Genomic DNA, 71,240 nt, shown 5'->3' with positions numbered 1-71,240 from the left:
TGCCGAACGATCATCGCCATTCTCATCCCCACAGAAGCTAGTAGTAATTAAGATCAGTTCTTTCTCCGGCTAGGTAGCTTCAGGGAGATCGATCGGTACCATGGGGAGCAGCCGGCCGCGCACCAAGGACTTCTTCGCAGCTCCGACGCTCTCCCTCTCGCTCGTCAGTCACGCCGATCTATCTTCTCTCGCTCTTAAGCATGACCACACCGATCTATCTTCTCTCGCACTGAAGCATGACCACAGTTATAGCTGTTTTAATCAGTGGATGATCGAGCTCGCTTTTTGTATGATTATGATGTGCGTGCAGGCAGGTGCGTTTGGCAGGAATGTTCCGGCGGCGACGAGCGGCGAAGAAGTGGAAGAAGGCGACGAGGGGGACGGCGGGATCAGAGATGAGCATCTGGGTAAGGAGGTGGAGATCAGTAGCGAGAACACGGGGCAGGGAAGCCAGTCAGGTGACGGGGAAGAAGAAGATCATTACGATGGGGGTAATAGGAAGAAGAGGAGCAGGAAGAGCTACCACAGGCACACCGCTGAGCAAGTTAGGATCATGGAAGGGTAAGTTGATGAATTCTAGCCGGTGCAGCATTGCATCTTTGATCATGGAGGAAAGAACTTCTCTCAAGCGCGTGCCTGTAGGGCCGCGGCCGGACAGGAGGCCCATGGGCGAGATAGGGCCTACCAGTATAGAAAGCATGATGATATTTTTGTTTTCTTTGAATAACTATACAGAATACACTTAACCTTTGGATAAACAAAGAAAAAATGAGCACCGCCACAAAATTTTGTTCCTGCTAATTGTTAAGGAAACGTTACACTAGTATCTTCTTAATGCAAAATAGCCGGATCACAGCGCTGAGGTTGTTTTTGGTGGCTGGCAGGGTATTCAAAGAGTCGCCACATCCAGATGAAAAGCAGCGGCAGCAACTGAGCAAGCAGCTAGGACTGTCTCCACGGCAAGTCAAGTTCTGGTTTCAGAACCGACGAACTCAGATCAAGGTTAGTCACCATCACAACACATACATGCGGATGAAGCTACCTTTTTTTATTACTAGGACCAGTTGTAGATCTCACACAAATACACAATCAACCTGATGAACGAGCTTTCTTTTTCTTAGAGAAAATGGACTAGCCCCCGATTTCATTAACGAAACCATTCCATACAACATCACAACCACCAAAAAGAGAGAAAAAGTAAAGTACTCACATGGGGTTTTTCCAAAACCCAACCTTACAGACCTAGAAGCAAGTCTAGAAAGACAAGGGGGAAAAAATAGTTTTGGTTTTCAGCATCCCTTTTCTACCATCCTTTTTTTTCTTCTGCAATTCTGTCTTCCAGCTGCTTCGAATCCCAAAAACACATCACGTGAAATCTTCTTCTCTGAAACGGAAAAGCGGCGCTTCTAACACGTCAGCCTCAGAATCCATGAACATCAGCTTCTTCTTGCACTAAAGGCCTCCACTGCCACTTTCTCCAATACTTTTGCGAAGAGTATCAGCCTCTCCCTGTCATGCTCCTTCACCTGCAATTTCGATCACCATTGAACCCAATAAGCTATTTGAAAAACAACCGAGCATGGTTCCGACGGCCATTTGCCCTCAAAACATGCCAAGTTCCTAGCATTCCAAATGCTCCACAGAATAGCAGCTACACCCACCGCTATCAAATTCTTATTTTTATTTCCATAAGATCTAAGCCAGGAAGAAATGCAATACTCAACATTAGTAAAATGTAAATTCAACCCTGCTACACAACTTACTATATTCCAAACGTACCTAGCTAAAGGACAAAGGAAAAAAGATGTGTGATTGATTCCTTTTGGCCAAGGAAAAAAGCAAGTGTCCTCACATCTACCACCTCTTTTCAACAAAACATCTCTGGTTAGAATGCATTTTAAGCACCAGGCATATGAAGGTTTTGACTATAAGAGGTATCTTGATTTCCACATGAATTTGTAAGGCACTGATCTCAAGAATTGCATAGCCTGATAGAAAGATTTAATCCAGAAGACCTCAAGAAGTGAGCTAGGTTCCGTATTAGGTACTATCATGGACTGGGTACTATCGCTCCCACAAGGAAGTTCAACTCAAGCCATTGTCTATTTAGTTCACCCACTAGGCTTCTCCTAAATCTCAAACTTCTCACCCCTTCACGCAACACATCTCCAACTGTTTGTCTAGCGAAACCCATTTTTTTTTTTTTTTTTTTTTTTTTTTGCGATGAGAAACCCGGAAATTTTGTTGCAAGAGTGGAATCAGATGTCCACTGATCCTCCCAGAAACTAGTTTTGTAACCATCTCCTAACTTAATTTTAACACATTTCCAAAAAAAATATGTTTAATATTTATCAGCCCCTGCCAGAAAAGAGAATGGCCCGGCCTAATTGGACACAGAGTTTGTTTCCTCAATATTTCTTTGTTAGAATTTGTTTCCAGATCCTTTTTTCAGTAGACAATTCCCATAACCACTTACCAAGCAAAGCAATATTCATCACCTCCAGATCAAGGATGCCTAGGCCACCTTAATCCTTAGGGAGACAAACAGTACTCCATTTAACCAAATTATATTCGTTTTCTCCCTACACCACCCCAAAGAAAGTTTGTCCTAATAACATCCATCTTTTCTCTAGAACCAACTGGTAATCTATAAAAAAAAAATAGCATGTATAAGACAACACTAGTGAGAGAAGAATTAATCAGGGTTATTCTCCCTCCCATTATCGCATCTTCCCTTGCCAAGGACAAGCTTCTTACCCGTGTTATCCTCTATAGGCCTCCAATCAGATAAAATCAATCTTTTTTCATTGATGGGGACACCTAAGTATGTCATGGGTAGGGCACTAGAGTTGCAAGTCAGGATTTGTTCAGAAGAATCTGAATTGTCTCTAGCCTCCCCAATACAAATGTCACTCTTATGAAAATTAATTTTCAAACCGGACATTTGCTCAAAAAGGCACATAATATTTTTCAGGTTCCTTGCGTGTTCCAAATCATTTTCAAACAACATGATAGTGTCATTTGCATATTGCAGAATAGACACCCCTCCCGTAGTTATGTCAGTAGCTAGACCACACATCAACTGCTATAGCCCTTGATAAGTTGAGAAATAAGGTTCAATTTCTCCATTAATTTTTATCTCAACTTTCTCACTAGTAACCACACTCATACTCATATCAATAAATTTCCGAGGGAAACCTTTCATCTCTAAGACCTGGACCAATGCATTCTCAAAGTTTATCTTAAAGAGGACTCTATTTTGTTTTTGTTTTTATGCAGATCAAGTAAAACCTCATGCAACACTCAGACCCCTTCCATAATATACCTCCCCTTTAGGAAAGCAGTTTGTGAAAGCATGATTACAGTTTTGATGACTTAAATCAATCTGTTAACCATTACTTTGGTTAGGATTTTCAGAGTCACATTTAGTAGACAAAAGGGCCTGAATTTCTGAATCCTATCAGCAATTCAGCATCAGGCCCTTTTGGCACTAGTGTAATCACAACATAATTTAACCTTCCCACATCTAGTTCCCCTTTGTGGAAGTCAGTTAACAAACTGAATAAATCCATTTTAGATGTGAGACTCACAGCTTAATCTGTTGGGTCAGGCGATTCAGGAGCGGCACGAGAACTCGCTGCTCAAGTCGGAGCTGGAGAATCTCCACAAGGAGATCCGCGCCGTGAGAGAGCAGAACAAGAGACCACTACACTGTGCCAACTGCGGCGTCGCAGCAGGCTCGGGCGGTGACTTCGACGCTGCCGCGTCCAACAAAGAGCAGCAGCTGCAGCTAGAGAACGCCAGGCTCAGAGCAGAGGTTAGCAATCCATTATGCATGCCGTACGTCATCGGCCTCGATCTGTTGACTGCTGCGATTCACTAACTTTTTTTTTCGAGGTGGATTCGCAAACATTGATGCTGCCGTGGTGGCGGAACTCGATCTTTTCAGGTAGAGAAGCTACGAGGGAAGCAAGAAAAAGCCGCGGCCGACGGAGCCATCTCCCCGGCCTCGCCGCCGTTCTGCACCGGCACCATCCAGACGAAGGACAACCGGAGTCCGCTGGAAGTTTACGGCGGCGGACTCACGGGCCGTGACAAGCAGAGCATCTTGGAGCTGGTTGGCCGCGCGCTGGAGGAGCTGAAGACGATGTCTTCCTCCGGTGAGCCTCTGTGGGTGCGGAGCGTGGAGACCGGCCGGGACATTCTGAACTACGACGAGTACGTGCGCTTGTTCCGGCGTGATGATGACGATGCCGGCGATCTGGATCAGCGGGGCGCGTGGTCGGTCGAGGCGTCGAGGGAAAGCGGGGTTGTTTACCTTGACACGACGCAGCTCGTGCATGCTTTCATGGATGCGGTACCTTGCCAATGTTCCATCGTTTACACAATGTTCAGTTACTTATTCTTTTTGACGAACATGCATGTGCTGTACTCTGGAAACAACTCCGAATTTTTGTGCAGAACCAATGGAAAGAGCTATTCCCTTCCATGATCGCAAAGGCGTCGACGCTCGATGTGATCCGTTCAGGCGAGGACAACGACCAAGACGGCGTCGTTCAACTGGTAGCCCAACCCCACGACGTACTTTCCTCTGGTTATGAATATGATGGACCAGCCATGGGACTGAACCCTGCTTCGGTTGTATTGTTGTCGGTTTTCAGATGCTTGCAGAGGTTCAGACACTGACACCGATGGTACCCACAAGGGAGCTCTGCTTCGCCCGCTACTGCAAGAAGCTGGCCCCGGAGAAATGGGCCATCGTGGACGCGTCCTTTGGCAAGGCCGGAGGCGGCGCCGACGCGTCCTCGCCGGTGATCACGTCCTGGAAGAACGCCTCGGGATGCATCATCGAGGAGCAGACAAACGGTCATTCCAGGGTGACCTGGGTTGAGCACGCCAAACACCGTGAGCCCGCCGTGGTTCCGTCGACGTACAGGGCGGTCACCGCGAGCGGCCTGGCGTTCGGCGCGAGGCGCTGGCTGGCGGCGCTCCGGCTCCAGTGCGAGAGGATGGTCTTCTCGGTGGCGACTAACGTCCCGACGAGGGACTCCAACGGTAACCGATCATGCAGCTCGGCGCACGCTGTAGGATTTAGTTTACAAGTTGCTCGTGCTGTGAACACAGGGGTCTCCACGCTCGCGGGCAGGAGGAGCGTCCTGAAGCTGGCGCACCGGATGACGTTGAGCCTCTGCCGCGTCATCGGCGGGTCGCGTGACCTGGCGTGGAGCAGGGCGCCGAGAGCCGGCGCCGGCGACGTCTGGCTGACGTCTCGGAGGAACGCCGGCGACCCCGGCGAGCCGCAGGGGCTGATCGCCGTTGCCGTGCTGTCCACGTGGCTCCCGGTCAGCCCCAAGGCTCTCCTGGATTTCCTGAAGGACGAATCGCGTCGACCAGAGGTAAGCTGCACGCGTTGTGCACATTTCTGTTGCAAAGCTCTAGAAACGATCTAACCACCCATCAAACTGTTGTTGCAGTGGGATGTCACGCTGCACGGACGTGCTGTTCAGAGTCGCGTGAGCGTGGCGAAGGGGAAGGACCGTGGCAACTGCGTCACCGCCTACGTAAGTTCTCTGTGCCGTGCCCGTTACACGTAGCTCGATCGTTCAGAACGTTGAGTCAGTCCTCACTACTTCTGTGGATGCCAGGCTCCCACATCGGCAGAAGAACAGAGCGGCGGCGCGTGGATCGTCCAGGACGTGTGCACCAACTCGTGCGAGTCGATCGTCGCGTACGCGCCGGTCGACGCCGCCGTCCTGCAGCCGGTCATCGGCGGGCACGACTCGAGCGGCGTCGCCGTCCTGCCGTGCGGTGTCGGGATCATGCCGGACGGGCTGGAGTTCAGGCCCGCGGTGATCACCTCCAGGAAGGAAGACGGCGTGGCCGGAGCTGCGGGGTCCCTCGTCACTGTTGCGTGCCAGGTCCTCGCCAGCTCGTCGCCGATGGCCGCGCTTTCGCCGGAGTCGGCGGAGACCGTGACGAGTCTGGTGTCCTGCACGCTGCGCGACATCAGGAAATCCTTGGGGTGCTAAGACCGCTGACAGCACTCAGAGCCTTGAGTAAAGCTAAAAAATGGTGTACAGTACATCTTTGCTTAGCTACATGGACGTGTTGGTTGATAAAATTGGAGTTTGTAGAACCGTAAATGAAAGTTCAGTCATAGTTAAGAAGACATGTACACTTGAAAAGTTCAGTCATAGTTAAATGATACAGCTACCAAACTAAAAACGAGTTCATACGGATAGGACTATAGGAGAATTCGTTATACTCGAGGACGCGCGACGACTGACATCATCAATGTCGATCATATCCATAGGAGAACGCAAAAATATGTAAAGATCAACAGATCCAATCATCTGGATAGCACATCTCACTCACCCAAGAAGTCAAGAAGAGCAACCTCCCGTTGCCATCCACAGCAGTAAGCATTTATCCATCTCACAAACCGGCGCGTGATGCGATGTAGACATGTAGTACCATACTTTGTTGCAAGCTGGGCTAGTTTTTTAAAAGAAAAAAAGTGTAAAATGAACCCGAACTCATCGCCAAGGCAAAATCAAAACCCCAAGTCACAATCCCCGCTCTGAAATCTGTGATCCTGGCAGGTCTAATTTAAAATTGACGACAATTCCGAAACTGGGTTCCTTGACATGGTCGGGATATCGCTAGGCTGAGAGAAAGGGGAAATGCAAGACGGGTTTGGGCCGAAAAAAGATAGGCCTATCTATTGCGGCCCATGCAGTTGTCTCAGTTCACCTCGTCGTGCAACCCAACCACTCCAACATCTCCATTCAAGGCATCCTCTGGGGGCAGTCCTTCTTTTGCTCCAATGATGGCCATGGTTGACATGGGCATACCCTTCGGGTACCCATTATTAGTATACCTGGTTTGGCTCGGCCCAATATGGAGAAGGCCCAATATGGAGAAGACCCAATATGGAGAAGGCCCAACAAGGCGACCCGAAGAAGTAGTCAACTAGGACTCTTGTAAAACCCTAGGCTGGTTGCATATATAAAGCTAGCCAGGGCACCCGAAATAGAGAGGCCAACAGATAGACAGAATATAGACAACATAGCTCCGCCTACGGCGGCACCCTGTAAACATACTTATGATCATATAGTGGATTGCTAGCAGCACGTAGGGATCCTCCACCGAGGGGACCCGAAGCTGGGTACGTCGTGTGCCTAATCTCGTCCCCGGAATCTCCATCGTCGCTCTCTCCCGAAACCCTAGTCTACAATACGTAGGCATTGCCGAGGTGATCCCTCGTCAATTGGCGCCATCTGTGGGAATTAGCGACGACTGGATTTCGTTATCCGGGCGGGATACATCGCAAAAGTTCATCATCAACCACTTCATCGAGGGCTGGCCGGATTTTTTCGCGGACATGAGTGTGAATCAATCTATCAAGCACGTGTTTGATTATCGACAAGATGATGATCCTGGCGGCAGCTGGCAGCAGGCGCTCATCCGCTTTGCCGATTTCAAGTTCCGTTCAGAGCCAACACCAACCTCGAGACACCTCGACGAGACCTAGAAGAACGCGAACTTTCGGTCGCTCTTTGGTTCCCGATCCAATCCACACATGTTGACACAGCTAACCACGTTTTTGCTGGACTAGCGATCGCGCTTCAAAAGAAAGGAACCGAGTCTACCAGAGGATTACGGGATCTAAAGGCAGCATCCTGGGCGGGCCAACAAATTTTTTTTTTTCTCATTGAATATTTTATCAATTTCTTTTTCTGTTCCTTGGATCTAACTCCCTAACACGCATGTGTTTTTGGTATGCATGTTTTTAAGTAATCAATCATTGGTACAAGATTGGATGGAAGTAGCACTTCAGCGATTGGAGCACATGAAACGCCGTATATGTCAAATACGTACAAGGAAAAGACCACGATTTTTAATGATTTATGGTCGACCAGTGCATTCATAGGGAGTGTCACGATATCAGATTTTGGTCTACAAAAATAATCAGGTGCTATATTTCCAACTTCTTACTATTTGTAAAATTTATTTCAAAATATTTTTCCGGCTTGTGCTATTATTTGCGTGCAGTTTTTTGCGCCGTAATATAACTACAGATCGGAACAAGTTTCGACGACTTCGCCCCGTACAGTCGCATGCTCAGGGGCTCGCCCACCGCGAACTCGACGATTCTCTCCTCCATGCCGACTACTTCCACCGTATCAAATATTTTCGGCTAAACGCCGCACGGCTCCGTTGCATCAAGTACATCCGCTTCGTCGACTCCATCTTCCGGACGATCTACTTCCACCTCGACCTCGCCGCATCCAACAATAAAGCTAAGTGTTCCTCTTTCAAGAGTTGAACTATTATTTACTTTCGCCATACCCAAATACTCGGGGGCTGCACCATTATATCATTAGAGCAAACTCACCCAACACCGGGGACTGTGCCATTACTCCGTACCACAAATATATTCAATTACTTGGTGAATTTCTCTTCTTCGGCTTAGTGGAATTATCTTCTCCGAAATATATCTTTTCCGGTTCAGTGGAATTATCTTCTCCGGCGCAGTGGAATTATTGTCGGCTTAATGAATTTATTTTCTTCGGCTTAAGTGGATTTATCTTATTCGGCTCGGTGGATTTATCTTCTTCGGCTTACTGGATTTGTCTTCTTCGGATTCATCTTATAAGGTTATCATTGGTTTCCGTTAATATAATACGACCCGACGCATTTCCGGGTTAGTGGATTTATCATCTATGATTATTACTGGATTTATTTTCTTCGGGTCAATGGATTCATCCTCTATGATATCGACGGATTCATCTTCAATATGCTTCATATTTAATGGCGCAATCTTCAAAGTGGATTCATCTCAAATACTTCATCTTGGATTCATCTTCAGTACTTCATCTTTAATGACATAATCTTCAATGGTTTAATCTTCAAACAATGTCATCTCCAATGGAGTAAATTTTCAGTGGATTCATATTATATTGACAATGGTTTCTTCTTAAATGGCTTCACCTCATATGACGACGCGACTCCGTCAACTTCTTCCGATGTCACAGACTAATACTCGGGGGCTCGACAATGACTTTGCCCCTGAGCATAATTAGAACATATTCCAGGCGACCACGACTTCTTCAATGATTTGGAACCGTCATTACCATCAACCTCGATACATGCAGTATAACACTCGGGAGCTCGACAATTCGTCGCAGGTCACAATTGCGGCACCGCGTCTAAGTAACAATCATGATATCACCACATCGGTGCTCGGGGCTTGGCTATTTCTTCATCAATAATATGGCGACATCTACTTTCGCTATTTGGTGGTTTCTACTTCGGCTCGACTTATTCTCCGCACTCAAAGACTTCATCACGCCGACTTTGTCGTGCCCAATAAGCTAAGTGTTCCTTTGATTTGCATAAAATTGATTATCATTTACTTTCGCCGCACCCGACACTCGGGGGCTGCGCCATGCTTCTTCACTTTACATCTCAGGACGACGAAATCAAAAGAGCACCCGAAGAAATCTTCTTCAGGGAGGAACCCGACGAAATCTTGAGAGCACCCGACGAAATTTTATTCAAGGAGGTCCCGAAAAATTATCTTCAAGGAGGTCCCGAAAAATTGTCCTCAGGGAGGACCCGAAGAATTGTCCTCGAGGAGGACCCGAAGAATTGTCCTCAGGGAGGACCCGAAGAATTGTCCTCGAGGAGGAACCGAAGAATTGTCCTCAAAGAGGACCCGAAGAAATTTTCCTGAAAGAGGAACTCGACGAAATTATCATCAAGGAAAAAAAAAGAGGAGAAAAGAAAAGAGAAGAGGATAGGCAAATCTTCGGGTCCATTGACTCGTCATTTGTTCCGAGCAAGAGCATCGGTGATGTACCCGACAATATAGAAGAACCCAATATATTTGGTTGTCTCATCACGCCCGAGAAAAATATAGAAGAACCCGCAAAATGGGTCATTGCATCAGCCGAACAAGGCACTTGACAAAATATTCTCAGAGCGCCGAAGTTGCGAACAATCTCTGAATGCCGCAAAACTCTGCGAAGGTAAGACCCCGGATCCGTTCTGTGTGGCGTGGCATCGCCAAAGACTGCGCTCTGCTACTTTTATCCGTATCAACAGATACGAAGAAAAATCCTAACGGACGCGTTAGGTACCCGATAAAATATGACTGGGACTCGACAGAATGGTAAGACCTTAAGCGGCACCTGTCGAGTTAACACCAATATCCCGAGATCATGTCCGGGGACGTGATCTTGAAGTAGGTTTTTGCGGATTGCCACTAGAGCGAGTTAACTAGTACCCGATCCGTCGGATGAACTAGCCCCAATTACCATTATCCCTGTACAATATAGATATGGATGTCAAATAAAAATAGCAACAGCCAGGAGTCGATAAAAAGAGGGGCTGCGCCCAGAAATATAGTCAAGTTCTTTATCGAGTAGTACAACTCGAGCCTATGCCTAGGTGCAAGCACCTGCCCATAGGCTCGGGGGCTACTCTTATCAAGAGTATTGTTCACCCTCCTGATAAGATAAAAGAAAGAGGAAAAATTGTGGAGTTGATTAAAAGCAAGTTGAGCCTACACCCAAGTGCAAACACTTGGCTGTAGCCTCGGGGGCTACTCCCATCGGGAGCGCTGGTCGCGCACCCGATAGAAAAATAACTTCGACATCATTTATGACAATCAAGGTTTGTAGACTCAACTCGATTCTACGACTCGAGTGGAGCCTACTCCCATCGGGAGCCCATGGATTTCATCAAGTCCTCCGGAAATATAGTTAAGTTCTTCATCGAGTAGTACAACTTGAGTCTATGCCCAAGTGCAAGCACTTGCCCATAGACTCGGGGGCTACTCCCATCGGGAGCGCTGCCGCGCACCCGATAATTTCAAGAATCATCGACATCATCTATGCTACACAGGATCTACGACATGGACCTCGCCTTGTATTTTCTTCGACTTCGGAGATGGTTATGCTTGGAGTTTCTACGCAAGTCTTCGACTTCCCTATAAACTCGGGGGCTACTGACATGGGCATACCCTTCGGGTACCCATTATTAGTATACCTGGTTTGGCTCGGCCCAATATGGAGAAGGCCCAATATGGAGAAGACCCAATATGGAGAAGGCCCAACAAGGCGACCCGAAGAAGTAGTCAACTAGGACTCTTGTAAAACCCTAGGCTGGTTGCATATATAAAGCTAGCCAGGGCACCCGAAATAGAGAGGCCAACAGATAGACAGAATATAGACAACATAGCTCCGCCTACGGCGGCACCCTGTAAACATACTTATGATCATATAGTGGATTGCTAGCAGCACGTAGGGATCCTCCACCGAGGGGACCCGAAGCTGGGTACGTCGTGTGCCTAATCTCATCCCCGGAATCTCCATCGTCGCTCTCTCCCGAAACCCTAGTCTACAATACGTAGGCATTGCCGAGGTGATCCCTCGTCAATGGTGGCGGGCGATTTATCGCCAACAACGGCAATCATGATGGTGCGATGATTTGCGACGTCAAAGGTTATGTCTCCGACATCCTCTTCCACCGGTTATTGTCTCTCTGTGATGTTAGGGTTAGGGTTTAGGCATGAAAATTATGGGGTTATCGGGTGGTGGTAAAGCACAGTTTTTTGGTCAATTTTGTTGCGCTTTTGTGATTGATATTGTTCCTATTAGGAGTGTGGTGATATTTTGTGTTTATTTCAAGTCCAATCATGGACCCTTCGGAGATTCTGAATGCCATATTTAACATTGGAAGCGAGTTCGATCGCCATGGTCCAGGGGGGGGGGTGAGATGGACAAGTTTTCGTTGCACGAAGTGAAAGGTTATTTGAAAGACATGTGCAGTTGAAGCAATCGATGAAGCTCTATTCTTGAGAAAGATCTTGCCAATGGTTTTGTGTTTTTGCATGATGATAGTGGCTATGTGAGGGTGTCAGAGTACATTTGTGTTGGAGGGGTAGAAGATGTTTATGTAGAATACCATGTGGAAGAGGACAATAAGTAGAATGGCAGTGCTACTGATTTTCAAGATGAAATTCAGCATCAAAGTGATGATGACCAGCCTAATATTATCATTAGGGGAGACCCAGCTAAAAGTTCAGAAGAGGAAGTACAAATAGTAGATTAATTTTTTTGTGATGATAATGGTATAGTCACTCAAGTCATTAGAATTCCACCTAAACAGCCTAGAGCAAGAAGTGCAGTTCCTAGTAATGCATATGCAATTTCAGTTTCTCAGGTTGCATTTTTGTGAAGTTTGCAATCAAATGAGGGAGATGAAGTGCTAGCATAGCAACTTAGCAAGTGCATGCTCAAGAGCATAACCAACATTTTGTACTTACACATGGTGTTACTAACAATGCAGATTCAGGTTCTGATCCTGAATACATGACACACCATGAGGACAATGGTGAGAATTCAGAATTTCTGGAGCTTGACTAGGAAACATGCTAGAAATTAAAGAACATGATGAGAGATACAAAGCGATGGATTGGAATTGATTCAAAAGATGTTATTCCAATTGAGCTGATTACAAATATAGAGGAACTGTTAGAGGGAGAGGAGAAGCAGTGGGACTATGATTCATTTGATGAGGATTACTCATATGATGAAGATTGGATGGAAACACTGTGAGGATAAAGACCGATCCAAGGTACAATAATGACACCACAATTCCATACTTTATTTGACAATGGTTTTCGGAAGCAAGAATCATCTTGTGAAAGCCCTAAAGAGATATGGCCTTGTGACCAAAAGGAGCTTTTGCTTTTTTTTTTTGAAATTAGAGGCGGATAGAGTTAGAGCTAAGTGTGGTTGGCCAAGTTGTCCTTGGCTCCGATATGCAGCAAACACATCAAGATCAAGAAAAGATTTGAGATTATAAATTTTAATGATGATCATCACGGTGCACATAAAGGAGACAACATATTGGCCACGAATAAAGTTATTGCCCAATGTGGAAGATAGACAACATGAGAGCAACAACCCTTCGGGACATGTTTGCTGATCTGTCAACTTCAAAATGCAAGTGTGCTAAGAAGCTTATCATGGAGAAATAATAAAGGTTTTTTATTACCACCCGGAGTTACCGTGAAGCAATCCTAAAAGCATTGTTGTAGTGTGTTTGGATCCAACCAACATGGATAAAATTATTTTCCAGAGTTTATATGTGTGCTTTAATGCATTGAACCAAGGTTTCAGGGCTGGATGCAGGGAGGTGATAGGATTAGATGTGTTTCTTCAAAAGAGTTGTCAAAGGAGAGCTTTTGTGTGCAATTGCAAGAGATGCCATAAATCAAATGTATCGAGTGGCCTAGGGAGTTGTTGATACAGAAACAAATGAAACTTGGAAATGGTTCATTGTCTTGCTTATCAAGGAGATTGACATTAATAAAAATGGAGCTGATTGGACGTCCATCTCTGTTCAGCAAAAGGGAATGACCAATGCAATGAAGGACTACGTGCCAAATGCATAACACAATATGTGTGCTAGACATATATATATGCCAGCTGTACGACGAAGCATAGGGCACATGTGTGGTAGAATTTTTTTTGGGCAGTTGTCAAAGCATCCAACAAGGAGGATTTCAACTAATACAAAGCAAAGCTTGCACAAAAAACATTTGTAGGTGCAAAACATTAAGTAGAATTCAGGAACAAAGAGCCAAACAGAGAATTTTCAAGGAAAAAATGCCCACGCATATTTTAAAATTTGAAGGACAACATAGCAAGAAAATAGTTCATGGAGGTGCTTTGGAATGGCAAAGACAACTTTGAAACCAAGCTTATGACATGGAGAAAAAGACAAATCACTGTTAGTCATCAGAATAAGACCCGCTTATGTTGTGTGAAATTGCAATGCCAACAAATCAAATGTATCTAGTGGCCTAGGGAGTTGTTGAGATGGAAACAAATGAAACTTGGAAATGGTTCATTGGCTTGCTTATTAAGGATATTGACATTAACAACAATGGATCCGATTGGGCGTACATCTCTATTCAGCAAAAGGGAATGATCAATGCTATGAAGGACTATCTTCCAACTGTAGAGCACAATACGTGTGCTATGCCAGCGGGAGGATGAAGCATTGGGAACATGTGTGGCAGAAAAAATCCTAGGCAGTTGCAAAGCATCCAACAAGGAGGATTTCAACTACTACAAAACAAAGCTTGCACAACAACATTTGTAGGTGGAAAACTTGATGAGGAAAGAGCTAGCACACTAGGCAAGAGCATATTTTCTAGTGGGGGTTCCAAGTGTTAGTCAGTTGATAACAATAAGTATGACTCTTTTGGCCATGCAATTGTGGATGCAAGGTTCTATAAAATAATTTCAATGCAAGTGAAGATCAGGGAAAAGGTAATAAGTAGAATTTAGGAGCAAAGAGCCAAAGGAGAGAACTTTCATGGAAAAATATGCCCACACACATTTTAAACTTTGAAGGACAACATAGCAAGAACACAATTCATGGAGGTGCTTTGGAATGGCAAAGACGACTTTGAAATCAAGGTTATGATAGGGATAAAAAGGCAATCAATATTAGTCTTGAGAATAAGACCCACTCATGTGGTTACTCCAGCTAGCAGACCTTCCTTGCTCTCATGCTACTATATCTATTTATAAGTGTGGAAAGGACGTGGAGGGTTCTATTGATCCTTGGTATTCCATTGAAGTGCTCAATGAAATATATGATCACTGTTTGCAGCCTATAGAACACGAGGAAATGTGACCAGTTTCTGAGAAATCTAGGCCTCAAGCTCCAGGATATGTGGATATGTGAAGCTGCTAAACAAGTCTAAGAAGAATGATGGGAGGTGGAAGAGAAAGGAAAACCAAAGTCTCAGGGAAAAAAAGACCAAACATGGCACCGTCATTATTTCCTCCATGTGTGACAATCCTAGATATAACAAGTTAAGTTGGTACAAAAATCTAAAGATGAGAGAAAAGGAAAAGAAGTACGGAAGGTTTAGATGAATTCTAGTGATTTAATTTGAAGAATTGCTCAATTTAGATTAATTATAGTTATTTTAGATGCATGTTAGTAATTCTAAATGTGATCTTCATCAAATGCAGAAGGTTCTGAACCCGATGCAACTTGTCAAGCAAGATCTGCTCGAGCTTCTCAACTAAGGAGTGCACCTGCTCAAGAAAGATCTGCTCTAACTCCTCAACCCATGATTACACTAGCTATTCAACCCGGTGCCCAAGCTTCAAGGTTTAGACCACCTAGGAAGTCATCTGGCAATGCATAGGCTGGAGCATCAAGAAGTGCACATCCTATATCGTGTGATGGTACTAGGACTGGTGCAAATACTAGAAATGCTACATCTTCGGAGCTATCAATACTTCACTCTAAGTGGCGACTAATGGAGTATGTTGTAGTTGTGTCATTTTGTTCATAATGATTTTTTGTTGATGTTCAGGTAGTGCCATACTTGCTTATACTCCTCCGTCCTTGGCTCAGACCAGTCAATGAGATCCACATAGGCGCCTTCCTCATTGGATTGCAGTGTCGAAGCTTCGTCGGCTTGTACCCCATCGGAATCTCCAGGTAGGGCACCGACGACCTCGCTTCCGCCCCTCCTTCTCGCACCTCCTCGGAAGCCATTAGCGGAGGATGCACTGGAAGACCACGACATTCTCCGGATTAGCACCGCAGCTCCGTTGCCAAATCGCATCCGCCCATATGAGCCCTAATTTTCGTTCGAAAGTTCTTCCACTCATGCCACATAATTGATCCACCCCGCGATGCGGTGGCCCCACCTATGACAGAAATCTCGAGTCATGCTAGCATCCGATAAGATGTCTAAGCATTTAAATTGGAACGGGATCAAAAATTTCATAGTGTCCCTCAAAAAAACAAATTCATAGTGTCGATTAATTATGGTGATTGTGACTTCGGGTTTTCGAGTTCAGGGCTAATTTTGGATATTTTTAAAGAACTTTTCAAGTTGCGCTAATGATTAATCATGCTGACTCGCCAGTCGCCAGCACAGCAAAGCGTGTACTTGCCGCCACGTTACGCTTTCCCTGATGGACCACTTATTTAAACTGCCGGAACGAAACCTCGAATTGCTGCACGCACAAAATACGGTTTCTCGACGCCAAGCCGAGACACGCCCCGACGGCACCGATCACCGCGCAAGCGACGAGGCCCACCGCCGCGAGGACTTTGGCGTGTACGCATTCGCGTGGCACGACTCCAGCGCGAAACAGCCGTCCACGTCACCGGGCCGCGGCGCCACCCCGCGCCCGCCGTTTTATACGCGAACCCGGCGGCCGCACGCGGGTGCGCACACACTCTGCTCCCCTCCACGCCCCTCGATTCCCCACGCACCGAGCCCGAAGCGCTCGCTCGCTCGCTCACGGGCCCGGCGCAGCGAAAGCCGAGCCGAGGATGCACCCGAGCGCCGACCGAAGGTTAAGTACGCTGCTGCGCCACCTGCTGCCTTCCTCCCCACGAACATCGCCAGCAACCGCCACCTCCGCCGACTCCCTCCAACCTTCCCCCACCATGGCCTCCTCCTCCGCCTCCGTCTTCGCCGCCGTCCCGCAGGGCCCGGAGGACCCCATCCTCGGGGTAAGCACCTTCCCTCTCCCGATCCCCCGATCCCCCGGCTCTACCTACTCCCTCCCTTCCCTTCCCTTCCGCCGTCAGTCGGCCGCGCTGGATTTCAGCGCGATCGCGCGGGTTAGTTCCCGTTCTCGACCTGATTCGCTGCTTCTCTGACTTTCTCGGCAGGTCACGGTCGCCTTCAACAAGGATCCCAGCCCCGTCAAGGTCAACCTCGGCGTCGGCGCCTACCGGACCGAGGTGAGAGCTGTGTTTTTGGGGGAATTTCCGTTTAACTCAATAGTCGCTCTTCTCTGTTGGACTGGAGCTGGGTTTGACCCTGATTTGCGTCGTAATCGGAGCAGGAAGGGAAGCCCCTGGTGCTGAACGTCGTCAAGCGCGCCGAGGCGCTGCTGCTCCAGAACCAGTAAGTCCGGTTCCAAAATCCTGATGATCCGCTTGAGTTCGTGCCTGTTTTAAGTGGCTGAACTTTCAGACTTGGAGTTCTGCATCGTAGAGTAAAACTCTGATTCAGCTAGTTGGTAGATCTAACATCTAGATATAGTACTATAATACTCTTTTTGTGTGGACATGTTGTCGTTGGTATCCTTTTCTTAGTAGATCGCGTGGTCATCTTACTGTATTCTCCAATAATTCTTTGCTTATGGTTGCTTATGGTCTTTTATTTACTACTACTATTCCACCTGCTTCTGATTATAATACATTTCAGACCATTTTGGTGGTTTCCCTATGTTGTACGGTCATGTACAACTACTAGTTGATGTACTTGCACTTGCAGTTCCGGGCACGGCACTGCTATTCCACTTCTCCTTTTGTCAACTTGTTACATATATAGCCAAATATTTCTCAGTAGATGTTTCAGAGTTCGTTCGGGATCTATTGGTACTTTCTTCTACTTACTGTTGAGAACATTTTACTGCTGTCAGAAAAATTGTCTACTTACTGTGGAAACGTTTTGATGGCATTATTTGACTTGTAGTTGCTTACTTTGCTTAGGTCACGTATTAAGGAGTACTTGCCGATCACTGGGTTGGCAGATTTCAACAAGCTGAGTGCCAAGCTCATCTTTGGCGCTGACAGGTGTGTTTCTTCAACTTCTACCTCTAATTGATGATATTTCTTCGTGCAACCTTCATACCAGAGAGTAAACTTATATCTGACTAACGTACCTCCCCCTTTCTTTGAATAGTCCTGCTATTCAGGAGAATAGGGTGGCTACAGTGCAGTGCTTATCAGGGACTGGTTCTTTACGGGTGGGAGGTGAATTTCTTGCAAGGCACTATCATGAAGTATGGAACCCTATCTCCCTCTTTTTTTGGGATTGCTACACATAACTGCAAAATGTGATTGCTAAATCGTACCGTTACCTCCAGCGCACTATCTACATCCCAAACCCAACCTGGGGGAATCACCCGAAAATCTTCACCTTAGCTGGCCTGACCGTTAGGACTTACCGCTACTATGATCCTGCAACCCGTGGACTGGATTTCCAAGGTACTCACTTCAGTTCTCCATATACATTACTTAATCGATGATGTAAAGCTCTGCGCTCAGTTTGTAATTTCACGAGTGCATGCTTATAGTACTTTCTCTGTATTGTTGTAGACGGCGGATCTGCCTGTCTTTGTTGATCAAGGATATGTTTTCGTGTTACAGGACTCCTAGAAGACCTCAGTTCAGCTCCCTCAGGCGCAATTATACTGCTTCATGCATGTGCCCACAACCCTACCGGAGTGGACCCAACCGTGGATCAGTGGGAACAGATCAGGCAGCTGATGAGATCAAAAGCATTGCTACCATTCTTTGACAGTGCTTATCAAGTAAATAATCCTTGTGCTTCATACTGATGCTTCTTAGTGAATGCACATTACTATTTAGCCACAGAATCTGCTGATTCTTGTATCAAATAACAGATTTCTTTCCAAGTAACTCGAAAATTCAGTATTGTGCCTCTGATGATGTACCCGTGTAGGGATTTGCAAGTGGAAGCCTTGACAAAGATGCTCAGTCAGTGCGCATGTTTGTTGCTGATGGTGGTGAATTGCTCATGGCTCAAAGCTATGCTAAGAACATGGGATTGTACGGAGAGCGTGTTGGTGCCTTAAGCATTGTAAGTTATCTTGCCCCAATTCTGGCTAATTTCACCTCTGTGGCATGGTTCTTGGACTTGAACTCGAGTTAGTAGGAATTTTCTTGTTAATTGTAACAAATTGCAGATTCTCCTGTGCAAGTTGTGAAAGTACACACAGTTGTGTTCTGTTTGCTATACAAGTATACAACTACAAATGTGGTTGCATTTATACAACTGTAACAGTTCTCATCTTTATCTGACTAATTTGTATCATATAATTTGAACCCATCAAAATAAGTAGCTGAGATATTTCTCCTCTTTCTCAACTAATGCACGATTTTTTATCGTCTCAGTACATAGTTATGTACATGGAAGCTTTTTTCAACCTTGTTTTGATGAGATGATCGATGTAGTTGACGAACTTCTGTCTTACATAGGGAAGCTGTATTTGTCCTGTATTTGTCATCTTCTTAAAAGAGATCAGTTTAGGTAGTTCTAAATTATATTCTTCTCAAATTTCTTTCTCTATTTTGGTAAGAGGAACAAGAAAGAAGTATATTCTTCTTTGGGACAAAGGAAATTGGCAATCGGTAGTAGCCATTGGGGGCTGCAAATATTAGTCTTTAGCTGGACATCATTTGATCCAATCACGAAAAATTATTACTCCCTCCATTTCATGTTAATTGTCGTTAATATGGATGTATCTAGACACATTTTAGTCCTAGATACATCCATATTAGTGACAAGTAATATGAATCGGAGGGAGTACTACAGATGTGTACTGATGTCAAATATAGTCTGGGATGATGGGAAGTCCCAGTTGATAGTAAAACATTTCCTTACTTGGTCAGCTCTTTTACAAGTTATCATACAGTATGACACTTATGCCTTAATCAAAGAAGTAATAAGGTTCTAGGATAGCTTGGTGCCTGTGTGGACCAACTTTATGGAGCATCTTTTCTCTTGTAAAAAAACTTACCAGTGGGTGAGCCTTAGAATTTCCTATTGAATTGCTCGTGGATTTGACAAAATTGCAACTTAATGTTTCAGGTTTGTGGGAGTGCTGATGTAGCTGTTAAGGTTGAAAGTCAACTCAAGCTTGTAATTAGGCCCATGTATTCAAACCCTCCTCTTCATGGTGCCTCTATCGTGGCTACCATACTTAATGACCGGTAATATTCTTTCGATAATTTACTTAATTGTAGAAAATGAGTTAATGTTGAAATGAACTTCATTGGCAGATCGACAAGTAGGTAGTGCTTACTTCTTGTTATTGATATTTTTTCCTCAATTGCTAGTGGTATGTTTGACGAATGGACCAAGGAGCTGAAGGGCATGGCTGATAGGATAATTAGCATGAGGCAACAGCTTTTTGATGCGCTGAAGACAAGAGGTACTAGTTCCTGTCAAGTCCTGTTCCCTCTGAACTAATTGTTCATTTTTATATTGAATAGTGTTAAGTTGTCGTGAACAGAAACTTCTTGGGTTCTCAACAAAATCTGATAATAGCTTCCTATTTTTGTATACCGCTTATTACCAAGTTCTTGGGGTTAAGATCCTGACATTCTGAAGTTCATGTAGTATTGTAGTGCATTAAACTATTTCGGTTCATTGACCTATGAGTATCCAATATGTTGATCCATTTTTTTCATCATTTATGACATCATGCAGGCACTCCTGGAGATTGGAGCCACATCATTAAGCAGATTGGGATGTTCACTTTCACTGGGCTCAACAGTGATCAAGTAGCCTTCATGAGGCAGGAATTCCACATTTACATGACATCTGATGGGTAATGCTTTGTGCCCTCGTCGTATTCGCCCATTTACATATCTCGCCCATTTACATATCTCGTCATCAAATGTGTTGGCTGTATAATTTCCATGTTCGTTTTGTGTGAACATTTAGTGAATTTAACGCTGGTTTCTTCTTGCTGGTCTTTGCTTTCAAGTGTCCGTTGTGGCTAGTTCATATTGACAAGTCGTATATTGCTATTGCAGGAGGATCAGCATGGCTGGTTTGAGCTCCAGGACTGTGCCCCATCTTGCAGATGCCATAGATGCGGCAGTTACAAAACTGAAGTGAACGATAACATTTGATCCCTTCCCGCAATAAAATTACCTACAGCAGTGTCCTAAGGGTTCAACCAGTGGTGTTAGTGGCTGAACTAAGAGAATTTGCCTTGTGGACTTACTAGACTCGTTTTCTGAGGTCGTTTTGTACACAACGGATGAAAAAGATGATGGTGATTTGGAATCCCATAATAAGCTGCACTTGTGATGCTTTGTACCTTTAAACACTGAGGTATTTATACTGCAGCACTGTAAAATGCTTAGTTTCGGGAAGCTGATGTCTGTCAATATTTCCGTTTATTGCTTATGGTGCTCTTGCAGTAATGCTCTTGTTCTGTCAGATAGGATGTCTGTTTTTTGTTCTCTACTTGCTTCTGAGCTCAGAGATAGCTGGAAAGTGTTGCTTAGTACAGTTTGAACAGAACAGCTCTAAATTTATCAGTTATATTGGTCAATCCTTTAGAATCTTACAACAAAGCTGGTTCAAAATTGTGCAAAATAAAAAACAGCGGGCTAGTCAAGCAGCCGCCCAGTTTTATCAGAACAGAATATATGTACACTATGTAAAAATACATGCAAAATCTCGTGATTCTTATCTAATGGCGACCAGGCGGGCTCCGGTGCCCACCGAGGACGTCCATGTAGGTGTTCTTGAGGTTGGTCATAATGTTGGGCAGCTTCATGAGCCTCCCGTCGTCCTGGTCGGCCGCGGAGGGAGACTTGTCCTCTAGCTTGCCCTCTGCGTCGCCGTTCCAGCCCATGAAGTCGAGCAGTGTCATGCTGTCCGCCCCCTCAGGGAGGGGAGTGGGCGCCGGTTCCGTCCCCGGTGGCAGGTCCTTCTTGGCCTTCTCCCTGGCAACGTTGTCGGAGATGATGACGTCCTCTATCCGGGACATGACGTTGTATGCAAGGCTCTCCAGTACCCTGGAGTAGCTCTCCAGGATAGCAAAACCAACGTCCTGGTGCCGAGCATATGTGTATCATGAGAGCTCTCACTATGCATTAGCATGCGTTGCATCGATCGATCGATCAGTAGGTTAATAATACGTACCCTGTTTTCTTGTATCTTTGCAATGTCGAGGGTGGACTGGGGGATGCCGGGGAACCTGTGCTTGATGATGAGCAGCAGCGTCTGCGCCCGCTCCTCGAACTGCTCCCTCTTCTCCTGGCTGACGGCGGAGCCCCAGGCGGACTTGCCGTCCTTGTTGTGCACCTTCCTGTTCCAGATGATGACCGACGCCTCGATGCGGTCCTTGAGGTCGCAGATCTTGTGCTCTGACGTCAGGTCCACCGACGACAGGAACTCGTCCGGGTCGAACTCAACGTCAGTGATGTTCCGGTACAGCGCGTCCCCAAGGCTCACCCTCCCGTTCTGCATCATCATCATCCCGTCCCATCAGCAATCGATCGCAAACGCATCGACGACGATCATCATCGGATATATATATGTGAGGCAGTACGTAGTACCTTGGGCAGCGATTCTAGGTAGCATTCTGGGATGGCCATCTCCATGAGGCAGTTGGCGTTGATGGCCATGGCCGCCTTGAGCACCTGGTTCACCAGCTCCTTCTGGTGCTGGATCCAGGCCCTGGACGCCGGGGGCAGCCCGTTGGGAGGGACCTTCACCACCGGTATCCACCATTTCTCGTCCGATCCGGCCTCCTCCTTCTCGCTCTCGGAGCACGAGTCGCGCTTCACGTACCAGAACTCGTTGCGGTCCTTGAAGTTGTCCAGGTAATCCTGCTCACAGTCATAGCGCGCAAAGAGATACAAACTTCAGCTACCTTGGTAATTAACACTAAGACCGCACCGTTTGCTTCAAAGATCGATTTCTTATGTTAGCACTAGTTTCTTACGAGAAGCATGGCGTCGATCTTGCGCAAAGCTGGAATGTTGGACTGCAGATCCCTTCGCTGCTGCGTGCCCATCACCTGCAACGAGCAAAGGCAGAGAGTAGCTAAAGAGATGATTACTGGCCGGGACTGGCAAAAGAAGAAGACGATGCAGTAGTAGTGGGTGTTCGTCCGGATCGGATCGGACCTCCATTTCGACGCCGTTATCCAAGACTTGTTTCTTGGCGACGAACTCGACGATGTGGTCCGCCACGGACAGGAGCCAGCCGACTTCTTTCTTCCACCTTGCTTTTCTGTCCGGGGCCATGGGCTCCAGCTTCCGTTGCTCTCCGAACACAGCGGCTGCCAACATATATATAGCACTATATATTAGATGGGGATTTGCTCATCTGCAAGATCCTCAATTCGGCAAGAGATTATATAGGTAGATAGCTAGCTTGTCACCTGCAAGATTAGTGATGGCGTTCGACAGCGCCAGCGCGGACGGCACGCCTTTCCCGGACCCCGACATGTCCTCCCCGAGCAGCAGCTTGGAGAACTTCTCCTTCAGCACGTCCATGTCTGCATGCATTTGCAAACGCCTACTGAATGCCAAAGCGCAATGCGATCGGCTCCACGTACGTGCGTGCATAGTAGAGCTAATTACCGGAAGGTCCTGTGGCGGCGGCGGCGGGCTCCTCGGCCGGCGGCGGCTCCTCCCGCACCGTGCTCCCCGACCGCCGCACGGAGCTCCGCCGCTCCAGCGACGCGCCGTTGGCCGCCATCTCCCTGATCTACCACCTACCGTAACTTCACAGTTGCATCCGTTTCATGATCGATCTCTCTTGAATGACAACGTCAACAGAAAGGATTCGATATATAGCAGAGGGCGACCTGCAATCCGATGATACGGCGTACCTGTAAAGCGTGCAGCTTTCCTGGCCTCGAGCGACGTGCTCCTCGATTGCAAAGGAGAAGAGGGAAAGGATGAGCCAGGATTATGCGCGCGCCGCAGAGCAAAAGCTAGATCGAAATGATCAGTTCCGAATGGATGGTTCCCGTGGGTGTTTGCGATCGAGGGACCTGGCTCGATCCATCATCGCCTGCTGCGTTGCCATGGTAAGAAGACGGAGGGAAGAAGAGGCCCTGGTGCTGCTGGTGGCCACGGTGGGGAGAGGGCCGGGAGTATAATTAGGGACCGCCGCATGCTTTATTATTAGAAAGTGCATGCCCTGCCATTCTTAGCCTCTCCTCCCCTGCAGCTTCCCGTATTCAACGGTCCTGGAGTGCTAGCACATCAAGTCCTCTCGCTCCCGTCGTCTTCTCGATCTAGGGAGGTTCTATACGGGGCAACGCCAATGTGCCATGCTTTGGGCCAAGTGTTCTGCAGCTAGAGCTTCAGAACATTGCATCAGAAGTTTCTGACTATATTTGCCTGTTGTAGGAGACTGTGAGAGCACACAAGTACTGCACATGAAACCTGTCGTCATATACAGGTTTCCGAAACTCCAAACAGTTCCCTTGCGTGTCACAGGAAGGGGGAGAGAGTTGGGTACCACCAAAGCACAATGACACTCTAGTTTGTTCTCGCTTTGCCTTCCTAGAATTGGATCTCAGCTTACGTAGATGTCCTTGCTCATGTGGTTATTTTTCCAATCAATATCGCGGTTTTATTAGGATCGTACATCTTCATTGAATTGCCTCTGCATTAGGTAGTAGGAGTACCTTAGTACTCATCACCATCACTACGAAAAGATAAATAGAGCTCTCTATGAACAAGGTCCATCTTATAATTGGTTAATGCAATCAGTTTCAGCACCTTCTGTAAAGGCTATTGCTGAATCACGATACGTCTTTCCTGCAATACAAAAACATTGGAAATTTGATTAAAATTAGAAGTACGCCTATTATATGATATTAAGTTATTACGTTCTTTAACAGAAACCGACCTTAGCTCAGTTGGTAGAGCGGAGGACTGTAGTGTTTGCAGATCAATCCTTTGGCCATCTTCTACTTGCTTAATGCGATCAGTTGATTTTTTTTCGAATTAAGGGACATAGTTCCCGATTTCATTAATAGGAAATGAAAGCAGATAAACAACGATGTTTAGATTTTCAACTAAGAACACCTACCAGACTAACAAACATAGTCCAGAACCTTTGCTTCTCAGCGATAGAAATCAGACCTGCTACTACAAACTCCTTTTTCCAACCTCAGGGAACATTACAAAACATATACCAAAAACCAAACACATAAACCAACTCTATTCCAAGACAAAGAAACAAACTTGGCCTACTCTCTATTTTTGTTATTCCTACCATCACTCATTGATCTCAAGTTTTATCACCTCTTCTTCTCTTTTATTTTCTCGTCATTTAACTTTCAAGTCGAAGCACCATCGGCACCCATCCCTTCTTTTTACTAAAGATTTCAGCTGCCACACGCAGCAGTATTCTTGCTCCTCTACGTTGCAAGCGTCGTCGACCTCGGATCTGAAGAACAGCCCACGATTCCATCCAGTGAGCGGTTAGAGCAATAACACTAGTCAGATCAGAAACGCAGTACACCGGTTGCTACTAGACCTCTCATACTGGGAGGGAACTTAAAAACCCAGCTAATAATATCGGTAACCGACATAAACTCTATCTTAATATGTAGACCACATTGTACACACCCAGCCTATCTATCCATCGAGCAATGTACAAGCAGGTGATCGATACTTTCATTTTTGCTACAGAAAAGACATCTACCACTACCCTCCCGACCTCTATGTTTTAACACATCTCTAGTTAAAATGCTTTTCCTAAAGACCAGCCACGAGAACACTTTAATCTTAAGAGGCACCTTAATAAACCATAATTTTTTAAAAGGGCATCTAACTCGATTCATCTTCAAGGCAATATGTAACGATTTAACAGAGAGCTGACTTCTCTAACAACCAATTACATTTATCCCTATGATCATTAAGCACGACTCCACTACACAAGGCCTGCAAATTCCTCCACAAATCTGCAGTATCCTTATAACCTAGCAAACTTTACACTAAAAGGAGCTTCTCCAACCCATAAATCCCCCCAGAAACGATTTAAGCCATTACCTATTACTTTTCTACAATATTTACAGAAAACATCTCTCTAACTTCTAAAATACCATGAAAGAAATGAGATTGACCAGCTTTTTTCTTAACATCAACTAGCAAGCTTCTTCTACAGTATTATTTACAATCAAACTTTGCCATAGACCCTCTTCATTTTCTAGCATGGTGCACAACCACTTACTTAATAGAAAAACATTCATTACTCCCAAATCTACCATTTCCAAACCTCCTTGATCCACAGGTTGGCAAACATCTTTTGAATTGACTAAATGGTACTTATTGTCATCTTCTTGATCATTCCACTACATCCTTTTTCTAGGAATGTCCGTTTTCTTCTCTGCTCCTTTCGGTAAAGGGAAAAGAGACATCAGGTATAAAGGAACATTACTAAGGTTACCTCTAACTAAAATTATTTTACCACCATACGACATGAACTTACCCTGCCAAGTCCCTAACTTCTTTTCCATTTTTTCCTCCGAAATTTTCCAATCTTACTCAGTCTAGCGCTATGTGCAGGTATTCCTAATATTTCATTGGTAGAGACCCCTCTACACAAGTAAAAATATTTTTATATAATTCACAATCTAATTTAGCTTGACCAAAACAAACTATTTCATTTTTATGGAAATTAATTTTTAAACCTGACAAATGTTCAGAACAACACAACAGAATTTTTGATTTTCTAGCATGCTCCTCACTAGCTTACAGGAAAAAATAACTATGCCATCCACATACTGTATCATTGTTAAACCTCCTTCCACTAGATCTGGTACCACACCTTTTAACAAGCCACTATCTTGAGCCCTCCCAATTAAAACTTGCACAACATCCAATGCAATGTCAAATAAAAGTGGTGAGAGGGGATCCCCTGCCTCAACCCTTTCTTTGTCTTAAAAATAACTACCTTAAAGACCATTTACCATAACTACTACATTACCACCACTAATTAACTCCTTACTCCACTTAATATATCTTCAGCAAAACCTTTCGTTTGCAAAAGAGCTACTCTTATCTCATGTAAGCAGAATTCTTGTTCCAAAAAATTTATGTCTATATCATCTAACACAAATTCTACCGAGACATCTAAAGAAACATTACAGACCGCAGTAGCAGGACCAAACATAGATTTATAAAAACTGGTAGCAAACAATAAGATACTCTTGTCCTCCTGGATTAAAGCCCTCCTGCTCAAGGCTTAAAATCCCATTCTTTCTCTGCCTACCACTAGCCTTAGCCATAAAATAAGAGGTCACTGCATCACCTTCTAGTAAATCTTTTTCTTTTGCTCTTTGGATCCACTTAATTTCATCTTCTTTATCAATACAATTAGACGATTTTACATAGCTCTTCTAGCCAAATATTTATCCATAACCAAGCCTAGCACCTCACTTTCTCTATCAATCTTATAAATTTCTTCTATTACAAACTGCTTCTCTTTTTTAAATCACTATTATAATTAATATTCCATCATTTAATTTTTTTCTTAAACTTCTAGCTCTATTTTGCCACATATCTAAAAAACTTCTACCAGAAAACGATTTATGCCAAACATTACTTACTACACTATTAAGATCATCTCTTAGAAATAAGCACAACTCAAATCTAAAAATACCTGAAACTTTATCATCATCTATATAAACATTCATAATCAGAGCAGTATGATCTGAAATAATTCTAGGAAAATTTCTTGCTGTGACCAAAGGAAAATCACTTTCCCATCCATACCTACAAGGACCCTATCTAATTTTTCCATAATAAGATTTCTTGGTTATTTGACCAAGTAAACTTCCTACCTGATAACTCTAATTTCTTTAGCTCCTTAATATTAATAATAGCATTAAACAAAGTAGACCATTTATTTAACCTCCTGGGCTTATTACTCTCACTATTTTTTTTTATGATGATACTAAAATCCCCACCAAAAACATAAGGAAAAGAATTAGCATTCATGGCATGAACTAGTTCAATTAAGCAAACCTCTTTAATTATCTTTATCATGCGGTGCACTATAAACGAACACAATATTCCAAATTTTACCTGACATTTTATATCTAACCGAACATCTCACATAGTAAATACCACAATCCATCTATATAATATCATATACATCATTATTAATACCAATAAGAACTCCACCTGCAAACCATCTCGCCGGGGAACAACCCCAAGTAAAATCAAAACTACCAACTAAAGAATTCAACAAAACATTACTATAACTAGATTTTCTTGTTTCGTAAAGACCAACAAAACCTAATTTATAATCTTTTATGGCATCGAAAATAGCAGATTTTTTCTCGGGGTCATTCAAACCCTGTAGATTCCAGGACATACCTGGCGTAAAGGACAACACGAATTTATACTACTATACCTCTGATCCTTTACCACTACGGGATTTAATATTACCTCTACCTCTACCTTTACTAGCACTACTACAACCAATACCAGCAAGAATTTTACACAAATCATCTAATTCTTCATGAGAGGACCCAACACTACCACTCTGTTTTTCATCATCAGTAGCATGGTCATTGTCCGAACCAATTTTTTTTATTATCAACACCTTGCAATCCTGAGAGATTCTTATTTTATTCGCCAAATATAGATTACACCTAGCATCCAACTTATGTATAGTAACAACAGTATGGAAAATCCATTTTTGGCTCATATGTGTAGATGCATCATTGCCCAAAAAACATATTTCAAAATGTCAAAAAAATCTGATTTTTTCCCTAGATGTACATCTGGAAATTCTATGTCGACACACAAAGTCTTCGTGAAAAAATAGCATTTATCTGACTTGTGTAAAAATAATAATTTTTGGTGCTACAAAATAGGTTCTCACAAGTTTTTGTTTTTTTACATAGCCCACAAAAATGTATTTTTCTAATAAAAATTTGTGTGCGAGCACACCATGTTCAGGTGTACATCTAAAATATTTTTTCATAATTTTTTGACATTTAAAAATTATTTTTATAATATGTAAACACCATGTCCCAACAGTATTATTAACCTTTGTTTTGAGCGGCAGTATTATTAACTTCTGTATTACCTCTACCTAAATTAACACCCACTTTACTAGCAATGCTATGAAATGAAGCAGCAGCAGCACTTTCAGTTGTTCTACTCGCAAACGCTACATTGCTGAATCAAAAAGGCTATGTTTGGTAGCAGTGTATTTTTGAAGTATTTCAACAATACTACAGTTTCTCAAAATACCACAGTTCTAAATACTTTAATGTGTTTGGCTGTGATTAAAGATTATATTGTATTAATACTTCATTATGTCTCAGAACGTGCTATTTTTGAAGTATTGGAAAAATAACTCTAGACCTCTTTTTCTGAAACGGAAGTATTACTAGAAGATGCATAAAATACTTTGGTTTTGTAATACTTCAGTTTTAGAAATACTTTGTTGCCAAACTATTGAATTTTAGATGAGTATGTCTTTCATGCAGAAACATCAAAAGTCCATTGTAGTAAAAAAGTATCCATGTAAATATATACTTATTACGTTTTATAATCAAAAACCGACCTTAGCTCAGTTGGTAGAGCGGAGGACTGTAGTATTTGCAGATCAATCCTTAGGTCACTGGTTCGAATCCGGTAGGTCGGAATATATATGTTTTTTTTCCTTTTTTTTTAAAATCTATAATCCTTTTGCCACGTTTCTCCATACCTGTTTTCTAACGAGAGATGAGCTTCTATTTTGATTTGTGATTTCTGTAGCATGCTGGATTCATGCACCAATTCTGAATCAATCTGAATCGAGACTGCGCGTATAGCACAACAAAAGTTTTGCAAGTCAATTCAATTAGCCATACTCTCATCTGAAATTCTGAGTCGGAGATTGTACAGCGAAAGTTCATCATCATCTCAGATCAATTCCCGAGTTCAACGTATCCACACCCTACTTGCAATGCAGGACCATATTGGTTGGTACATTTCATGTTCATGCTAGTACTAGCTGCCGCCCCGAAATCACCAGGATGAGGACGGGCGAGTTCGGCCGCAGCTGATCAGCACCGCCGTGGTTGTTCATCCGCAGCGCCTTTGAAGACGAGGAACCTGAGCGACTCCAGCTTGAAGTATATGAAGCTCCCCTTGCTGTGCGTGAAGTAGCAGCCGAAGCTGCAGCCGACCACGCATTGCCACCCCGGGCCATGGATCGTGTCAAACTCCTGCAGCCATCCAAATCAAATCAAATCAGATCATTGACCAGCACTTGCACAGCTAATTTGCTGTTTTCTTGCCAGAAAACACTGCAGAGTTGCTAGCTGTCGTAAGCAGTTACCTTCTTGATGTGAGCCGCGATGCTCCGGCAGTCGAGGACGTCGAAGCGGTCGAGGGCGCTGGACGCCGCCGACGTCGCCTGCAGCTGCATCTTCGCCGGCATGTCGGTGTCCTCCACCGTCGCCTTCCCTTCCAGCATTTTCGCTCGCCTCTTTCCTGTGCTGCGGGAGCTCTCTATGATTGGTGCGAATTGATGTGGGAGCAGAGATGATGCGAGCAGATCTGGGCGTACCCCCGCCCTTTTGTAGGCGGACGCCGGATAGGCACAAGACTTCACGCTCATGCGTACACGTCAATGTGACGTGCTAACGAGATTCAAACGAAAATGATAAGAAAACGGACGTGCTAACGACCAGCACCAGCTCGAGCGAGCGAGCGAGCGGCGATCAAGGGCTAATTCCTGGATAGAGCACTTGAGGCACAGGTGCTCCGATTGCCTGATTGGTTTTGAGATTGGAGATGCTCTGTTCTCTTTTTCCTTCTCTTTTCTGACCTAAAATGGAGGGTGTTCCTGGGTCACGTTCGTTTTCTTGACCGAGCAGGGCGCCTGAATGTGGCGATTCTGGTGGCTGGAATGAGTAATTAGTTCAAAGAGCACGTTATGAGATATGGAGTGGTTTGATTCGATGAGTTATTTACTTCGAATTTGGTGCCTATTTGGTCAGCTGCGTGAGGCTGGAAGTCTCCGGACTACTTGGTCAGCTGCGTTTTACTTCAAGAAACACGTGCGGGTCTCTATTGTTCAGTTCATCTTCGTCTTCGTGGTCCCGTAAATAATATACTCCTGGATCGGAAGCAACGGGTGAGACAAGAGACGAGCTCCATGAAAAGGGGAAACCTTGGATCCAGACATAACATATTATTCTCTAAGATCTACAGCCTAGTTGAAATATATATTTATTTAAAGCATCTTCACCGGCGTCTCTTTCTTACAATGTGTTTTGGACCGTTCAAAATTGTATTCATTTTGGAGGCGTTCGGCACATGTATTCGTTTTGGCGGCGACGTCATCGATCGAGCGCTAACTTAGGGTCTCTAGGAAATGCTCTACGTCGTGTCTCTCAGAGCTTCCTCCAAACAGCGCTAGATTTAGCGTTTGGGAGACGATATTTCTTTGTGTCGTGTTTGGGGGATGTTGCTGCCCAGCCGTGTTCTTCAAACGCGATCTCCAAACTTGTTATTACATTAAAATACTTTTGTTGCATTTCCATTTCAATAAAGAGGAGGAACATTACAATTTACATAAACTAATGCATAGTTTGATTTTACACAAATTAATACATAGTTAAAATATTGCAAAATGAGAAAATCTAATTAGTGTTGGCCTCACAGATTTCATATGTTCGTTGCCAAGAAAGAATACTCTCAGGCATTGTTAGTCACCCAAACTCGAAATCCAGCTGGCCATAATAGCCCTGTTACTCCTATGCAGGGAGAACATACAGAAAACTTCGTGGCCATCTCGCTGTGAAGAAAGAACACTTGGTGTGTTCAGTCGTCGTCATCTTCGTCGTCCCTGTGGTAGTGCCGGCTGCAGGACGTGTCGTCGAACACCTTCATGCTCATCTCCTCGTCGCCTTGGTAGGAGAATGTGAGTACACATCCGGCTTAGATGTCGTGGAAACGCTTGACCTTCTCCCAGCCGGTGTGAAGGTACATCTTGCCGCGCCCGTCGAAGAGCACGTCCACCGGCCACCGGCAGAAGCCGCAGCCAGCCTCCCGCAGCTGCAGTGCGGCCGGCTCGTTGCCGACGACGAACTTGGTATTGAGAACGACGATGAACTCGAACTCCCACTCCCATCAGAAGAGGACGACGACGCACGCGGCGACGACCGTGCAGGCCTTGCTGCTCTAGCACGGCCGTTGCGGCCGTGGCCACTACCAGCCATGGAATGGCCCTCGACTCTCGAGATGGTGGCGGCTAGGGTTGGGGAGAGAGGCACCAGGGTTTGTGTGTGAGGGACGATGCGAGAGCGTCCATTTTTATAGGCCGGAGGGAGGCGATGGAGCGGCAACGCACATTAACGCCGACACGAAGAGCTAGGCGCGATGAGACGTGTCGCTGCACCTCTGTGAAAACTGCACCATCGCTGCGCGTCAATAACTTCCATCGCGAGGTAGGCAACGGTTGGACGCCGTTCGTGTGTCAATGATGCGTCGGGCCTGCCAATCCCCGCCTCGCTTCTCGCTTTGTCCGGCGCCTCGAAGTGTCCCCTGTGGTGGGGCCGGGCTCGGGACGCCGAACACCGTATTGGACCGCGTCGGGTGGAAGGAGGCTTTGGGGCATGCTTTGGGGGACGGACTAGAGATGCTCTTAGTTGCCTTCCTGAACATTGCTTAGGTGCTCGTGTACATGATAGAGGCGTGATTGGTTGTTGTGAAGTCTTTTCCCACTTCCATCGGGCAAAGTTTGGTGCGTTTGGCACCCTGTGGAGCAAAACTTTTACTGCATAGCACGATTTTTAAAGCAATCTAGATACACGCAAAAGTTAGTCCACTAGGCACGCTCGATTTCACTGTTCCTCCGCGTATATGCATTGGCGAGCGCAACTTGGAAAAAGACATGCATTCGTCGGGAAGAGCGAGAGATGCCACGGTGCATCGAGAAAGTGCACCATAAATCCCCTCACCGCTCACTCACCCCTCTCACTCTCCGCCATTCTCAACCGACGTCTCCTCTCCTTCTCTCTCCTAGCACCACCGACGGTTGTACTACCACCAGTAGATCCAAGACCACCGCGACGACGATAGGAGAGCACACAATCGAAGACTTCATCGAGCAAGCCTTCATCGATGCCGGCCGAGACTCGTTCTTCCACTGCTCAAGCTGCTAGGCAAGGACAACAATGACGTTAAGGCTCGAGTCCAAGGTCATAAGCTTGAATGTGCGTAGATCTGTGGTACTGCGAGGACTTATGTATGCTTATTTAGCGCATACACGGTAGATCTGTTGAGTTTGTGATAACTGCTTGTCCGGATAGTATTTTTAGCTAGTTCATCTTGTTGTGCCATATATGTTGGCTGGAAATAAGATCTGCTTGTTATTCGCACTTAGGATCTTGTTGGTAAGGTCAGATCTGGTTTTAGGTACATTGCATGTTTGATTGGGGGATTTTACTATTCATGTTGATGATTACACTCTAGTACAAAGCCGTGAAGAGATGTTCCTTCTGAAACTATTGGCATGATCAAAGACCATTGTTTGATCATGCCGTAGGTTCGGTAGGATCAAGTCTTTCATTTGTGTGTGCTATGTTTTATGAGTCCCATTGTTTTCCGTGGTACTATGAGACCATGATTTGTTGCAATCCTTGCTTAATGTGAGGCCATGATTTGTTCTTCAGCGTTTTGCTAGTCTTTAAGCCCACGATTATAATGTAACCACACGCTGCCGGCAAAATGTTTCTTTCTGACCTTCAGGGTTTTGTTTGTCATGACTGTGCATAGTTCTTGGTGATAAAGAATCATATGTGCCGCAATGTGGTTAATATGAGGCTCAAGATTGTTATAGTCTCTTAGCCTATAATTAAACTGATGATGAGATGATATGTATGCTTGTTCATCATGTATGATGTACATACAACTCTTTGATCTCCTTCATTCTTTTGTTGCAGTGCTCAAAGATGATGTTAGGTGCACTGAGCACAACTTTGGCGATGGCCACTACAAGGGAGACGACACCCCTGCCAAGAGGCCAGGGGGCTGTGAAGGTCGGACATTTCCATGACGACATCGGTTGAACCTACTTTGCTAAAGTGGTTCTGTTGTAAGGGTACATTGCCCATAAGTGTTTTTTGGTAATTAATGACAATATCTATGGACTAATGTTTCATTGCGTTTATATGAAAGAATGTTCCATAGGTAATGTTGTTGTAGTCCATGTGTTGGATTCAAGTGTGGATGCCATGAAGATAAAGATATACCTTGGGTATTGGTATCAAGATCATCGATATGAAGAGAAGAAATGTTTGAGTAAGAGATTCTTGGTGCGATTTTTTCTCAAATACATATTGCTATATATTACTTGGGAAATCGTTTGCTTAAATACATATCATCATTGTACATATCAAGAGTATCTATATTTACATGGTTCTTAATTCATATATTTAACAATATGCCTTTTGTGAAGTTGATCTTGAATCCTTGAAATATACCGCCATAAATTAATTCCAATGTTCTCATTTTCTTTGACGATTGATACTCTTGTGTGTGGTGAATATTGTAGATCATCTTCATCTTGGTTTGCTTCTTATTCCCTTATTCTCTTGCCAAGAAATCTTTGTTTCTCAGGTTTGTCTTCCTTGCCTCTTTGAAAAATAATTTGATAAAATCTCTTGATTCATATAATGTATTTTTTTTTGGAAAACAAACCTTTTTTGGTATATTGTGCCATTGTGAAAAGTGTAGAGGGTTTGGTTTATTTGTTGGAACCTTGCTCTTTTGAGAGTTTGGTATCTCATTCTTTCTTCTATGATTTATTTTCTTGAACGATATAAATCTTTGAGCATGTTTTTTTATTACATCTTTTATGTCCAATAACTTCTACTTATTCATTTATTGAACTTTGTTGAACAAATCTGTTGTTGATTTGCTTCTTGGATATAATTTTGAAAACAAATATGTTTTGTCACACCTTTTATGCTTTCTTGTATTTGTCGGTGTTTTGTCCAAGTTGTATCTTGTTTGGGTCTTGAAAGCCTTTATGCATGCTTTTATGTAATATGTTTGTATTTTTTGCATGCTTGTCGATCCAATATATAGGGTATACTCCATCAAATCCTAAGTGGCTAATATGTGCATGAAATTCAAATTTCATCCATAAATATGGACATATTTATATGGAGTTTGTCCTATGTATTGTGGTTAGCCTAACCACTTTGGACCCAATAAGTTTGGGGACCAAAATGTACTTGAATGTTGTTTTAGGTACATTGGAGATGCAATTGATGATTTCCTCATTTATAAGGAAGGTGTTGTCCCATATGATGATTGGAGCAATGCTTGGATGCCAAATATGTCCTTTAACAATTTATTGCATATCAATTTCTCAACATGCTCTCATGTGCAATATTGTTGAAATTGCACTTTGAATCCTTCTTTTTGATAATTGTTTCCATTCTCAAAATATCTCAACTAGCTTTAGTTCCCTTATTGTTAGTTGTGATGTTTTTGAGATTTTGTTGGTTGAATTTCATTAATATACCATAAGAGAAAATGGATCCATTTGCTATATATGCTTTTAAGCAAGAATCCTTTTGGTATATATTTTGACTTCCTATTTGATACCATGTCTTATTTACTTCAATTAACCTTTGGTGTGTGCATGTCTCTTTGTGTATTGTTTATAATGATTTTTTGTCCACCTATAAACTTATATACACAAGAGTGTTAATCTCTCGCCTTGATATCCTCGTTCCTTGCCGACCATCTTTTTTATCCATTTGTTTTTTGGTGGTGTTGGTAAGAACTTGATTTATGAGTGTTTGGTTTACTTTGATTGCATCTTCATGCACTCATATCTCATGAATGTTTTTGGACTCAAGTTTGTCTTGATAGGCGTATTGTTTCTTATCAATACTATATTTCTCTCCTTGTGTTCTAAATAATATGGAGGGAGTGAGGATACCATGTTTGTGCATATTGTATTAAAATGCAATTATTCTAATTTCTGCACGAACAACACGAACATTGGGGAGCTTCCATATTCATTTGGAACACTATTTCTCTTATCATGCCATCTTGTTTTGTCCAATTGATTCTTTGGATCCTTTGATCCTTTGGTTCATTCGTTGAAGTTTCTTCACCTTGTTATCTTTCTGTAATCTTTGATCTCCAATATAGTTTGATTTCCTCAGAGTATTCGTCATTGTATATGTGCATTTGATTTCACTCATGTTATGAGAAATGCACACTTTGGGAAGGAACTCATACTATATTGACCTTCTAAAATTCGATCATCCATTTTGTCACTTGTTGACTATGGGGGATAATGATACGTCTCTGACGTATCGATAATTTCTTGTGTTCCATGCCACATTATTGATGATATCTACATGTTTTATACATACTTTATGTCATATTTATGCGTTTTCCGGAACTAACCTATTGACGAGATGCCGAAGGGCCAGTTCCTGTTTTCTGCTGTTTTTGGTTCCAGAAATCCTAGTAAGGAAATATTCTCGGAATCGGACGAAATCAACGCCCAGCATCTTAGAATCCCCGGAAGCATCCAGAACACAGAGAGTCGCCAGAGGGGGGCCACAGGCCCACCAGATGATAGGGCGGCGCGGCCCGGGCCCCGGCCGCGCCACCCTAGCGTGTCACCGCCTCGTTGACCTTCGACGCCGCCTCTTCGCCTATATAAAGGTCCCGGACCTAAAACCTCGAGACGGAAAAGCCACGGTACGAGAAACCTTCCGGAGCCGCCGCCATCGCGAAGCCAAGATCTGGGGGACAGCAGTCTCTGTTCCGGCACGCCGCCGGGACGGAGAAGTGCCCCCGGAAGGCTTCTCCATCGACACCACCGCCATCTTCATCACCGCTGTTGTCTCCCATGAGGAGGGAGTAGTTCTCCATCGAGGCTCGGGGCTGAACCGGTAGCTATGTGGTTAATCTCTCTCCTATGTACTTCAATACAATGATCTCATGAGCTGCTTTACATGATTGAGATCCATATATGATGAGCTTTGTATCGCTACTAGTTGTGTGCTACTCATGTGATGTTATTAAAGTAGTCTATTCCTCCTGCATGGTGTAAAGGTGACTAGTGTGTGCACCGTGTGGTTCTTGTCGTAGGCTATGATCATGATCTCTTGTAGATTGTGGAGTTAATTATCATTATGATAGTATTGATGTGATCTATTCCTCCTTCATAGTGTAATGTGGACAGTGTGTGCGCTATGTTAGTTCTTGGTTTATTTTGCAATGATCTATTATGCTCTAAGGTTATTTAAATATGAACATTGAATTGTGGAGCTTGTTAACTCCGGCATTGAGGGTTCGTGTAATCCTACGCAATGTGTTCATCATCCAACAAAAGAGTGTATGTAGCACATATGAGAAAGAGTTATTTATATGCGATCAATGTTGAGAGTGTCCACTAGTGAAAGTGCAATCCCTAGGCCTTGTTCCTAAATACTTCTATCGCTGCTTGTTTACTGTTTTACTATGTTTCTACTGCCTGCAATATTACCACCATCAACTACACGCCAGCAAGCACTTTTCTGGTGCCGTTGCCGCTGCTCATACTTATTTATACCACCTGTATTTCACTATCTCTTCGCCGAACTAGTGCACCTATTAGGTGTGTTGGGGACACAAGAGACTTCTTGCTTTGTGGTTGCAGGGTTGCATGAGAGGGATATCTTTTAGGGATTTCTATTTTCGTGCCCTCCGGTCCTTAGTTGTACTCAGTTTTCCCCAGCTCCTTAGTTTTTCCTCAGTTTTCCCCAAGCCCTTGTTTGAAACCCGCGAAAGCAGCTCAGACGGCAGGATTCCCGTTTAGTTGACCGTTCTGTCACGTGTGGGGCCGCGTCTTGTGGGGCCGAGTCGTGTGGGCCCGCGTCGCGTGGGGCTGGTAGAAAGGGCCCGCGTGGGACAGGACGAGAAGCGTTTGGTTGCACGTGAGCAGGAGCTGGGTTCTGTCTCTCTCGGCCCCAAATTGGCATCCCTATTAAGTGCACCTTTTCCCCCTCTTTCTCTCTGTCCTTTTCACCAAATTAGTATAAAATCTAGAGAAGCTTGCATTTCTGACTTTCTTCAATTATTTGTGCCTTTTGGCCCTCGTTGTTTGCCCAATATGGCAGCAAATCTAGTACTCCCTCCGGTTCATATGTATGTAGTTAAATCTAGAAGCAAATCTCCAGGATAATGTACGATAAATTCACGAGTCATAGTAAATCAAGAAAACTAAGTACGGCCAACAAAATATAGTAGACTAGGGATAGATAATCCCTAGATAATATGGATAGATAATAGGCTGCATACACAGCAGCCAACATAGTAACGAGGTTCTTCACGAGCACCATCATACTAACATAACAACAAGGGATCCCTAGCTAACAACAAAGGGATCCCAACAACAAACTAGGAGGCAGCAGCAGCAGCAGCACACGTCCGGGACTCCGCCTACCCCATCTGGCTCTCCCTCCACTTGTTGCTCTTGCTCCCCTTGGGAGCCTTGGGCTTGAGCGGAGGCATGCGCCCGGCGGAGATCTCCACCCGCTGGAAGCTGCGGAGGTGCATGCCGAGCGCCCTGTGCTTGGCGCGGAAGGAGTGGACGTTCACCGTCGTGCCGACCTTGGGGAAGGTGTTGCTGATGTTCTCAGCATGCGTGACGAGGCGGTTGAAGTCCGTGGCGCCGAGTCTCCTGGTGCAGAAGGGGCACCTGTACACCTCCTTGGCGAAGTAGGAGATGTACGGCCGACCTGCAGCCTCCGCAGCACACTGGCGAGTCTTGACGTCCTCCTCGCTATTCGTCGCTGCCGACGTCGCTGCCGGACATCCGATCCATATCAAACAGAAACTAGTGAATGAGTTGCAACGATGACTAACGTACATGATAACAAAGTTAAGAAAAACAGAGTCAGCCTCGGTTAGAGTGGACATGATTATATATCTACGGGGAAGGGGTAAGCGAACTAAAGCTCATGCACAACAGATTTGTACACAGCAATGGTTCGCTGAACCCTCCTCGTAAAAATTTGTGCCCAACCATTCATCATAGGCAAAGAAACAGATTCTAGATCTGAACTAGATCTGAACTTGAACACATTCGAGATTATTTGCAAAATTAAACGGTTGATATCTTTTGATTAGTGCATAAAATAACCGATTGAGATCCCATGATTACTTGCATAAATTAACCGATTGAGATCCAATATTACTTGCATAAATTAACCGAACAGCCGAACCCCAAATCAAGAAGTGATCAAAACAAAATGGAATAAAATCGACGCAAATATTAGCCCAATACTGATCCATCTACAGATCCATCTACACCAGCAAAAATAGGGTTCAAAAAGGAATGGGGAACAAAAAAGGAAGCAAACCGTAGTTACCTCGTTCCATGGGTCCTCCAGGGAGGTGTCGTAGGGGTTCGGGGCGGGACGTACGGCACGGGGTCGTAGGGGTCCCATCCCGCCGGGATCTGACTGCCACCGGCGGCAGCAGCCTCCGATGCACCGGCGGCGGCGGCGGCGGCGGCGGCATCGTCCGTCGAGGGGACGGGGCCGAAGATGGAGGCGTCGCGCTTCGAGCCAACCTCGACGATGGGATTGGCATTCTCCTTGTCCATCTCTCCGGCGGAGGAAGAGGAAGAGGAAGAGGGAGAGGGAGAGGGTTTTTGCTTTGGAGAAGATGATGGGACGTGGGAGAGAGTTGGCGATGCGTGAGCGAGTGAGAGTGACAGAGACAGTGGGAGGAGGCGTCTATAAAGGCGAGGGGTGGTTAATGCGACCCGCGTCCTACGCGTGCACGAGTGCACGTCCGCACGTCTTGGACTTCCGCAACGCGACACGCGTCCACGATTGCACGTCTCGACTTCTCCACCGCGACCCGCGTCTACGCGTCAACAATTGCACGTGTCCTCGAGTCTAACCCTGGAAATTTAGATATACTCGGGTATACCCTCGAGTCTTATACTAGCATTTTTTGTGTGCTCAATTTTCCCCTCGAGTGCTAATATCGGCTAGTGCAATATACTCAGTTTTACCCTCAAGTGGCTGGTCAACAGAGAGTCAACAAATGGGATTAACTAGTTAAATGAGTCATTTAATGTGCAAAAAAATCCTAAAAAGAGTGGCACTTACTCATGGAGTCTTTACCACAAATTGACACTTCTCAAATCATAGATAAATCATAGATAAATCAAGTTTTACCACAAATTGCCACTTCTCAAATCACCTAGTAGCTATGAAGGTGCATGGTTTTCCACAATAAGCCCTTCCCAAAACAGACTTCCCCCAAATCATACTTTGTCTAAATGAGGCCACAATTCTCACACTCGATGTATATTGGTATTGCAAATAGTTTGAGGTAGGCCAAGATGGGTTTCATTGTACAAAACACGCATTTTCCATTTTTTAAATCTCATATTTGAATCCCTTAGTCTATTTACTACTCAGGTGCCCTTGGTTTCTTGATAGTACTCGGTTTTGCCCTCTCTCTTGACAAATTCTCGCGAGACGTGCATCATCGCTCCGATTGGTCTAGCCCATGTCACGCGGATCGTGCCCACCGACCGTTGATCGTATGATATAGGGAACGGGCGGGATAACCCCTCTCTCTCTCTCGTTGGCGGTTAATTAGCTTGCTGAAGGGCGGTTTTCCGTATTATTTTTCACGCGCTAAAAATTATAAACTGTTTTAGGCGTTATTTTTCACGCAAAAAATGATAAACCATCACCGATTTGTTGTTACCATTACTTTTCACGCAAAAAAATGATAAACCATCACCGATTTGTTGTTGCCATTACTTTTCACGCAAAAAATTGATAAACCATCAACAATTTGTTGTAGCCATTACTTTTCACGCAAAAAAAATGATAAACCATCACCGATTTGTTGTTGCCATTACTTTTCACGCAAAAAATGATAAACCATCAACAATTTGTTGTAGCCATTACTTTTACGCAAAAAATGATAAACCATCAACAATTTGTTGTTGCCATTACTTTTCACGCAAAAAATATGATAAACCATCACCGATTTGTTGTTGCCATTACTTTTCACGCAAAAAATGATAAACCATCAACAATTTGTTGTAGCCATTACTTTTCACGCAAAAAATGATAAACCATCAACAATTTGTTGTAGCCATTACTTTTCACGCAAAAAAATGATAAACCATCAACAATTTGTTGTAGCCATTACTTTTCACGCAGAAAAAACCTAATTTGTTACAAAAGCTGGTTTCGAGTGAGACCTAACCAAGTTTGGCATACATGATGGCATACCTATAACAACAAGGAATATCTAAAAGGGAAAGTTTCAGAAAATTTAGGGTGAAAATGATGCCATACATGATGCTGTTTTTCGAGGTTTTGACCTGAAAATCAATTGGGTATTGTAAAGGGAAATAAAAAGTTCGAAAAATGTAAAAACGAAACAATCTATCTATCTATGTATAGAAGATCAGCTGTATGAAATTTGAGGTTATTTAGAGAAGGTAGAAAAAATCACCTTGTTAGAAAAGCTGGTTTCGGCGAGACGAAACGGCATGCGCTTAAGCAAAGTGATTTTTTCGAACATCTCCAAATGACCCCAAATTTTCCATACATGATGCCATACGTGTAACAACAAGGAACCCTATCTAAAAAGTGTCAAAAAGTTTGCCCAACCGTATAGCTCTATCAAAAAGAACCTCACCATGGCGCTAGTATAATTTTGGGATAGTTACAAACTTTCGTTACCTAACCTTCAACATGAAACTTGTTTCAAATTCATTTTGGCCTACAAGAAACAAATCCCAACTTGATTCGAGCACCACAGCCTCCAAACGATGCCGATGCCGATATCGGCATGGTCGAACGGCTATGCTCGCCGCCATCGCTAGGTCAACGTCGGGATGCACCCTCAATCCCGTCCCCTCATTCGATCACCGACACACCGGAGATACCGCCGAGGCCAATGCCGAACGTACATGCCGATGCCAATGCCGATCATGCATGCACGCCGCCGTGGGCACGGCCACGCCGACCCGCTATGCTGGACGCCACGGACCGCCGCGAGATCTTTCCCTTCGCCACCACACTCTCCTAGCACCCACCTATACACGCCGGAAAGGAGAGACACTAGTTTTCTCTACATTGCTCGCGTTCGTGTCCGACACGGTCGGTCAAAGTTTTGAGGTGGTCGTCGATGTCGTCGACCATTTCTTCTCTTCTTTGCATGGTTAAACGCGTCTAGTTCATATCTATCTAATGCGTCCGGTCTCGCCTCATGCAGTTCTTTGTGGACGTCGATCTCATCTCGGCACCCCGCATGCCACCTCCTCCGTGCCATCGCTGTAGAGCTCCGTTTAAAAATCTAATCCTACCCGTGTATTGCCCCTTGTATCGGCGTCATGGCCGTACTTGTCATTTGATATACCGAAGCCCCACTCGTTCGCGTTTTGGTCGGGGATACGGCGATGCTTACGGTCAAACAAAGATGGATGGTCCGACGTGTCTTTGCGGGCTCTACGTGGCCCCACTAGTCGGAAGATAACGGTCAACCGTCGGGCAACCGGCCGTTACATCACGTCTGATGGTTTCAGACAAACGCTTGGGTAAAACTGAGGAAAAACTAAGGAGCTGGGGAAAACTGAGCACAACTAAGGACCCGAGGGCACGAAAATAGAAATCCCTATCTTTTACCTCTTCCTCCCTGAGATCGATAAACCTTGGGTGATCCACTTAAGGGAAACTTGCTGCTGTTCTACAAACCTCTGCTCTTGGAGGCCCAACACTGTCTACAAGAATAGAAGCTCCCGTAGACATCAAGCTATTTTCCGGCGCCGTTGCCGGGGAGGAAAGGTAAAAGGTACTCACACTCCGGATCTCGGCTACTAAGCTATTTTCGCCGTTGTAAGTACTCGAAGCTATTTCCTTTAGATCCTGCAATTGCATCTTTTTGTTTCTTGTTTACACTAGTTTGGCATAATGGACAGCAATGAGCTTCTTATTCTATTTCCTGATTTAAGACATGGATGGTTTGATGCGAAAATTAAAAAACCTATGAAACCTTATTTGCATGCTGGTAGTAATATTAGTATGAACGCTTTGAACACCATTGTTGATAATGATATAGAAAGTTCTAAGCTTGGGGAAGCTGGTTTTCATGATATTTTTAGTCCCCCAAGCATTGAGGAGAAAATTTTCTTTGATGATACTTTGCCTCCTATTTATGATGATTATAATGATAGTGGTCTTTTGGTGCCACCTACTATGGAGAGTAAATTTTGTTGTGATTATACTATGCCTCCTACACTTGATGAGAATAATAATGATATCTACTTTGTTGAATTTGCTCCTACTACAATTAATAAGAATAACTATGCTTATGTTGGGAGTAGTAATAATTTTATGCATGAGACTCATGATAAGAATGCTTTATGTGATAGTTATATTGTTGAGTTTGCTCATGATGCTACTGAAAGTTATTATGAGAGAGGAAAATATGGTTGTAGAAATTTTCATGTTACTAAAACACCTCTCTATGTGCTGAAATTTTTGAAGCTACACTTGTTCTATCTTCCTATGCTTGTTACTTTTTTCTTCATGAACTTGTTTATTTACAAGATTCCTTTTCATAGGAAGCATGTTAGGTTTAAATTTGTTTTGAATTTGCTTCTTGACGCTCTCTTTTGCTTCATACTCTATTTTTCATGTGAGCATCATTAAAACTGCTGAGCCCATCTTAATGGCTATAAAGAAAGAACTTCTTGGGAGATAACCCATGTGTTATTTTGCTACAGTACTTTGTTTTATATTTGTGTCTTGGAAGTTGTTTACTACTGTAGCAACCTCTCCTTATCTTATTTTATTGCATTGTTGTGCCAAGTAAAGTCTTTGATAGAAAGGTTGATACTAGATTTGGATTGCTGCGCAGTAACAGATTTCTTTGCTGTCACGAATTTCGACCTGCCCCTCTGTAGGTAGCTCAGAAAAATATGCCAATTTACGTGCGTGATCCTCAGATATGTACGCAACTTTCATTCAATTTGGGCATTTTCATTTGAGCAAGTCTGGTGCCTCGATAAAATCCATCTTTACGGACTGTTCTGTTTTGACAGATTCTGCCTTTTATTTCGCATTGCCTCTTTTGCTATGTTGGATGAATTTCTTTGATCCATTAATGTCCAGTAGCTTTATGCAATGTCCAGAAGTGTTAAGAATGATTGTGTCACCTCTGAACATGTTAATTTTTATTGTGCACTAACCCTCTAATGAGTTGTTTCGAGTTTGGTGTGGAGGAAGTTTTCAAGGGTCAAGAGAGGAGGATGATATACTATGATCAAGAAGAGTGAAAGCTCTAAGCTTGGGGATGCCCCGGTGGTTCACCCCTGCATATTTCAAGAAGACTCAAGCATCTAAGCTTGGGGATGCCCAAGGCATCCCCTTCTTCATCGATAAATTTATCAGGTTCCTCCCTTGAAACTATATTTTTATTCGGCCACATCTTATGTACTTTACTTGGAGCGTCGGTTTGTTTTTGTTTTTGTTTTGTTTGAATAAAGTTGGATCCTTGCATCCTTGTGTGGGAGAGAGACACGCTCCGCTGGTTCATATGAACACATGTGTTCTTAGCTTTTAATGTTCATGGCGAAGGTTGAAACTCCTTCGTTAATTGTTATATGATTGGAAACGGAAAATGCTACATGTAGTAATTCTAAAATGTCTTGAATAATTTGATACTTGGCAATTGTTGTGCTCATGTTTAAGCTCTTGCATCATATACTTTGCACCCATTAATGAAGAAACACCTAGAGCTTGCTAAATTTGGTTTGCATATTTGGTCTCTCTAAAGTCTAGATAATTTCTAGTATTGAGTTTTGAACGACAAGGAAGACGGTGTAGAGTCTTATAATGTTTACAATATATCTTTTATGTGAGTTTTGCTGCACCGGTTCATCCTTGTGTTTGTTTCAAATAACCTTGCTAGCCTAAACCTTGTATCGAGAGGGAATACTTCTCATGCATCCAAAATCCTTGAGCCAACCACTATGCCATTTGTGTCCACCATACCTACCTACTACCTGGTATTTCTCCGCCATTCCAAAGTAAATTGCTTGAGTGCTACCTTTAAAATTTCCATCATTCGTCTTTACAATATATAGCTCATGGGACAAATAGCTTAAAAACTATTGTGGTATTGAATATGTACTTATGCACTTTATCTCTTATTAAGTTGCTTGTTGTGCGATAACCATGTTCCTGGGGACGCCATCAACTCTTTGTTGAATATCATGTGAGTTGCTATGCATGTCCGTCTTGTCTGAAGTAAGAGATATCTACCACTTTAATGGTTAGAGCATGCATATTGTTAGAGAAGAACATTGGGCCGCTAACTAAAGCCATGAATCATGGTGGAAGTTTCAGTTTTGGACATATATCCTCAATCTCATATGAGAATAATAATTGTTGCCACATGCTTATGCATTAAAGAGGAGTCCATTATCTGTTGTCCATGTTGTCCCGGTATGGATGTCTAAGTTGAGAATAATCAAAAGCGAGAAATCCAAAATGCGAGCTTTCTCCTTAGACCTTTGTACAGGCGGCATGGAGGTACCCCATTGTGACACTTGGTTAAAACATGTGTATTGCGATGATCCGGTAGTCCAAGCTAATTAGGACAAGGTGCGGGCACTATTAGTATACTATGCATGAGGCTTGCAACTTGTAAGATATAATTTACATGGTACATATGCTTTATTACTACCGTTGACAAAATTGTTTCATGTTTTCAAAACCAAAGCTCTAGCACAAATATAGCAATCGATGCATTCCTCTTTGAAGGACCTTTCTTTTACCTTTTATGTTGAGTCAGTTCACCTATCTCTCTCCACCTCAAGAAGCAAACACTTGTGTGAACTGTGCATTGATTCCTACATACTTGCATATTGCACTTGTTATATTGCTTTGCACTGACAAACTATCATGAGATATACATGTTACAAGTTGAAAGCAACCGCTGAAACTTAATCTTCTTTGTGTTGTTTCAATACCTTTACTTTGATTTATTGCTTTATGAGTTAACTCTTATGGAAGACTTATTGATGCTTGTCTTGAAGTACTATTCATGAAAAGTCTTTGCTTTATGATTCACTTGTTTACTCATATCATTACCATTATTTTGATCGCTGCATTCATTACATATGTTTACAAATAGTATGATCAAGGTTATGATGGCATGTCACTTCAGAAATTTTCTTTGTTATCGTTTACCTGCTCGGGACGAGCAGGAACTAAGCTTGGGGATGCTGATACGTCTCTGACGTATCGATAATTTCTTGTGTTCCATGCCACATTATTGATGATATCTACATGTTTTATACATACTTTATGTCATATTTATGCGTTTTCCGGAACTAACCTATTGACGAGATGTCGAAGGGCCAGTTCCTGTTTTCTGCTGTTTTTGGTTCCAGAAATCCTAGTAAGGAAATATTCTCGGAATCGGACGAAATCAACGCCCAGCATCTTAGAATCCCCGGAAGCATCCAGAACACCCGAGAGTCGCCAGAGGGGGGCCACGGGCCCACCGGATGATAGGGCGGCGCGGCCCAGGCCCCGGCCGCGCCACCCTAGCGTGTCACCGCCTCGTTGACCTTCCGACGCCGCCTCTTCGCCTATATAAAGGTCCCGGACCTAAAACCTCGAGACGGAAAAGCCACGGTACGAGAAACCTTCCGGAGCCGCCGCCATCGCGAAGCCAAGATCTGGGGGACAGGAGTCTCTGTTCCGGCACGCCGCCGGGACGGGGAAGTGCCCCCGGAAGGCTTCTCCATCGACACCACCGCCATCTTCATCACCGCCCCTGTCTCCCATGAGGAGGGAGTAGTTCTCCATCGAGGCTCGGGGCTGAACCGGTAGCTATGTGGTTAATCTCTCTCCTATGTACTTCAATACAATGATCTCATGAGCTGCTTTACATGATTGAGATCCATATGATGAGCTTTGTATCGCTACTAGTTGTGTGCTACTCATGTGATGTTATTAAAGTAGTCTATTCCTCCTGCATGGTGTAAAGGTGACTAGTGTGTGCACCGTGTGGTTCTTGTCGTAGGCTATGATCATGATCTCTTGTAGATTGTGGAGTTAATTATCATTATGATAGTATTGATGTGATCTATTCCTCCTTCATAGTGTAATGTGGACGGTGTGTGCGCTATGTTAGTTCTTGGTTTATTTTGCAATGATCTATTATGCTCTAAGGTTATTTAAATATGAACATTGAATTGTGGAGCTTGTTAACTCCGGCATTGAGGGTTCGTGTAATCCTACGCAATGTGTTCATCATCCAACAAAAGAGTGTATGCAGCACATATGAGAAAGAGTTATTTATTATGCGATCAATGTTGAGAGTGTCCACTAGTGAAAGTGTAATCCCTAGGCCTTGTTCCTAAATACTGCTATCGCTGCTTGTTTACTGTTTTACTATGTTTCTACTCGCTCGCAATATTACCACCATCAACTACACGCCAGCAAGCACTTTTCCGGTGCCGTTGCCACTTGCTCATACTTATTTATACCACCTGTATTTCACTATCTCTTCGCCGAACTAGTGCACCTATTAGGTGTGTTGGGGACACAAGAGACTTCTTGCTTTGTGGTTGCGGGGTTGCATGAGAGGGATATCTTTGACCTCTTCCTCCCTGAGATCGATAAACCTTGGGTGATCCACTTAAGGGAAACTTGCTGCTGTTCTACAAACCTCTGCTCTTGGAGGCCCAACACTGTCTACAAGAATAGAAGCTCCCGTAGACATCAGATAATTTTAGAGGATTTAAGGGAAATGGTTTTATACTTAATTTTGGTTTGTGCTTAAGTATTTCGACTCTCATGCATTTCATATTTATTATGCATTGCATCGGAATTCCCAAATACCTAATAGGAAACAGACCTTGTCCGCAGCCGAATAATTCAGCATACAAGTGAACATAGTCTTGGGCATCACCGAAATAAAACAACTCGCTCTTATGAAGTTTATCTTTAGACCCGATAATTGCTCGAACGCTGGCAAAGCTAACTTCAGGTGACTTGCTTTTTCAAGATCAAAAACAATTGTATCATCAGCATATTGTAGGATGTATAAAACCCCCATCTACAAGATGTGGAATCACTCATTCAATCTGACCATCAGACTTTGCGCGTTGAATCATAGCAACTAGCATATTCGTCACTATGTTAAATAACATTAGCGATAATAGCTCACCCTGTCTGAGTCCCTTCTTGGTTCGAAAGTAATTGCCCGCGTCATCATTAACTTTAATGGCAATACTTCCACCCGAGATGAAACTATTAATTAAAGCACGCCACTAATCAGAAAAGTCTTTCATTCTGCGAGTTTGTTGGAGAAAAGACCACTTAACCTTATCATAAGCTTTTTCAAAGTTAATATTTGAAATCACCTCATTCAGGTCCTTCCGATGTAGTTCATGAAATGTTTCATGAAAGACCACCACCCCATCAAGGATGTTACGCCCCATCAAGGAAATCCCGAAATTTCGTGATGGGAAATTCGGGAAAAAATATTTCGGGTTCTGAAAAATGACACCCAAAAATACATCATAATATTTGACTCCCGACAATTCGGGTAGTCGATAATTCGGGTTCGGGATCGGGAATTGCTGAATAGCCCGAAATAACATACCGGAAAAAAATTGACAGCAAGAAGCCAAGAAGGAGAGTTTCAACAGGGCCCTTCTCAACTCCAACCACGCTCCATCTAGTATCTACACTCCCGCAACATAGATATACGAGACAAGATCGATCCTACCTAGTCTCCACGGTGATGCGAGGAGTATGGAACGCGCTGGTCTCCACGGCGAGGCGGGGAGGATGGAGTGCGGAGGCGTCCCGCCGAGTGTCCTAGGAGGTGTCGATGAGGAGAGGGCAACGATGAGGCCGCGAGCTGCTCCGGAAGGAAGGCCTGACTCGCACGCGAGACGGCCCACTCCTCATCCAGGTCGCGGCTGGAGGACCTGAGGAAACGCGGAGTGGGGAGACAGGAGGAGAATGTGTGCGGCCGTGCGCTCGTTCTAGTCTAGGGTTACCCCCGCATCGCTCCACTTGGGCTGAGCTTGGGGCATCTGGGCTTTGTAAGTTCTAATCGTTCATAGGTTGCTTGGGATATTCAGGATGTTCGGGTGACACAACTAGAGGCTCGAAATTTCTGAAATAATTCAGGAATTTGAAACACCTTCCCGAAATAGATACTCGGGTTTTTCGGGTTCGGGTATACGGGTTCGTGATCGGAAATTTTGGGTTCGGGATCTGGGTTTTATGCCTGGAGTGATTACGCCCTTGCATAAAAATAGTTTGTGAAGGACGGATCATATGGTCAACCATGATAGATTGCGGAATATGATTGTATTGATATGCGGTAATTGGTGATTACATTGAGCCTCTTAGGCTGTTTATATAGTAGAGAAGACTTGGAGGGCAAGAAGCTTAGTAGAGATAGATCTACGTTACAATCATAAACTACCTAATATAACTAAACGTAATATACTCTAACCCCCCCCCCCCGCAGTGTCAACATCGGGCGCCACAATGTTGAGACTGGAGCGTATGTCAACGGAGGACTTAGGATGGAGTCCTTTGGTAAAAATATCTGCAAATTGTGCACTTGTTGGAACATGCAGAACACGAACTTCTCCAAGAGCAACCTTTTCCCGAACAAAGTGAATGTCGATCTCGATGTGCTTAGCACGGCGATGCTGCATAAGATTAGAGGCCATATAGACGGCTGGAATGTTGTCGCAGTACACAATAGTGGCGTGCTCGACGGGGCGCTGGAGTTCCACAAGTAGTTGGCGAATCCAAACTGCTTCAGCAACAGCATGCGCAACCGCCCTGTATTCCGCTTCAGCCGAAGACCGAGATACCGTAACCTGCCTTTTCGATGACCAAGAAACAAGATTATCACCCAAATAAACACAAAAGTTGGATGTGGATCGTCGAGTGTCTGGACATCCTGCCCAGTCTGCATGAGAATAAACTGTCAAACTTTTTGGGGAAGATGAGTTAAGTAATAGGCCATGATCAAGAGTTCCTTTTAAGTAGCGAAGAATATTTTTTACATGAGAACGATGAGGCAAACGAGGATCATGCATATAGAGACATGCTTGCTGAAAAGAATAAGAGATGTTGGGTCAAGTGAGAGTAGCATATTGTAAAGCACCAGTGAGACTATGATATAAGGTTGAATCTCGAATAGGATCACCGTCAGCCGAGAGTTTAGTGCCAACATCAGCTAGTGTACGACAGGGTTGACAGTCAATCATGCCAGCTCGGTTTAAGAGATCAATAATATATTGTCATTGAGAAAGAAAAAGAGTAGAAGATGTTCTAGTGGCAGTGATACCAAGAAAATGATGAAGTGATCCTAAATTAGTCATAGAAAATTCTTTGTTAAGAAGAGTGATGATATGTTTATGAAAAGAGTCAAAGGAAGTTGTAATAACAATATCATCTACGTATAAAAGAAGATATGCCGTGTGAGAGGAAGATTTGAAAATAAATAGAGATGTGTCAGATTTAGAAGGGATAAAACCAATAGTTTGAATAAATGTAGCAAATCGTTGAAACCAGGCACGAGGAGCTTGTTTAAGACCATAGAGGGATTTGTTGAGAAGACAGATAAGATTTGGATTAGAGGAATCTTCAAATCCAGATGGTTGTTGACAATAAACGGTTTCATTGAGAGTACCATTAAGAAAGGCATTTTTAACATCAAGTTGGTGAATAGGCCAAGACGAAGAAACTGCAAGACTGAGGATGATGCGAATAGTGCTTGGCTTGACAACAGGAGAGAAGGTTTCATCAAAATCAATTCCTTGTTATTGAGAAAAACCTCTGCAAACCCAACGATCCTTGTAGCGAGCCAAAGACCCATCGGAGTTATACTTATGACGAAATACCCACTTTCCCGAGACAATATTGGCATCGGATGGTTTAGGAACAAGAGTCCATGTATTATTTTGAATAAGAGCATCAAATTCATCTTTCATGGCCGAGTGCCATAATGTATCAAGAAGAGCACGTTTCTAGGAGCTTGGGATAGGTGAGATAGATGGAGTAGTTGAGAGATTGAGAAAACGTCGAGGAATATGAAAACCCTTTTTACCACGAGTACACATGACATGAACATTGGTAGGGATAGGTATGGGAACGACATTAGGAGGAAGTGGATTAGGTGCTGAAGAAGAATATGTGGTGGACGAGGGAGAGACTGAGTTAGAGGACGTGCTGACAAGAGAGTCTGCCGCGGCAGGGTGCCGCGGGCTCTCGGCAGGAGGTGGTGCTGCCGCGGCAGGGGGCTCGGCTACCACGGCGGGAGTTTCGGTAGGCACTAAAAGATGACGCGCCATGGGGGTAGGTGAAGGTGAAATAGAGTTAGGGATCGGCGGGGGCTGAACAACTGAAAAGGGAAAATTATTTTCATCGAAGGTGACATGACGGGATATAAGAACACGACCAGAGGAAGGATCAAAACATCGCGATCCTTTGTGATCATCGGATGGACCTAAGTATATGCATGGCAAAGATCTTGGAGCTAGTTTAAGGGCGGCAGTAGAGGAGATGTTAGGAAAACATAGACAACCGAAAACACGCAAATCAGAATAATCGGGGTGAGATAGAAAGAGAGATTGAAAGGGGGAATAAAGAGGACATGTTTTAGTTGATCGTATATTTAAAAGATATGTGGCTGTCCGTAGAGCCTCTACCCAAAAACGTGGTGGAAGAGATGATTGGATTAGTAGGGTGTGTAAGATGTCGTTGATAGAATGAAGAGAATGTTCATCCTTGCCGTTTTGAGGAGATGTGTATGGGCAGGAAAAACGAAAGAGGATGCCTTGGGAGAGAAAGAAATTTCGATTTTGGTTATTATCAAATTCTTTTCCATTGTCACATTGGATGAAACGAATTGGGAGACCAAAGTGAGTTAGAACATATTGACTAAAATTAATGAAAAGTTTGTGAACATCAGATTTGGCACGAAGAGGGAATGTCCAAACATAGTGAGAGTAATCATCTAAAATAACAAGATAATATTTGAACAATGAAACACTTGGGACGGGAGAGGTCCATAAATCACAATGTAATAATTCAAATGGAAAAGTACTAGATGTAGTTGATGTTCCAAAAAGTAATCTAATATGTTTGCCGCATTGACAGGCATTACAAATAGAGGGATCATGAGAAGAACTAGAACTAGGGATGCTAAACTCTTGCAGCATGGATGACACGGTAGTTTTATTGGGGTGACCGAGACGACGATGCCATAGGTCGACGGAGGCAATCATGGCTTGAGGTGTGGAGGTGGGTGCGCCATGGAGAGGATAGATATCGTCCGAACTATTGTAACGAGTGAGGACCGCCCCCGTTTTCAGATCCTTCACAGATAAACCAAAGGGATCAAATTCTATGGAAACATTATTGTCAATGGTGAATTGACGATCAAAAATCAGATTTTTAATTAATGATGGAGCAACTAAAATATTTCGAAGGATAAAATTTGGTAGATTTTTAAAATTTGTGTTTGGATTAATGATATAAGAGTGACCGGTGCATGAGATTGGAATAGAGGATCCATCGCCAATGGTGATGGTAGAAAAGGGAGATGAGGAACAAGCTGACAGAAAATCCGTGTTTGAAGACATATGCGAGGAAGCACCAGAATCAAAAATCCAATCCGTACCTTCATGGTTGTTGAGTGTGAAATTGTTCATGGCAGCGAGGAAGGCGGCTTGGTCCCAGCTTGGTGGAGTGGTTGACGGAGCGGGAGACGCAAGCATGTACTGAAGAGCCGGAGGAGCGTGGTACATGTGGGGCAGCGATGTCGGCGGAGCCATGTATTGATGCGGTGACAACATGTAAGTCGGTGAAGCCTGGACGGTGTAGACCTGCTGCGGGGGACGAGGTGCGAGAGGCCCGGGTGCGCCGATGGAGGGGCGGAGGCTGGGACTCCAGTGCCCGGTGTAAGCTGGTGGGGCACCGTATGGAGAGGGGGCCGACCAAGGCATCGGCCAGACCTGAACGAGACCCGTCCATGGGTCATGCTGCGGCGGCCAAGGGGCCATGGCGGAGGGCGGTGGCGGCGCTGGTGATGTCGGCGCGGGTGGAGCTGGTGCAGGAGCAGGTGGCTGATGGCGTGTAACTCACACGTTCGTTGGGAACCCCAAGAGGAAGGTATGATGCGCACAGCAGCAAGTTTTCCCTCAGAAAGAAACCAAGGTTTATCGAACCAGGAGGAGCCAAGAAGCACGTTGAAGGTTGATGGCGGCGGGATGTAGTGCGGCGCAACACCGGAGATTCCGGCGCCAACGTGGAACCTGCACAACACAACCAAAGTACTTTGCCCCAACGAAACAGACGAGGTTGTCAATCTCACCGGCTTGCTGTAACAAAGGATTAACCGTATTGTGTGGAAGATGATTGTTTGCAAGAAAACAGTAAAACAAGTATTGCAGTAGATTGTATGCGATGTAAAGAATAGGACCGGGGTCCACAGTTCACTAGAGGTGTCTCTCCCATAAGATAAAAGCATGTTGGGTGAAAAAATTACAGTCGGGCAATTGACAAATAGAGAGGGCATAACAATGCACATACATATCATGATAAATATAGTGAGATTTAATTGGGCATTACGACAAAGTACATAGACCGCCATCCAGCATGCCTCTATGCCTAAAAAGTCCACCTTCAGGTTATCATCCGAACCCCTTCCAGTATTAAGTTGCAAAACAACAGACAATTGCATTAAGTATGGTGCGTAATTTAATCAATAACTACATCATCGGACATAGCATCAATGTTTTATCCCTAGTGGCAACAGCACATCCATAACCTTAGGGGTTTCGTCACTCCCCGCATTCACGGAGACATGAACCCACTATCGAGCATAAATACTCCCTCTTGGAGTTAATAGCGAAAACTTGGCCGAGCCTCTACTAATAACGGAGAGCATGCAAGATCTTAAACAACACATAGGTAATAACTTGATAATTAACATAACATAGTATTCTCTATCCATCGGATCCCGACAAACACAACATATAGCATTACGGATAGATGATCTTGATCATGTTAGGCAGCTCACAAGATCCAACAATGAAGCACAATGAGGAGAAGACAACCATCTAGCTACTGCTATGGACCCATAGTCCAGGGGTGAACTACTCACTCATCACTCCGGAGGCGACCATGGCGGTGAAGAGTCCTCCGGGAGATGAATCCCCTCTCCGGCAGGGTGCCGGAGGAGATCTCCAGAATCCCCCGAGATGGGATTGGCGGCGTCTCAGTAAGGTTTTCCGTATCGTGGCTCTCGGTACTGGGGGTTTCGCGACGGAGGCTATTTGTAGGCGGAAGGGCAGGTAAAGAGGCGGCACGAGGGGCCCACACCATAGGTCGGCGCGGCCAGGGCCTGGGCCGCGCCGCCCTGGTGTGTCGCCACCTCGTGGCCCCACTTCGACTCTCCTTCGGTCTTCCGGAAGCTTCGTGGCAAAATAGGACCCCGGGCGTTGATTTCGTCCAATTCCGAGAATATTTCGTTACTAGGATTTATGAAACCAAAAACAGCGAAAACAGACAATTGGCTCTTCGGCATCTTGTTAATAGGTTAGTTCCAGAAAATGCACGAATATGATATAAAGTGTGCATAAAACATGTAGATATCATCAATAATGTGGCATGGAACATAAGAAATTATCGATACGTCGGAGACGTATCAGCATCCCCAAGCTTAGTTCTGCTCGTCCCGAGCAGGTAAAACGATAACAAAGATAATTTCTGAAGTGACATGCCATCATAACCTTGATCATACTATTTGTAAACATATGTAATGAATGCAGCGATCAAAACAATGGTAATGACATGAGTAAACAAGTGAATCATAAAGCAAAGACTTTTCATGAATAGTACTTCAAGACAAGCATCAATAAGTCTTGCATAAGAGTTAACTCATAAAGAAATAAATCAAAGTAAAGGTATTGAAGCAACACAAAGGAAGATTAAGTTTCAGCGGTTGCTTTCAACTTATAACATGTGTATCTCATGGATAATTGTCAACATAGAGTAATATAACAAGTGCAATATGCAAGTATGTAGGAATCAATGCACAGTTCGCACAAGTGTTTGCTTCTTGAGGTGGAGAGAAATAGGTGAACTGACTCAACATAAAAGTAAAAAAGAATGGTCCTTCAAAGAGGAAAGCATCGATTTCTATATTTGTGCTAGAGCTTTTATTTTGAAAACATGAAACAATTTTGTCAACGGTAGTAATAAAGCATATGAGTTATGTAAATTATATCTTACAAGTTGCAAGCCTCATGCATAGTATACTAATAGTGCCCGCACCTTGTCCTAACTAGTTTGGACTACCGGATCATCGCAATACACATGTTTTAACCAAGTGTCACAATGGGGTACCTCCATGCCGCCTGTACAAAGGTCTAAGGAGAAAGCTCGCATTTTGGATTTCTCGCTTTTGATTATTCTCAACTTAGACATCCATACCGGGACAACATGGACAACGGATAATGGACTCCTCTTTAATGCATAAGCATGTGGCAACAATTAGTGTTCTCATATGAGATTGAGGATATATGTCCAAAACTGAAACTTCCACCATGAATCATGGCTTTAGTTAGCGGCCCAATGTTCTTCTCTAACAATATGCATGCTCCAACCATTAAAGTGGTAGATCTCTCTTACTTCGGACAAGACGGACATGCATAGCAACTCACATGATATTCAACAAAGAATAGTTGATGGCGTCCCCGAAACATGGTTATCGCACAACAAGCAACTTAATAAGAGATAAAGTGCATAAGTACATATTCAATACCACAATAGTTTTTAAGCTATTTGTCCCATGAGCTATATATTGCAAAGGTGAATGATGGAAATTTAAAGGTAGCACTCAAGAAATTTACTTTGGAATGGCGGAGAAATACCATATAGTAGGTAGGTATGGTGGACACAAATGGCATAGTGGTTGGCTCAAGGATTTTGGATGCATGAGAAGTATTCCCTCTCGATACAAGGTTTAGGCTAGCAAGGTTATTTGAAACAAACACAAAGATGAACGGTGCAGCAAAACTCACATAAAAGACATATTGTAAACATTATAAGACTCTACACCGTTTTTCTTGTTGTTCAAAACTCAATACTAGATATTATATAGACTTTAGAGAGACCAAATATGCAAACCAAATTAGCAAGCTCTAGGTGTTTCTTCATTAATGGGTGCAAAGTATATGATGCAAGAGCTTAAACATGAGCACAACAATTGCCAAGTATCAAATTATCCAAGACATTTTAGAATTACTACATGTAGCATTTTCCAATTCCAACCATATAACAATTTAACGAAGAAGAAACTTCGCCATGAATACTATGAGTAAAGCCTAAGGACATACTTGTCCATATGCTACAGCGGAGCGTGTCTCTCTCCCATAAGAGTGAATGCTAGGATCCATTTTATTCAAACAAAACAAAAACAAAAACAAACCGACGCTCCAAGCAAAGTGCATAAGATGTGACGGAATAAAAATATAGTTTCAGGGGAGGAACCTGATAATGTTGTCGATGAAGAAGGGGATGCCTTGTGCATCCCCAAGCTTAGACGCTTGAGTCTTCTTAAAATATGCAGGGGTGAACCACCGGGGCATCCCCAAGCTTAGAGCTTTCACTCTCCTTGATCATATTGTATCATACTCCTCTCTTGATCCTTGAAAACTTCCTCCACACCAAACTCGAAACAACTCATTAGAGGGTTAGTGGAAAATAAAAATTAACATGTTCAGAGGTGACACAATCATTCTTAACACTTCTGGATATTGCATAAAGCTACTGGACATTAATAGATCAACAAAATTCATCCAACATAGCAAAAGAGGCAATGCGAAATAAAAGGCAGAATCTGTCAAAACAGAACAGTCCGTAAAGATGGATTTTACTGAGGCACCATACTTGCTCAAATGAAAATTCCCAAATTGAATGAAAGTTGCGTACATATCTAAGGATCACTCACGTAAATTGGCTTAATTTTCTGAGTTACCTACAGAGAATTAGGCCCAGATTCGTGACAGCAAAGAAATCTGTTTCTGCGTAGTAATCCAAATCTAGTATTCACTTTACTATCAAAGACTTTACTTGGCACAACAAAACATAAAACTAAGATAAGGAGAGGTTTCTACAGTAGTAAACAACTTCCAAGACTCAAATATAAAACAAAAATACTGTAGCAAAAACATGGGTTGTCTCCCATAAGCGCTTTTCTTTAACGCCTTTCAGCCTAGGCGCGTAAAGTGTATATCAAGTAGCATCAAGAGACGAAGCATCAACATCATAATTTGTTCTAATAATAGAATCATAAGGTAACTTCATTCTCTTTCTAGGGAAGTGTTCCATACCTTTCTTGAGAGGAAATTTATATTTAATATTACCTTCCTTCATATCAATAGTAGCACCAACGGTTCGAAGAAAAGGTCTTCCCATTATAATGGGGCAAGAGGCATTGCATTCAATATCCAAGACAACAAAATCTACGGGGACAAGGTTATTGTTAACCATAATATGAACATTATCAACTCTCCCCAAAGGTTTCTTTTTAGCATTATCAGCGAGATTAACATCCAAATAACAGTTTTTCAATGGTGGCAAGTCAAGCATATCATAGACTTTCTTAGGCATAACAGAAATACTTGCACCAAGATCACATAAAGCATTACAATCAAAATCATTGACCCTCATTTTAATGATGGGCTCCCAACCATCCTCTAGCTTTCTAGGAATAGAAGTTTCAAGTTTTAGTTTCTCTTCTCTAGCTTTTATGAGAGCATTTGTAATATGTTTTGTGAAAGCCAAGTTTACAGACGCTAGCATTAGGACTTTTAGCAAGTTTTTGTAAGAACTTTATAACTTAAGAGATGTGGCAATCATCAAAATCTAAATCATTACAATCTAAAGCAATGGGATTATCATCCCCAAGGTTGGAAAAAATTTCAGCAGTTTTATCACAAGCAGTTTCAGCAGCTTTAGCAATTTCAGTGCGTTTTGCGCGCTTTGCACTAGGAGTAGACACATTGCCAACACCAATTATTTTACCATTAATAGTAGGAGGTGCAGCAACATGTGAATCATTAACATTGCTAGTGGTGGTAATAGTCCAAACTTTAGCTACATTTTTCTCTTTAGCTAGTTTTTCATTTTCTTCTCTATCCCACCTAGCACGCAATTCAGCCATTAATCTTATATTCTCATTAATTCTAACTTGGATGGCATTTGCTGTAGTAATAATTTTATTTTCAATATCCCTATTAGGCATAACTTTCGATTTCAAAAGATCAACATCAGAGGCAAGACTATCAACCTTAGAAGCGAGAATATCAATTTTATTGAGCTTTTCCTCAACAGATTTGTTAAAGGCAGCTTTGTGTACTAATAAATTCTTTAAGCATAGCTTCAAGTCCAGGGGGTGTGTTCCTATTATTATTGTAAGAATTCCCATAAGAATTAGCATAACCGTTACAATTATTATAAGGATATGGCCTATAGTTATTACTAGAATTGTTCCGATAAGCATTGTTGTTGAAATTACTATTTTTAATGAAGTTTACATCAACATGTTCTTCTTGGGCAACCAATGAAGCTAACGGAACATTATTAGGATCAACATTAGTCCTATCATTCACAAGCATAGACATAATAGCATCAATCTTATCACTCAAGGAAGAGGATTCTTCAACAGAATTTACCTTCTTACCTTGTGGAGCTCTTTCCGTGTGCCATTCGGAGTAATTAATCATCATATCATCAAGAAGCTTTGTAGCCGCCCCCAAGGTGATGGACATAAAGGTACCTCCAGCAGCTGAATCCAATAAATTCCGCGAAGAAAAATTTAGTCCTCGCATAGAAGGTTTGGATGATCATCCAAGTAGTCGATCCATGGGTTGGGCAATTTTTAACCAAAGATTTCATTCTTTCCCAAGCTTGAGCAACATGTTCATTATCCAATTGTTTAAAATTCATTATGCTACTCCTCAAAGATATAATTTTAGCAGGGGGATAATATCTACCAATAAAAGCATCCTTGCATTTAGTCCATGAATCAATACTATTCTTAGGCAGAGATAGCAACCAATCTTTAGCTCTTCCTCTTAATGAGAAAGGAAACAATTTTAATTTTATAATGTCACCATCTAAATCTTTATACTTTTGCATTTCACATAGTTCAACAAAATTATTAAGATGGGCAGCAGCATCATCAGAACTAACACCAGAAAATTTCTCTCGCATAACAAGATTCAAGAAAGCAGTGTTTAATTTCAAAGAATTCTGCTGTAGTAGCAGGTGGAACAATAGGTGTGCATAGGAAATCATTATTATTTGTGGTTGTGAAGTCACACAACTTAGTATTTTCAGGGGTAGCCATTTTAGCAGTAGTAAATAAAGCAAACTAGATAAAATAAATGCAAGTAACTAATTATTTTGTGTTTTTAATATAGAGTGCAAGACAGTAAATAAAGTAAAGCTAGCAACTAATTTTTTGTGTTTTGATATAATGCAGCAAACAAAATAGTAAATAAAATAAAGCAAGACAAAAACAAAGTAAAGAGATTGGGAAGTGGAGACTCCCCTTGCAGCGTGTCTTGATCTCCCCGGCAACGGCGCCAGAAAAAGAGCTTGATGGCGTGTAACTCACACGTTTGTTGGGAACCCCAAGAGGAAGGTATGATGCGCACAGCGAGCAAGTTTTCCATCGGAAAGAAACCAAGGTTTATCGAACCAGGAGGAGCCAAGAAGCACGTTGAAGGTTGATGGCGGCGGGATGTAGTGCGGCGCAACACCGGAGATTCCGGCGCCAACGTGGAACCCGCACAACACAACCAAAGTACTTTGCCCCAACGAAACAGCGAGGTTGTCAATCTCACCGGCTTGCCGTAACAAAGGATTAACCGTATTGTGTGGAAGATGATTGTTTGCGAGAAAACGAGTAAAACAAGTATTGCAGTAGATTGTATGCGATGTAAAGAATAGGACCGGGGTCCACAGTTCACTAGAGGTGTCTCTCCCATAAGATAAAAGCATGTTGGGTGAACAAATTACAGTCGGGCAATTGACAAATAGAGAGGGCATAACAATGCACATACATGTCATGATAAATATAGTGAGATTTAATTGGGCATTACGACAAAGTACATAGACCGCCATCCAGCATGCATCTATGCCTAAAAAGTCCACCTTCAGGTTGTCATCCGAACCCCTTCCAGTATTAAGTTGCAAAACAACAGACAATTGCATTAAGTATGGTGCGTAATGTAATCAGTAACTACATCCTCGGACATAGCATCAATGTTTTATCCCTAGTGGCAACAGCACATCCATAACCTTAGGGGTTTCGTCACTCCCCGATTCACGGAGACATGAACCCACTATCGAGCATAAATACTCCCTCTTGGAGTTAATAGCGAAAACTTGGCCGAGCCTCTACTAATAACGGAGAGCATGCAAGATCTTAAACAACACATAGGTAATAACTTGATAATTAACATAACATAGTATTCTCTATCCATCGGATCCCGACAAACACAACATATAGCATTACGGATAGATGATCTTGATCATGTTAGTCAGCTCACAAGATCCAACAATGAAGCACAATGAGGAGAAGACAACCATCTAGCTACCGCTATGGACCCATAGTCCAGGGGTGAACTACTCACTCATCACTCCGGAGGCGACCATGGCGGTGAAGAGTCCTCCGGGAGATGAATCCCCTCTCCGGCAGGGTGCCGGAGGAGATCTCCGTAACCCCCGAGATGGGATTGGCGGCGGCGGCGTCTCGGTAAGGTTTTCCGTATCGTGGCTCTCGGTACTGGGGGTTTCGCGACGGAGGCTATTTGTAGGCGGAAGGGCAGGTAAAGAGGCGGCACGAGGGGCCCACACCATAGGTCGGCGCGGCCAGGGCCCGGGCCGCGCCGCCCTGGTGTGTCGCCACCTCGTGGCCCCACTTCGACTCTCCTTCGGTCTTCTGGAAGCTTCGTGGCAAAATAGGACCCTGGGCGTTGATTTCGTCCAATTCCGAGAATATTTCGTTACTAGGATTTCTGAAACCAAAAACAGCAGAAAACAACAATCGGCTCTTCGGCATCTTGTTAATAGGTTATTTCCAGAAAATGCACGAATATGATATAAAGTGTGCATAAAACATGTAGATATCATCAATAATGTGGCATGGAACATAAGAAATTATCGATACGTCGGAGACGTATCAGTGGCCGCGGCGGAGGAGTCGGCGCTGGAGCGGGTGGCGGATATCCAGGATTTTTGCCGTGGTAGTTGGGGCTCGGACGCAATCTAGGAGGGGCCGTCGATGGTGTAGTAGGGGTAGGCAGTAGGTGTGGGCGAAGCACCGTGTGAAACACCTGCGGAGGACGCGCGGCCTTGCGAGCTTGATTCTGAGCTTCAAGTTGCAAAATAGATCGCACTTCAGCGAAAGTTGGGTAAGGTTTCAGCAGCGGGATGAAGGCGACTTGCTTCTCAAATTGATCGCCGAGACCAACGAGAAGGGCATTGATGAGGGTGCGTTCGTCGACGTGATCACCGAGTTCCCAAAGTTCGTCACCGATGGCCTTGATGCGTTGGCAGAAGACGGTGACGGGGCAGTCGCCTTGAGTGCTGGTGCGGAGCTCGATGTGAAGAGCGTTGACGCGCGAGTCAGAGTTGTCCTGTACGAGCTGATGAAGAGCGGCCCGTAGTTGGGCAGCCGTGGCGTCATCGGTGGAGACTAGGTTGAAGAGCTCGGTGGAGATTCTGGTGTAGATCCACTGAATGACAGTGAGGTCATCCTTGACCCAACGTGGATCGGCGGGCCGTGGTGTCAAGGCGAGGTTGATGTGATCGCGGAGGCCGCAGCGACTGAGATGAGCATGGAAGAGGTGGCGCCAATGGTAAAAGTTATGCTTGGAGAGATCGAGGACGATCGGAACGAACGGAGAGCCGTCGGCAATCGTGTCGGCTAGGGTAAGTTGTGGGAGCTGTGAATTTTGTTGGGGATTTTGGTGGAGAGTAGAGATAGAGGAAGAAGATAGATCGGTGCCAGCGGCGGCGCGTGCCTCGGACGTGGTCCAGAGTGGACGCGTCGGCGGCGGCGGTGGAGTGGGCGGAGCCATCTAGGTGCGGAAAACCTAGGCGTCTGATACCATAATAGATTGCGGAATATGATTATATTGATATGCGGTAATTGGTGATTACATTGAGCCTCTTGGGCTTTTTATATAGTAGAGATAGATCTAGGTTACAATGCCTAATGCCTAATATAACTAAATGTAATATACTCTAACAAATCACCGTGTTCAGCCTAATCTTGGCGACTTTAGTGAAAAGCTGACATTAAGAAGACATATAGGCTAGTACAGCTGGATCCTTACTGCTTCATTAACTTTAGACAATAAAATTGTTTCACCAAAATTTAGACGGAACAACTCTAGTTATCCAGCATGAAGATCACCAAACAAAGCTAGCAAATCTGATAAAGGTGCCATGTATGTTTGTTGGATGGACGCTAGCTTCATGGCTTCATGCCTTCATGCACATACGCACTTGAATTGATCCATCGAGTGACCACGCACGCACGTTCGCAGCTCATTAAATTACCGAGGCTTAGCTTAACTCCTGTACTTTGTATCCCAACGTGCTAAGACAGCACGGGGACATTCCCGGTCGATGTGCTATAGCGACATATGCCTCGCTGCTTGCAGCAGGCCTGTTCACTGACTCACAAAGCCTCGTTGGTGATGGTGTTTTTTTGAATCTTGCAACGGTGGAGGCTCGGCGTCTCTTCTTGCGTTCGTCTCGGTGGCTTTGGCATTGGACGGCGACCGCTGGCTACGGTGGTTGCAGGAAACTCTAGGGATCGTTTTGTATTTCTCAATCTTTTAGGATTTTATCGGATAATCACTTTATCCCGGTTTGTCTTTTAGTTTTCACATGTGTTGCGTTATGTAATTTAGTGTTCGATTAATAAAATATGTAGTTGCTCTATAAAAAAGACGTGCCAACTTGAGCCGCTTACCAGAAACACGTCGAACAAATGCCCCTCGACTTGGCACGTCTGCCTTAGCTTGGCGAAACTCTCGGCCGACGCAACCGGTATCTGTGCAGCCTGCAACGCACTTTGATTTGCACCGTTGTTTATCATCCCGTATCCAAATCCATTAGGACGTTGCGATTCTTGCGCGTGACTTGTGATTCTCCAACCGTTGCAACGAAGGGTTATATAATGATGGTGTCGTGCCCTTCACAGCTTTTCTTCCACGGCAGCTATATATCCACGCCCCTAACAAGTTCTTTGATGCGGCGAACTATCGAAGCAGGAAAACCGATCTCATCTGTTGCTGGCCATCGATCATGTTCCTTGACACCAGGCGAGAGCGGCGACTGTGACAGCCTTCGATCATGTTCCTTGACACCAGGCGCGAGCGGCGACTGTGACTGTGCGGCTGCCGGCGTCAACTCTTGGCGGCAGACCATCAGTGGCAGCAGCAGCTAGCACACCACGACTAGCTGCACATCGTCTTCTTTTTCCCTTTATAGCCCCTTTGCTTGATTTTCTTTTAATCTTGCTTCATCCTTACTGTGACCATGCGTGTACCCAGGCTGAGATCGATGGACAGGCGCGAGATCGAAGTCCCATCGCAGGAATTCCGGCGGTGGCCACGACAAAAAGGACCACCGCTCCGGCAAGCCACGCTTAAAGATCACTCGGTCCGAACAGAAAAGAAGGCGAGATCCTTCCTCCGCCGCCGTCACCTAGGACAAGTGGAAAGGCCACGATCTACACTATGGAGTCGCCGCCCTACCGGCGGTTAACGTTGCTCCGGCGCCAGCACCACTGCACCAGCCGTAGAGCACCGTTCCCCCCTCCAGCGAGGTCATAACCGTTGATCCCGAAGCTCCGCTGGCAATACCTGAGGTAAGCAGTGCATCATTGTTTTTTTGAAAGGGGGACTAGAGCGCACTCTGCATATGCATCCCTTTTCATCAACGCTAAGTCTCATCATCTTTCATGTACAGGATAAATTCGAGGATGTTCTGCCGCACATCCAAGGCAATAGGCAAGGCAAGGCAGAGCAGCTAGCCTGCCACTGGCTCTCTGCAGGAGAGACCAGCCACGCTCCTGCCGCTGATCTTGCAACGCCGCTGGTGCCGGTGCCTGCGCCGGCCTGCCACGGGTATGCCCATTCAGGCCACCCCGGCTGAGCAGAAGAAGCGTCATACTGCCTCATCCGCGGAGAAAGTTGGCGGGATAATCGTGAAGATCGAGGCCACGTTCACCTCACCATGGTAAAGCATACGTGTTTACTTGGCTCTTCACGACCCGATGCATCTTGTTTTAAAAAAAAAAACTTGGTACGAGCACTCACTAGCTGCTGCCTTTGCTGTTACTTTCAGACTCGCCGAGCGACGCCCCTTTTGCCGCCTCTCCTGCTACTCTTCCGAGGCGAGGACACTTCGAATTTCCATCGAGAAAAACAAGATGTAGATAGGAGAGCGTGGCGGAAATACTATCCATCCTCCGCCATCCTTCTACGTCGGGGTGCCAACCCTCGTCCTTCCTGTGGCGACACATACTGATCGCCGCTTGAATAAGATTGTCACCAGCGACTGGAAGAAGATCGAAGCTCATGCGCGCCCAACCGCTGGAGAAGGAGGAGGATGCCATCGGCTAGAATGTTGGCTTGGGATGATGGATACAATGGGGTGCCTCCGGCTGACCTCTAGGCCCTCACGGGTCACCTGAGATCATTGGTGACTCGCTTGGAGGGAGGAGAGAGCTCGACGTCTCCCGGCAAGGCAACCACTATGGCTTCACAAGCACACCAACTTCTCTACCAGCTCGAAGTCGGTTGCAAGAATATCACAATGGGGTTGGCCCAGCTTAAGGCTGACCGCCCGCGGCTTGAAGCGTGTCCCCGATCTGGACCAGTTGACTGCCAAACAATAGGCATGCGCTGAGAAGTACGATAAGTGTGCCTCCTATGAGCATCGGAGGCAAGGTTGTCGTACTTCTCAACGCAGGCATATTGTTTAGCAGGCAACTTCTCCAGTTCGGTGACACGCTTCAAGCAATCGGCGATCAACCTTCAACCGGGCCAAACCCCTCTGTGGTTCTGTTCCAAGCGACTTCAAACTGGTGGAGTGTGCGTGCTTGTGAAAACATAGAGGTCGCCTTCCCGGGAGACGCCGAGCTCTATCCTCTCCCAGGCGAGTCACCAATGATCTCAAGTGACCCATCAGGGCCTAGAGGTCAACAGGAGGCGCTCCGTATCATCCCAAGCAAACAAGTTGCACTCGATCTGGCCGGTGGTGTCCTCCTCCATGTCCAGCGATTGGGCGCGCAAGACCGCTTGGATCTCCTCCAGGTCGCTGGTGAATGGTGATGATCTTCTTCATGCGGCAATCAGCGGCTAACACGCGCACGTCGCCAAGAAATTAACTCGGTCATGCTTCTTGAGTAGCCTTGTGTTCCTCTAGCATACAAACATGACCGTAGATGGGAAGAATCAAGGTGCTCCACTAAACAGAGCCCCCAAATTTTGGGGCCCTCTTAATCTATAGGGCCAGCTCTGCAATCCAAGAGAATTTACAATCTGCTCGGTCGCTCGGTTGCTCCCTGATTTGCTCATGTGGGATGCGTCTCGTGCCGATCTCTGGTCAGCAGGGAAACAGTGCTACGCCTCTATCTCATGTCACAACTCAATCCCTTTTCATATTGTGATTCAATTTTTGCAAAACCATTCGTACTTCTGTGATAATAAATGTTATATTTGGTACACAGTGTAATGAATTTATGATATCTATGCCTGCCTTCTTTTGGTATTCACATGCAACCAATACTTCCTCCTTGCCAAAATGTAGTGCATATACGAATTTTTTAAAGTCAAACGAAGTAAAATTTTACCAAATATATATGAAAAAAATACAAACATCTAGAATATCAAATAAATACCATTAGATTTCCCATGATGACGTATATTTTCATATGGTATACATTTGGTATGTTAGATGTAGATCATTTTATCAAAAATAACTTGATCAAAGTTAACATGGTTTGACTTTTTATAAATCTTATATGCACTACATTGACATTGAGGAGGGAGTATTTTACTACTAAACACGATTAAAGATACTTCCTCCAATAGTCACCCCTTTTCCAATTTTCAAAGTGAAATTATAAAATAAAAATGATAATAATGGAAAATGTTGTCCAGCCGACACAAACAACTTTTATGTCCAGCAGTATACTCCATGGTACCATACACGAGCTTCATAGGAAAATGTTGGACAATGTTCTTTTAAAAATTTACTTTGCGAAAGCTTATGATAAAGTGAGATCGCCCTTACAACAAGTTTTAAGAATGAAAGGATTTGATCCAAAATGGTGCACCTGGATATAGGATACATGGATTTATTGAAAAGGGTAGTGTTGGGATTAGAGTTAATGATGATATAGGGCACTACTTTCAAACTACAAAAGGTCTTTAGACAAGATGATCCATTGTCACCTATTTTATTCAACCTTGTCGCATACATGTTAGCAATTTTGATTGCTAGAGCAAAATAGGATGGCCAGGGTTTAATTCCTCATTTAGTTGATGGTGGGGTTTCGGTTCTTCAATATGTCAATATGAGGATGAAACTATTTTTTTATGGTGCATGATTTAAGTAAAGCATTGAATATGAAATTAGTCCTATGTATTTTCAAGCAATTGCCGGGATTGTAAACAAATTTTAATAAAAGTAAGTTGTTCTGTTTCGGTAAGTCCAAAGAGATTGAGAATGAATATAAAATTATTTTTGGGTGTGATATAGGGTCATTACCCTTTAGATATTTGGGCATACCAATAACTTTTTCTTAAGTTAAGAAATGAAGAGTGGAAACCAGTTGAGGATCACTTTGAAAACTAAGTAGTTGGATAGGTAAAATGATTTCTTACGGTGATCGTCTCGTGCTTATTAACTCCGTTCTCATAATTATTCCATGTTTATGCTTTATTTTCTTGAAATTCCGAAGGGAGTTAGGAAGAGATTGGATTTCTTCATATCATGTTTTTTCTGGCAAAGTGATGGGCATAAGCGGAAATTTAGATTGACCAATTGGAATATAATTTATCGACCGAAAGATCAAGGAGGATTACGAATAGAGGATTTAGAGCTAAAAAATAAGAGCTTGTTAGCCAAGTGGCTACATAAACTTATTAATGAAGATAGTATGTGGTAAGAGTTACTACATAAAAAATATTTAAGTACTAAAACTCTCTCTCGGGTTTCTACTAAACCAACAAACTCTCCTTTTTGGAAGAGCATTATGAATGTTAAAGATGATTTTTTGCACGAGGATATTTTGTCATAGGTAATGGTCATAGTACTCGATTCTGGGAGGACATCTAGCTAGGAGAAAAGTCCTTGGCTAATGAATACCCATCTCTATATACTTAATCATAGGAATCTGTTGAGAATGTGTTATCCTCTACTCCTATTAATATAGGTTTTAGAAGAACTCTGGATGATCATAAATGGGGTAGATGGACTCACCTGCTGCATAGATTAATTCTTGTCCAGCTCACTCATTGTGATGATTGACATAGGCATCCCCAATGGGCCTGCCAAAGATGGTACCCGGGGTTTACTGGAGGCCCACGAGGCGAAGAATATGAAGTTCGGAAGCCCAGTTAGTGTTAAGGAAAGTTAGAGTTGTATTAGGAAATATAGACTTGTAACTTTACGGGTTGAACTCAGAGAGTCTCCCGGAATCTGTAATCTTGTGTAACACGATATCCTTGGCTCCGCCTCCTATATAAGGGGGAGTCGAGGGACGAAGAGAGGATCGAATCCATTGTCAACACAACCCTAGTTTCTTAATCGTCGAGTACTTTTCGGCTGAAACCTTCGAGATCTACTTGCCCTCTACTTCCAACTAAACCCTAGTCTACAATACGTAGGCATTGACAAGTTAATCCCTGGTCAATTGGCGCCGTCTGTGGGAATTAGAGGCGACAAGGAGCTGATCTCGATGGCACGTTCAAGATCGTCGACTTCGTCGGTAGCAAGCAACGCGATGGATAGAGGTAAACGGATCGAAACTGATCTAGTAGATTTTGTTCCTCACCCGCCCTCCCGTTTGGATGCATATGCGTATCTGGAGGAGCCCATGGAGATGACGTTCGGAAAGTTCCACTTCCGCGTTGAGAAAGAAGGATCGTATCGTCTCGAAGTTCCGATCTCGTCGGGATTATCAGCGGTCGATCCCGATTTTTCGGGTTCAACATCGTCAATCGAGTCAGGCGACGAGGAGATTTCGCCGCCACGCTTCATCAACACTATGGCAAGCGAAAAGCTCGCCAAGATCTTCGGCAACATGTCCTTTGAGTTGTCTGCGGATTCCGATATAAGCAGCGACTCAGACAGTATCGACAGTTTCAGCTTCATCGACAGATCCATTGCTGTTAGGGAGGTCTTCGCCGATCTATATGATGGCGTCACCAATCCCAACAAATATCAAAGTTCAAAATACCATCAAATCTACGCAATTGGAGAGACAAGTCGAGCAGAGCCGGAGACGTCAGAGGCTTTCGACGATGTGGGAAACCCATATGTCGATCCCGCTGATCTCAGGCGAGGTTTGGGCACCAAATATGTCGGGCCTACACCGCGTCTAAGGGTTCAACTCCCGCAAGAAGCGTGGGACAGAGCCGCAAGAGCTATGGATGGTACAGAACCAATGACCACAACCGCTACGGCGGAAGAATTGCAAGCATACCAATACAGACTCGCCCGTGTTGGAAGAGAATTAGAAAAACAGACAGCTGCCCTTAATAGGAGAAGGGAGGCAGCTTCCGCGTCAAGCAGGCGAAGGGCGGATCTAAGTCGACAATCAGGAACATCGGGAGATAGTCACAGAGAAGCTCGAAACAGAGCAAGATCTCGGCTACAAAACATACCTGAGGCTGACAGAGAGAACTTAGATCAAAACATCGACATATCTTTTATGTCAATCGACACGAGGGGAATATTATTCCCAAAACACCAGAAGCTAGATACATGGCGACGCAAGCTTTCATCCTCGCATCCAAGCCACCTCCTGGGGATCCAAGGGAAGCGTTGTATAACATGGCCATGGCAGGAGCTGGTGTCATGGAACGGCATTCATAACTACACCTCCCGAAGGATCTGCAAGGAAAAATAGTCCGCGACCTACTGCAGCAGTTCAGGATCCTCCGAGAGCAAGCGGGGCAAGAGACGCAGCGACTCAGGCAAGGGTGGATAGAGCGCGACAGGACAGAAGGGAACATCGACATTCACCTGAAGTTGATGAAGAAGATATGTGCGGGCTCCCGTGCTTTACGAGACGAGTCCGAAAAACTCGGGTCCCGTCAGGATTTAAGTTACCCGAAAATTTCAAAAAATTCGATGGTTTACAAGATCCCGAGGATTGGCTAGTTGATTATCTCGAGACAGTGAAGCTTATAGGTGGAACCAGAGCAACAGCCATGCAGAGCATTGATACGCGTACAGCACGCGTCCGTTGGGAACCCCAAGAGGAAGGTGTGATGCGTACAACGGCAAGTTTTCCCTCAGAAAGAAACCAAGGTTTATCGAACCAGGACGAGCCAAGAAGCACGTCGAAGGTTGATGGCGGCGGGATGTAGTGCGGCGCAACACCAGGGATTCCGGCGCCAACGTGGAACCTGCACAACACAACCAAAGTACTTTGCCCCAACGAAACGAGTGAGGTTGTCAATCTCACCGGCTTGGCTGTAACAAAGGATTAGATGTATAGTGTGGATGATGATTGTTTGCAGAAAACAGTAGAACAAGTATTGCAGTAGATTGTATTCAGTGTAAAAGAATGGACCGGGGTCCACAGTTCACTAGAGGTGTCTATCCCATAAGATAAATAGCATGTTGGGTGAACAAATTACAGTTGGGCAATTGACAAATAGAGAGAGCATGACAATGCACATACATGATATGATGAGTATTGTGAGATTTAATTGGGTATTACGACAAAGTACATAGACCGCTATCCAGCATGCATCTATGCCTAAAAAGTCCACCTTCAGGTTATCATCCGAACCCCTTCCAGTATTAAGTTGCAAACAACAGACAATTGCATTAAGTATGGTGCGTAATGTAATCAATAACTACATCCTCGGACATAGCATCAATGTTTTATCCCTAGTGGCAACAACACATCTACAACCTTAGAACTTTCTCATCATCGTCCCGCATTTAATGGAGGCATGAACCCACTATCGAGCATAAATACTCCCTCTTGGAGTTAAGAGCAAAAACTTGGCCAGAGCCTCTACTAATAACGGAGAGCATGCAAGATCATAAACAACACATAGGTAATAGATTGATAATCAACATAACATAGTATTCTCTATCCATCGGATCCCGACAAACACAACATATAGAATTACGGATAGATGATCTTGATCATGTTAGGCAGCTCACAAGATCCAACAATGAAGCACATGAGGAGAAGACAACCATCTAGCTACCGCTATGGACCCATAGTCCAGGGGTGAACTACTCACTCATCACTCCGGAGGCGACCATGGCGGTGAAGAGTCCTCCGGGAGATGAATCCCCTCTCCGGCGAGGTGCCGGAGGTGATCTCCGAATCCCCCGAGATGGGATTGGCGGCGGCGGCGTCTCTGGAAGGTTTTCCGTATCGTGGCTCTCGGTACTGGGGGTTTCGCGACGAAGGCTTTAAGTAGGCGTAAGGGCAACGCGGGGGGCCACACGAGGGCCCCACACGCCAGGGCCGCGCGGCCAGGGCATGGGCCACGCCGCCCTGTTGTGTCGGCGCCTCGTGGCCCCACTTCCTTTCCCCCTCGGTCTTCTGGAAGCTTCGTGCAAAAATAGGACCCTGGGCGTTGATTTCGTCCAATTCCGAGAATATTTCCTTATTAGGATTTCTGAAACCAAAAACAGCAGAAAACAGCAACTGGCTCTTCGGCATCTCGTTAATAGGTTAGTGCCGGAAAATGCATAAATACGACATATAATGTGTATAAAACATGTAGATATCATCAATAATGTGGCATGGAACATAAGAAATTATCGATACGTCGGAGACGTATCAGCATCCCCAAGCTTAGTTCCTGCTCGTCCCGAGCAGGTAAACGATAACAAAGATAATTTCTGGAGTGACATGCCATCATAACCTTGATCATACTATTGTAAACATATGTAATGAATGCAGCGATCAAAACATATGTAATGAATGCAGCGATCAAAACAATGGTAATGACATGAGTAAACAACTGAATCATAAAGCAAAGACTTTTCATGAATAGTACTTAAAGACAAGCATCAATAAGTCTTGCATAAGAGTTAACTCATAAAGCAATGATTCAAAGTAAAGGTATTGAAGCAACACAAAGGAAGATTAAGTTTCAGCGGTTGCTTTCAACTTATAACATGTATATCTCATGGATAATTGTCAACATAGAGTAATATAACAAGTGCAATATGCAAGTATGTAGGAATCAATGCACAGTTCACACAAGTGTTTGCTTCTTGAGG

At 44.1% G+C, this 71,240-nt stretch overlaps 4 protein-coding genes and 1 non-coding gene across 5 annotated transcripts; 3 read left to right on the top strand and 2 right to left on the bottom strand.

The window, feature by feature from the left end:
• Positions 1-100: 100 nt before the first annotated feature.
• Positions 101-6,167, top strand: LOC124658932 (homeobox-leucine zipper protein ROC9). Its single transcript, XM_047196917.1, has 10 exons — positions 101-163; positions 311-561; positions 885-1,002; positions 3,611-3,817; positions 3,950-4,357; positions 4,462-4,563; positions 4,662-5,055; positions 5,125-5,396; positions 5,475-5,561; positions 5,646-6,167. Exons 1-10 carry the CDS (start codon positions 101-103, stop codon positions 6,027-6,029), a joined length of 2,286 nt encoding a protein of 761 aa, XP_047052873.1. The 3' UTR covers positions 6,030-6,167.
• Positions 6,168-16,400: 10,233 nt separating this feature from the next.
• Positions 16,401-20,982, top strand: LOC124660357 (aspartate aminotransferase, cytoplasmic). Its single transcript, XM_047198163.1, has 12 exons — positions 16,401-16,572; positions 16,735-16,806; positions 16,911-16,972; positions 17,563-17,646; positions 17,756-17,855; positions 17,940-18,060; positions 18,223-18,386; positions 18,539-18,676; positions 19,688-19,809; positions 19,936-20,030; positions 20,309-20,429; positions 20,638-20,982. The coding sequence occupies exons 1-12, from the start codon at positions 16,507-16,509 to the stop codon at positions 20,720-20,722; spliced, it is 1,230 nt and encodes a 409-aa protein (XP_047054119.1). The 5' UTR covers positions 16,401-16,506; the 3' UTR covers positions 20,723-20,982.
• A 323-nt stretch (positions 20,983-21,305) lies between these two features.
• Positions 21,306-23,326, bottom strand: LOC124665724 (rop guanine nucleotide exchange factor 11-like). Its single transcript, XM_047203110.1, has 7 exons — positions 23,209-23,326; positions 23,007-23,123; positions 22,750-22,904; positions 22,566-22,640; positions 22,177-22,449; positions 21,761-22,081; positions 21,306-21,668 (listed from the first exon to the last, which is right to left on the bottom strand). Exons 1-7 carry the CDS (start codon positions 23,324-23,326, stop codon positions 21,306-21,308), a joined length of 1,422 nt encoding a protein of 473 aa, XP_047059066.1.
• A 5,839-nt stretch (positions 23,327-29,165) lies between these two features.
• Positions 29,166-29,251, top strand: TRNAY-GUA. Its single transcript is given in 2 exon segments — positions 29,166-29,202; positions 29,216-29,251. It is a non-coding gene; the product is annotated as a tRNA-Tyr (tRNA).
• Positions 29,252-29,404: 153 nt separating this feature from the next.
• LOC124665725 (dynein light chain LC6, flagellar outer arm-like) lies at positions 29,405-30,216 on the bottom strand. The gene is made up of 2 exons (XM_047203111.1): positions 29,930-30,216; positions 29,405-29,816 (listed from the first exon to the last, which is right to left on the bottom strand). Exons 1-2 carry the CDS (start codon positions 30,209-30,211, stop codon positions 29,655-29,657), a joined length of 444 nt encoding a protein of 147 aa, XP_047059067.1. The 5' UTR covers positions 30,212-30,216; the 3' UTR covers positions 29,405-29,654.
• Positions 30,217-71,240: the final 41,024 nt, after the last annotated feature.

The sequence above is a fragment of the Lolium rigidum genome, chromosome 6 (genome assembly GCF_022539505.1).
Source record: "Lolium rigidum isolate FL_2022 chromosome 6, APGP_CSIRO_Lrig_0.1, whole genome shotgun sequence".
NCBI classification, from domain to species: Eukaryota; Viridiplantae; Streptophyta; class Magnoliopsida; order Poales; family Poaceae; genus Lolium; species Lolium rigidum.
Note: the sequence above shows the minus strand (reverse complement) of the source record. Positions and strands in the feature narration are given on the sequence as shown.

What these genes read in the sequence shown, in the direction of transcription:
- LOC124665724 (XM_047203110.1), bottom strand. Translation starts at nt 23,326, where the DNA reads ATGGCGGCCAACGGCGCGTCGCTGGAGCGGCGGAGCTCCGTGCGGCGG. An exon ending in CGCCATCACTAATCTTGCAG is followed by an intron (nt 22,905 to 23,006) that starts GTGACAAGCTAG and finishes ATATGTTGGCAG; the next exon opens with CCGCTGTGTTCGGAGAGCAA. An exon ending in CAAAGATACAAGAAAACAGG is followed by an intron (nt 21,669 to 21,760) that starts GTACGTATTATT and finishes GCTCGGCACCAG; the next exon opens with GACGTTGGTTTTGCTATCCT.
- LOC124660357 (XM_047198163.1), top strand. Translation starts at nt 16,507, where the DNA reads ATGGCCTCCTCCTCCGCCTCCGTCTTCGCCGCCGTCCCGCAGGGCCCG. An exon ending in TTGCAAGGCACTATCATGAA is followed by an intron (nt 17,856 to 17,939) that starts GTATGGAACCCT and finishes CGTTACCTCCAG; the next exon opens with CGCACTATCTACATCCCAAA. An exon ending in ATTTACATGACATCTGATGG is followed by an intron (nt 20,430 to 20,637) that starts GTAATGCTTTGT and finishes TTGCTATTGCAG; the next exon opens with GAGGATCAGCATGGCTGGTT.
- LOC124658932 (XM_047196917.1), top strand. Translation starts at nt 101, where the DNA reads ATGGGGAGCAGCCGGCCGCGCACCAAGGACTTCTTCGCAGCTCCGACG. An exon ending in ACCGACGAACTCAGATCAAG is followed by an intron (nt 1,003 to 3,610) that starts GTTAGTCACCAT and finishes CTGTTGGGTCAG; the next exon opens with GCGATTCAGGAGCGGCACGA. An exon ending in TGCATGCTTTCATGGATGCG is followed by an intron (nt 4,358 to 4,461) that starts GTACCTTGCCAA and finishes ATTTTTGTGCAG; the next exon opens with AACCAATGGAAAGAGCTATT.
- LOC124665725 (XM_047203111.1), bottom strand. Translation starts at nt 30,211, where the DNA reads ATGAGCGTGAAGTCTTGTGCCTATCCGGCGTCCGCCTACAAAAGGGCG. An exon ending in TCGCGGCTCACATCAAGAAG is followed by an intron (nt 29,817 to 29,929) that starts GTAACTGCTTAC and finishes GGATGGCTGCAG; the next exon opens with GAGTTTGACACGATCCATGG.